At 42.4% G+C, this 64,677-nt stretch overlaps 1 pseudogene; it reads left to right on the top strand.

Moving 5' to 3' along the window:
- The first annotated feature begins 22,187 nt into the window (after positions 1 to 22,187).
- LOC124796791 lies at positions 22,188 to 22,305 on the top strand (annotated as a pseudogene).
- The last annotated feature ends 42,372 nt before the right edge of the window (positions 22,306 to 64,677 follow it).

Raw genomic sequence — 64,677 nt, 5'->3', positions numbered from 1 at the left:
ACTGCGAAGATAATGGCGAAGGCTGGTGCTCTTCTCGCCGCCGGAAAATTGTCTGTGGGCGGCGTTGACGAGGTGAGAGCTCCCCAGGCCGGCGAGGCGTGGGTGAGGGACGGCCATTAGTGTGAGGTTGGAGTGGGCGCAATCAGAGCCCCGTGGCCAGAGAAGCTCCCGGCTCACAGGAAATAAGGGCGCTGGGGCGCCTGGCTGCGAGATGCGGACTGCTCAGATCAACAGGGGTGGGGGTGGGGTCTGAGATATACCACTAATTCTATTAAAGTCGCCACCTTCAATCTGTCAAAGATTCATTACAAGCTCTTGGTCGACGTGTAATCGACTACTTCCGACTGTATGTTCCTTATAACCTCAGTTTTCACATGATAAAAGATGACTCAGGTGTAACATAATGGAGTCGTTCAGCTACAATATAAAATTGCTTGCGATGATCTGTCAGTATTAATAACAACTGTTTCATATGTACACGTCCGTGCAAAACGTTCCGAGACTGATTTAATTCCTGGCGAATATGTGTCCTCAGCGCTGTAACTTAACTACGGCGGCGGCTTCAGCTAACAACTGTAAACAACAGATGTGCATTAGACATTGGGAGCAGGCAGTTTTAAGTAGTTCACATACCGCCGTCGTGTATCATCGCTGTTGTGTCAGAAATTGCAATAACTCTACATCAAGTATTCAATACATTTTCCAGAATGTTTTGAAGGAAAAAAAAGTGTGTGCAAATTTTGTCCTACACATTATAGACTCCCGAACAAAAACGTCTGGTAGGCGTTTGCCGCGTCGTGATCGAAATGCAAAATCCGGACAATTACTATTTTCTGTATAAAAATCAGCACGGGTGACGAAACTTGATGTTATCAATGTAAACCCACTACAAAATGCCAAAGTGCAGAAATTTACATCAAGTGTAAACGCTTTGACAATATAAACGACATTCAAGCCAATGTCGCGCGCGATATGAACAATACACCAAAGAATGTCTTTTCAGGCAGTTTCACGTGGTTGTATGAATGTTCTATGCGTCGTACTCAAATGGGCATAGACTGTGCTGAAGCATTAAAATCACCTCATTAATTGTCCTCCAGTTCCGGTTAATAAAGCCTTGAAAGTTTTGGACTGTCAATCAATAAATCAGTGACTCACGTTTTTCTTTTGCTCTCATTTTTAGAAGTTATGTGTAACATTGCTAACATTTAGTGAAACCACCTGTCATTCGAAGTGAGATGATAGATTTTGTGGGGATATTTTGAAAGGTGTTTGTGTTAATTTTTGTAGAAATTTTTCTTGTTTTGGATGTCTCGATAGAGTAGCATGGAGAGCTGCATCAAACCAGTCTCAGGACTGAAGACCACAACAACAACAACAACAACAACATTGGATGTCTCACGCTTGCAAGTTTTGAATTGCTTATAATGGCTGCGCCACACAGAGCTGAGTCACAGAATACCTTTGCCCTGCGAAGATGCGCGCCAGGTTTATCTTTTGATCGCGAATTGAAGAGAGAAGACGAGACAGTGAATTGAGCTTTGGTGTTAGATGTGAACAGTGGAGTTTTGGTTTAGTAGTAGGAAGTAAGAAACAATGGAGATTTTTGGAGTTACTTTATGAATCAGTAGAAGACTTATTCCGAAGGGAAAAAGAATTGCTTTTTACGTTGGTGCGATAGTATTAGTGATGAATGGATTACAGATAATGATTAAGTACGTTTTATTTGCGGTAGCGGTTTTATAATGCAGTAGTCTTGGTTCATCTGACATCCAGATCAGAAACTTTCTGTTTTTTATTTCTTTGTTAGGGTTTAGTAGTCATTAAGAGACCAATGGATTTAAGAATTAGATTTTGGAATTTTGTTTAAAGAGAGCTTTTACATGTGAAGTTAAATTTTTGTAAGTTTAATTTATGTAATTCTTGGATTATTGTTACGTGATTTCAGAGAAAGCTTAAGTATTTTTGAAGTTACATTAAATTTTATTACGTCTATGGAAATGAAATAGGGAATGGGTTCATTTAAACCAGACTCATTGTCCATATCCCAAGAGTCAAATAAATTTCAATTATTTAAAAAGCATTATCAAAAAATTATGAACCAAGAATGATGGAAACATTTTTAGAGTACGAACTGCTCATCTGCGCATCTCTGTATTTAGATTTTGGAGCTCTTGTTATCGAGATGCGCTATAGGTACGAGAGCAGTTAGATTCTTTAATTAAATTTCACAGAGACCAACTGTTCATAGATTTTGTGATTACAGTAAGGTTGATACAGGGAATTTATTAAGATTCTCGCACTTCGATTTATGTGGGCATTCTCGCAGTTGAATTTAGTCAGCAACAGTTAAAAAAGTGCTAAGTTACCTATGTTGACGAAAACCAAATCGAACCAGATAACTTATATTTTACTAGCAGAAAATGTCACCTGCGCTGATATGAGAAAACATTTAATGGTGTTGTCGGCTCTTACTATAACGGACACCTACCGTGGCCGAAGCATCGGCTTCCCTTCGCTCTTCGCAGATGTAATTAATTAACCTTGGCCCCTCACTTAATCAATGTTATTATGACCAGACTGCTAATGGAAATTACGAACCGGTGTCATGGACAGACTTAAATAAATAGATATATTGAATAAACACGTCAATGACAGCTACAAGGGGTCTACTTAGCAAATAATTAATCTATTAAATGAAATGAGTGGAAAGACGAGCTTCATCTTTTCAACTTTAACATTACATTGAACCTGCAATCACTGCTCGATCAAAACAAGAAAACCACGCATAGTATTGGAAATTACACAGGAAAATGAAAGCGAGGGGGAAAGAGGTTTCGTCAGCCTACAATACGGCAGCAGCAGAAGATTTGACGGTACCTGGGCGCCACCGTAGATGGCTCCGTGGATCGGTTGTGGCAGTACTTTCAAGTTTTCATGGTAATCTCTACACGCAAAAAGTAAATTCATCATCGCCCGGCCCAAACCGCTAAGGATAGAAACGTGAAATTTCGAGATGGTGTGGAACTTACAATGCAGCCACCGTTTAAGAAGAGATTTTTCGAAATTCCAACTTTAAGGAGATGAAGGTTCTTTTTCTTTGAAAGGTGTCGCTATTAAGGCAATTTTGAAGCTTGAAAATTGGTATTTGGTTTCGCGGTTAGAAATAAAGAAATACATGTTTCAGCATTTTTAGAAATTCAACCTCTTGGGGCTGAAATTTTGGGTGAAAGCTTTTTTGATAATATGTCACCATTAATGAACTACTAAACTATTTTTAAAGCTTCATCTATGAACATTGGCATCTGACTTCTCGGTTACAAATAAAAAAACAGTAGTTTCAGTGATTTTGGAAATTAAACCCCTAAGGGGCTGAAATTGGGGATGAGATTTTTTATCAAAATATTTTATTATTACAGAATTTTTAAAGCTAAATCTACGAAAATTTAAATTTGGTTTCTCAGTTAGAAATAAAAGTACGTGTTTCACTGTTTTTAGGGGTGAAATGGGCGATGAAATCTTTTATGAAAATATTTCACTGTGCAATCATTTTTGAACATACATTTATGAAAATTTGTATTTGGCTTCTCTGTTAGAAATGAAACATACGCATATCACTGTTTTTGGAAATTCAACTCCTAAGGGGGGAAACATTTTATGGAAATATTTTATTGCGAAAGCATTTTTAAACTGATTCTTTAAAAACTGGTGTTTGGCTTCTCAGTTAGAGATGAAAAAATATGTGTTTCATTGTTTTTGGAAATTCAACCGCTAAGAGGGTGAAATAGGCTCAAACTGATTCACTGACTCGTCATCGCCCAAAACGCTAAGGATAGAAAGTTGATGTTTGCAGAGATTGTGGATCTCATACCTTATGCTTTGTTTAACAAGGGATTGTCTGAAATTCTACTCCTAAAGGGATGAACAAGGGGATCAAAGGCTGTTTGAAATTATGTCGCTATTAAGAGAATTTTGAAGGTAGAACTGGTATTTGGTTTCTCAGTCAGAAAATAAAAACTACTTGCTTCAGCATTTTTGAAAATTTAAACACTAAGGGTGCAACATAGTGCGTCAAAGTCTTTTCAAAAAATAAACAACTAGTAAAGGACTTTTAACGCAACGTTTTTGATAATTAATATTTGACTTTTCAGTTTGTTGTTGTTGTGGTCTTCAGTCCTGAGACTGGTTTGATGCAGCTCTCCATGCTACTCTATCCTGTGCAAGCTTTTTCATCTCCCAGTACCTACTGCAACCTACATCCTTCTGAATCTGCTTAGTGTATTCATCTCTTGGTCTCCCCTTACGATTTTTACCCTCCACGGTGCCCTCCAATACTAAATTGGTGATCCCTTGATGCCTCAGAACATGTCCTACCAACCGATCCCTTCTTCTGGTCAAGTTGTGCCACAAACTTCTCTTCTCCCCAATCCTATTCAATACTTCCTCATTAGTTATGTGATCTACCCATCTAATCTTCAGCATTCTTCTGTAGCACCACATTTCGAAAACTTCTATTCTCTTCTTGTCCAAACTATTTATCGTCCATGTTTCACTTCCATACATGGCTACACTCCATACGAATACTTTCAGAAATGACTTCCTGACACTTAAATCAATACTGGATGTTAACAAATTTCTCTTCTTTAGAAACGCTTTCCTTGCCATTGCCAGCCTACATTTTATATCCTCTCTACTTCGACCATCATCAGCTATTTTGCTCCCCAAATAGCAAAACTCCTTTACTACTTTAAGTGCCTCATTTCCTAATCTAATTCCCTCAGCATCACCCGACTTAATTAGACTACATTCCATTATCCTTGTTTTGCTTTTGTTGATGTTCATCTTATATCCTCCTTTCAAGACACTGTCCATTCCATTCAACTGCTCTTCCAAGTCCTTTGCTGTCTCTGACAGAATTACAATGTCATCGGCGAACCTCAAGGTTTTTATTTCTTCTCCGTGAATTTTAATACCTACTCCGAATTTTTCTTTTGTTTCCTTTACTGCTTGCTCAATATACAGATTTTCAGTTAGAAATAAAAAAAAATTACGTGTTTCAGTGTTTCTGGAAATTCAAACCCTGTTCTTGTGTTGTTGTGGTCTTCAGTCCTGAGACTGGTTTGATGCAGCTCTCCATGCTACTCTATCCTGTGCAAGCTTCTTCATCTCCCAGTACCTACCGCAACCTACATCCTTCTGAATCTGCTTAGTGTATTCATCTCTTGGTCTCCACCTATGATTTTTACCCTCCACGCTGCCCTCCAATACTACATTGGTGATCCCTTGGTGCCTCAGAACATGTCCTACCAACCGATCCCTTCTTCTGGTCAAGTTGTGCCACAAACTTCTCTTCTCCCCAATCCTATTCAATACTTCCTCATTAGTTATGTGATCTACCCATCTAATCTTCAGCATTCTTCTGTAGCACCACATTTCAAAAGCTTCTATTCTCTTCTTGTCCAAACTAGTTATCGTCCATGTTTCATTTCCATACATGGCTACACTCCATACAAATACTTTCAGAAATAACTTCCTGACACTTAAATCTATACTCGATGTTAACAAATTTCTCTTCTTCAGAAACGCTTTCCTTGCCATTGCCAGTCTACATTTTATATCCTCCCTACTTCGTCCATCATCAGTTATTTTGCTCCCCAAATAGCAAAACTCCTTTACTACTTTAAGTGTCTCATTTCCTAATCTAATACACTCAGCATCACCCGACTTAACTCGACTACATTCCATTATCCTCGTTTTGCTTTTGTTGATGTTCATCTTATATCCTCCCTTCAAGACACCATCCATTCCGTTCAACTGCTCTTCCAAGTCCTTTGCTGTCTCTGACAGAATTACAATGTCATCGGCAAACCTCAAAGTCTTTATTTCTTCTCCATGGATTTTAATACCTACTCCAAATTTTTCTTTTGTTTCTTTTACTGCTTGCTCAATATAGAGATTGAATAACATCGGGGAGAGGCTACAACCCTGTCTTACTCCCTTCCCAACCACTGCTTCCCTTTCATGTCCCTCAACTCTTATAACTGCCACCTGCTTTCTGTACAAGTTGTAAATAGCCTTTCGCTCCCTGTATTTTACCCCTGCCACCTTTAGAATTTGAAAGAGAGTATTCCAGTCAACATTGTCAAAAGCTTTTCCAAGTCTACAAATGCTAGAAACGTAGGCTTGCCTTTCCTTAATCTTTCTTCTAAGATAAGTCGTAAGGTCAGTATTGCCTCATGTGTTCCAGTATTTCTACGGAATAGTGGAAGTCTGAAGGTATTTCGCCTGTTTCATACATCTTGCTCACCAGATGGTAGAGTTTTGTCATGACTGGCTCTCCCAAGGCCGTCAGTAGTTCCAATGGAATGTTGTCTACTTCGGGGGCCTTGTTTCGACTCAGGTCCTTCAGTGCTCTGTCAAACTCTTCACGCAGTATCGTATCTCCCATTTCATCTTCATCTACATCCTCTTCCATTTCCATAATATTGTCCTCAAGTGCATCGCCCTTGTATAGACCCTCTACATACTCCTTCCACCTTTCTGCTTTCCCTTCTTTGCTTAGAACTGGGTTTCCATCTGAGCTCTTGATATTCATACATGTGGTTCTCTTATCTGGTCTCTTTAATTTTCCTGTAGGCAGTATCTATCTTACCCCTAGTGAGATAAGCCTCTACATCCTTACATTTGTCCTCTAGCCATCCCTGCTTAGCCATTTTGCACTTCCTGTCGATCTCATTTTTGAGACGTTTGTATTCCTTTTTGCCTGCTTCATTTACTGCATTTTTATATTTTCTCCTTTCATCAATTAAATTCAATATTTCTTCTGTTACCCAAGGATTTCTACTAACCCTCTTCTTTTTACCTACTTGATCGTCTGCTGCCTTCACTACTTCATCCCTCAGAGCTACCCATTCTTCTTCTACTGTATTTCTTTCCCCCATTCCTTTCAATTGTTCCCTTATGCTCTCCCTGAAACTCTGTACAACCTCTGGTTCTTTCAGTTTATCCAGGTCCCATCTCCTTAAATTCCCACCATTTTGCAGTTTCTTCAGTTTTAATCTACAGGTCATAACCAATAGATTGTGGTCAGAGTCCACATCTGCCCCTGGAAATGTCTTACAATTTAAAACCTGGTTCCTAAATCTCTGTCTTACCATTATATAATCTATCTGATACCTTTTAGTATCTCCAGGGTTCTTCCATGTATACAACCTTCTATCATGATTCTTAAACCAAGTGTTAGCTATGATTAAGTTGTGCTCTGTGCAAAATTCTATCAGGCGGCTTCCTCTTTCATTTCTTAGCCCCAATCCATATTCACCTACTACGTTTCCTTCTCTCCCTTTTCCTACACTCGAATTCCAGTCACCCATGACTATTAAATTTTCGTCTCCCTTCACTATCTGAATAATTTCTTTTATTTCATCATACATTTCTTCAATTTCTGCGTCATCTGCAGAGCTAGTTGGCATATAAACTTGTACTACTGTAGTAGGTGTGGGCTTCGTATCTATCTTGGCCACAATAATGCGTTCACTATGCTATTTGTAGTAGCTTACCCGCATTCCTATTTTCCTATTCATTATTAAACCTACTCCTGCATTACCCCTATTTGACTTTGTGTTTATAACCCTGTAGTCACCTGACCAGAAGTCTTGTTCCTCCTGCCACCGAACTTCACTAATTCCCACAATATCTAACTTTAACCTATCCATTTCCCTTTTTAAATTTTCTAACCTACCTGCCCGATTAAGGGATCTGACATTCCACGCTCCGTTCCGTAGAACGCCAGTTTTCTTTCTCCTGATAACGACATCCTCTTGAGTAGTCCCCGCCCGGAGATCCGAATGGGGGACTATTTTACCTCCGGAATATTTTACCCAAGAGGACGCCATCATCATTTAATCATACAGTAAACCTGCATGCCCTCGGGAAAAATTATGGCCGTAGTTTCCCCTTCCTTTCAGCCGTTCGCAGTACCAGCACAGCAAGGCCGTTTTGGTTATTGTTACAAGGCCAGATCAGTCAATCATCCAGACTGTTGCCCTTGCAACTACTGAAAAGGCTGCTGCCCCTCTTCAGGAACCACACGTTTGTCTGGCCTCTAAACAGATACCCCTCCGATGTGGTTGTACCTACGGTACGGCTATCTGTATCGCTGAGGCACGCAAGTCTCCCCACCAACGGCAAGGTCCATGGTTCATGGGGGGGGGGGGGGGGATTCAAACCCTAAGAGAGTGAATTACGGGATGAAAATTTTTAAGAAAAAATTTCGTTACATTAAAAAGTTTTGAACCTAAATTTGAGTTCACTCTTAGCTACAAGGAAATATTTGTTAGTGGATGAAACTTGCTTTGGGAATATCTCCGCAAAAACGCAAAAGGCATGATTAACAAAAACGTTGGAGTCTATCTACCAGAACCGTTTTTTGATCAGAAGTACATTCGGAAAGGACCTTGCTTATATGGTCTTAATTATCGTGAAAAGCGTAGAAGGTGTTACAATTTCTGTACAACATAAAAATGTGATTAAATAAAAAAAAAGATCTCTGCAGTCCATACAGTCTACGCGAGCGAAGCAGCGGGACCTAAGTTAGTTTCTGTTAATCGTCGGGATTGATGAGCACAAATAAATTAAAATCGTTCGCTCGTCGAAAAGCGGCTCGTACTCTAAACTTCTGAGACTTAGTAATCGCTGCTATAACACCACGTGGTCCAGAGCGGACTGTATCTATCGCAGAAGCGGGTTACAGCCTCTGTACGACGATACAAGAAATGAGAACCACTGCTGACCTGGGGTGTTACTACAAACAACTGCTGCACAATCTACTTCTTGTAGCCAGCACAATTGAAATCTCTGTAATTAGTAACTTTCTAATGCAACTTGTTATCTAATAGCAAAAATGAGTGAAAATACCTGTATAAGTATCATCATTATCTCTCGGCCGTCCTCGCACCACGCACAAAATTGATCTGCAAATTTGCACACTCATTAATTACCGAAGCTTCTGAATTAGCTTTTAGCCTCAAGTGTCTCACTTTCTTTGATGCAAGTAATTATAAATTTTAATGTGTTATTTAGTCGCTATTTATTTAACCAGACCAGATTGGGTCCTTAAGGCCTCTTTTACATCGGACCTAGAAAACGTTTACCACAAAATATTGCAAAACGTTCTTAGTTGTTACGCGTACTTCCACTATAGTTTTATCCAGATTTATTTGTGTTAACTGACAAGAGTGCCCTATTACTTGCTGTGTTGTTAATATAAATTTTCTACAAATGCCTTTCCACATAAATTTCTTTATTTAACCCAGCTGATATTCATATGCATGATCCATCGCATTGGTGACCATTCTCCACAGCTCCCACTGCTTGCGTCTGCTTGCCGTGAGCTCTCTTGAAACTCTCTACTTTACGAAAAAGGTGACTTGCCACGATGGTGTCAAAACAAAAGAAATATAACAGAACAAAGCGATTGATTTTTACAATTTTTCAAGTTTTTATTATTGCTGTAACTTTTAATCAATTTTTAATTACTTATAACTATGAAATCTGTCTTTTTACAGTTATTATAATTAATTTTCGAGTGGTAATCTCATAATTATTGAAAATTAATCAGACGCAATCGTACACGTTGGGAGCTAGTATCTGACGAAGCTGTTATCCAAAGTTTCCCAAAATGCCACGTAAGACGTAACATCTACTGTCGAAATGTTAAGTTTTGATAAAACTGACATAGGTTGCCACGCTCTTACATGAAATATGTGTTCCCTCGATTCTTGAAAAGTATAAATTAACGGCTCAGTAGCCCGCGACTCGACAAACTACACTCGCGGAAAAAAATCGGAACAAAAACATGGTCTCTCAATCTTGTTAATCTCAATGTAGACAAGTGTAATGTGCTGCGAATACATAGAAAGATAGATCCCTTATCATTTAGCTACAAAATAGCAGGTCAGCAACTGGAAGCAGTCAATTTCATAAATTATCTGGGAGTACGCGTTAGGAGTGATTTAAGATGCAATGATCATATAAAGTTAATCGTCGGTAAAGCAGATGCCGGACTGAGATTCATTGGAAGAATCCTAAGGAAATGCAATCCGAAAACAAAGGAAGTAGGTTACAGTAAACTCGTTCGCCCATTGCTTGAATACTGCTTAGCGGTGTGGGATCCGTACCAGATAGGGTTGATAGAAGAGCTAGAGAAGATCCAACGGAGAGCAGCACGCTTCGTTACAGGATCATTCAGTAATCGCGAAAGCGTTACGGAGATGATAGATAGACTCCAGTGCAAAACTCTACAGGAGAGACGCTCAGTAGCTCGGTACGGGCTTTTGTTAAAGTTTCGAGAACATGCCTTCACCGAAGAGTCCAGCAGTATATTGCTCCCTCCTACGTATATCTCGCTAAGAGACCATGAGGATAAAATCAGAGAGATTAGAGCCCACACAGAAGCATACAGACAATCCTCCTTTCCACGAACAATACGAGACTGGAATAGAAGGGAGAACCGATAGAGGTACTCAGGGTACCCTCCGCCACACACCGTCAGGTGGCTTGCGGAGTATGGATGTAGATGTAGATGTAGATGGTTCAAATGGCTCTGAGCACTATGGGACTGAACATCTGAGGTTATCAGTCCCCTAGAACTTAGAACTACTTAAACCGAACTAGCCTAAGGACATCACACACATCCAAGCCCGAGGCAGGATTCGAACCTGCGACCGTAGCGGTCGCGCGGTTCCAGATTGAAGAGCCTAAAAAATCGCAACAGAAAAAAACAATTAACGTAGAGTAATGAAATTTGGGGAATACATCTGTCTAGATAACATATTTAAGTATTAACATACCAAGATCACAGGCTAATGTAAATGTGAGATGTTGTTACATGAATAACCGGTGTAACCGCCAGAAAGTAGAATGCAAACACGCAAACGAGCAAGCATTGTGTTGTTCAGGTGCCCGATGTCAGTTTGTGGGATGGAGTTCCATACCTGTAGCACTTGGTCGGTCAATACAAGGACAGTTAATGATGGCTGTATATGACGATGGAGTTGTCGTCCGATTATGTCGAATGTGCGATCGATTGGAGATAAATCTGGTGATCGAACAAGCCAAGGCAACATGGCGACATTCTGCAGAGCACGTTGGGCTACAACAGCGATATGTGGGCTAGAGTTCAAAAAATGGTTCAAATGGCTCTGAGCACTATGGGACTCAACTACCGTGGTCATCAGTCCCCTAGAACTTAGAACTACTTAAACCTAACTAACCTAAGGACATCACACACGTCCATGCCCGAGGCAGGATTCGAACCTGCGACCGTAGCAGTCGCACGGTTCCGGACTGCGCGCCTAGAACCGCGAGACCACCGCGGCCGGCTGGGCGAGAGTTATCCTGTTCTAAAACACTCCATGGAATGCTGTCCACGAATGGCAGCACAACAGTCTAATCACCGGACTGACGTACAAATTTGCAGACAGGATGCTTGGGATAGCGCTCCTGTTATCGAACGAAATCGCACCACAGACCATAACTTCAGTGTGTCTAGCACGGAGACGGGTTGGTTGCACGCCCTCATCTGGCTTCTAGAGATGGGCAAACTGAAACACGTAACTGATTCGAAACAAATGAAACAGTACAATGTAATGTTCCGATACGCTGTTTCGAAACAGTGAAACAGTTTGTGTTTTGTAATCTAATAAACCTACACATTTTATCATCTTGAATGTCTACTGTATAAGTATGTCCATATAAACACAAATGAGGTGCGAGAGCGCTAATCATGTCGCAGAAAGTATGAAACTATCACTTGGGCGTCTTGGCAGTTTCGTATTTCCTGCAGCAAAGGCGCTGCTTTCATATCGCGTGACTTTCATACTATTCAATTGGCTGAGGACAGCCATAGCTGAAGACAGAAGAACCACCACGAACGGAACTGGAGGTGGGAGCAAACTGCAGAAACAACAAATATTCTAATGGGAGTCTCACATTCCGTTAGTATGGGTAATATACCCATCCTGATAATTTCCATCTACACAAAGGGAATCATTGTCGATAATAGGCACAGTGACTATAGACTCACAAATAACGCAAAATGATTCGAATAAATAACAAAATATAACAGAAAATTTTTTTGTCTGTCAAGGTGTTTCGAACCGTTACTATAAATTCACCATGCTTCCCAGCCCTTCCCGTACACCATTACACTATCAGTGATTTGTCAAACAGATTGCTTGCAATTATACGTACATCAAATTTATGTATATGTCTAATAACTGTCACTCTACGCCTTTTTTTATTCAAAATGTTGTAGGCTTACTTGCGTTTCTTAATATGATTACTGTACATGAACAGGGAAGCGTATGTTATAAAAAAAAGTGTAATTTAACTGAATGATTTTCACATATTTATTATTTTGAATGTGAATAGTATGCGTTGTTTTATTGTTTGGTTAGTGTTTATAAAGCAGATATTACGCCATTTCGAAACAGGACAGTCAGCTAGAAACGAAGCTTTATTTTCGGATATCTTAAGCTTCATCCTATTGCTTGTCAAAAAGATTTCGACACTCTTGAAAGAGTTTCATGAAGTGGTATGTTGTGTTTCAGTACCTGTGCCGAGCCCGAATCTCGTCCGACACAGAGTGGAATGAAACATCACTGTTTCGATACAGTTAGTCCGTTCCAGGCACAGGTGGACTGAAACAGCCTTATTTTGAAACAACGATACAGTTTCTGTGTCTGGCTCGAGATCGAATCTGGTCCGAGACAGGGGCGGAATGAAACACCACAACCGTTCGGAAACACTGAAACAGTTCCACGTATCGATACACTGTATCGAAACATAGAAACAGTGGCCAAGTCTACTGGCTTCCTTCTAACACACGCCCGTCACTGGCAAGGGGCAGAACCAGCATTTATCAGAAAGCACAATGAGCTCTCGCTTGATACCTCTGAAGTAGCAAATGGCGGTGGTTTGGAGTCAGCGGAATGGACGCTACAGGGAGTCTGGCTCTTAGCCGTCCTTGAAGTAACCGATCTGTAACAGTTCGCTATGTCACTGTGGTGCCAACTGCTGCTCAAATTGTTGCAGCAGATGCAATACGATGCGCCACGGGACATGCGCCGAACACGATGGTCTTCTCCCTCGGTGGTGCCACGTGGCGCCCTGATCTTCTTGACACCGACCGTACATTCTCGTGACCACCGCTGACATCAGCCAGTAGGGTGGGTACAATCCTGCTAAGTCTTTCTACAATATCGCAGAAGCAACATCTGGCTTCTCGTAACCTTATTACACTGCCTCATTCAAACTTAGTGTGGTGTTGATGATGGCGTCTTTGTTGGTTGGTTGGTTGTTTTGGGGGAAGAGACCAAACAGCGAGGTCATCGGTCTCATCGGATTAGGGAAGGATGGGGAAGGAAGTCGGCCGTGCCCTTTGAAAGGAACCATCCCAGCATTTGCCTGGAGCGATTTAGGGAAATCACGGAAAACCTAAATCAGGATGGCTGGACGCGGGATTGAACCGTCGTCCTCCCGAATACGAGTCCAGTGTGCTACCACTGCGCCAACTCGCTCGGATCGTCTTTGTTGCCTTAAAGACATTCTTGACTAACATCGCCTCACCACGTCGAATCTAAAAGATAATTGTCGCTCACAACCTTTACTGCGTGTATTTAATGCAAACCTGATTTGCATCCGGTTACGCGACTGGCGTGAAATCTGAATGGACGTCATGTTTCAGGTGTAAAAGCACGTCTCACACTGGCGTTTATGTCGCGCAAGTCCTTCTTGGTGTTGCAATAATGAGTAATGAGCGTATGGCGTTCATTGGTGGTCGGGAGACCCCTCGCGGTGCGGTTCAGCCGCCGCTCCACAAGTTCTTTAACGCCACTACGTCGACTTGCGAGTGAATGAGGATGAAATGATGATGAAAGACACACAACACGCCCTCATCTCGAGGCAGAGAAAATCCTTGACCCCGCCGGGAATCGAACCCGGGACCCCGTGCCCGGGAAGCGACAACGCTACGGCAAGACCACGAGCCGCGGACAATGCTTTTCTGTCAGTTTAGAGCCGGCCCGTGTGGCCGAGCTGTTCTAGAAGCTTCAGTCTGGAACCGCGCGACCGCTACGGTCGCAGGTTCGAATCCTGCCTCGGGCATGTGTGTGTGTCATGTCATTAGGTTAGTTAGGTTTAAGTAGTTCTAAGTTCTAGGGGACTGATGACCACAGATCCATAGTGCTCACAAGGGGAGGCCGCCAATTGTGAAATTCAGATTCGATTCATACTGCGCATAATAAAAGCTCATGGCCAGAGGTGTAATGTGGCAAAGCGCCAAGATGCACTTCTCAGCCGTTGTCGAGAAAATCGACAGTTAAAAGAAACCGTTGCGGTGAAATACTCTCTACAGTTAATAATTCTCTGCAGTGTCGTGGCGCAGTGGTAAGCGCTCGGGTTCGTAATGCGAAGGTCGCCGGATCGAATCTCGCGCTATGCAACTTTTTTTTTTAGTATTTGCTTTTTATAATTCATAAATATATATATATATAATTCCCGGCAATCTGTTGCAGCAATTATGCATATAATAAGTTGTTGAAAGACGTTTGTCATGGAAAAACTGGCGACTTCGAACATCATTATGTTTTCCGCAAACAAAGTTGTATTTCACAAATGTTATTAATTGTCTTCATAATGTTAACCACGTATAGTTCACGGAAGACGTAGAAACGATATTCCGAAACGAATACGTATAGCGTAAGTCAAACGTTCGAATTAGAATAGAGACCCCACGAACACAAATTTGCTGTGGCAGGTATGAAATATAATCTCCGTTACTCGCTCGTTACACTTGAATGACAGATGTTGAATGGGCCGAAACGAGCCGCCGCATAACAGCGTAGTTGCCTGCTAACTTCGAAAGAAGGTAGATGCGGTCCCTAGCGCAACTTATAACATCGTCGAAAATCAGTGTGGACGGGAGAGCTTTGGTACACCCTGTTAAAAGAAACGGAAAAATGGAGGCGGTAATATATATATATATATATATATATATATATATATATTTGAATTACGAAAAACTAATATTTAAAAATAGTGTTGCATGGCGCGAGATTCGATCCGGCGACCTTCGGATTACGAACCCGAGCGCTTACCGCTGCGCCACGACGCTGTAGAATATTATTAATCGTAGAGAGTATTTCACCGCAACGGTTTCTTTTAACTGTCGATTTTCTCAACAACGGCTGAGAAGTGCATCTTGGTGCTTTGCCACATTACACCTCTGGCCATGAGCTTTTATTATGCACAGTATGAATCGAATCTGAATTTCACAATTGGCGGCCTCCCCTTGTCAGAGCCATTTGAACCATTTGTCAGTGTAGAAATGGACCTTCCGATAACCTGGTGACATTAACTAATCTGTCTCCGTTCGTGCACGTAAGACGCCACACACCACAACAACCCCCCTCTCCCCCCCGCCCCCCCATCAGGGGCTGAAGCCGGTGTGGTATTGGCACGTTCGAGTGACCCGTGAACCATGAAAGAAATGAAGGGAGGAGTTTTGTTAAGGTTCTGACTGATTGCGGAGGGGAAGCAGCTGCTCGCAGCCTGCCTGGTGAGGACAGTCGGTGACCTCGACCGCAGCGTCTTGTACCCGCACCTGTGGATGCGGGGGCGTGCGTGCAACAGGTAGTGGGAGGGCCGGCGGCTGCCTTTTGAGGGTGGGGGAGGTGCGGTGCAGCAAGCGGCCGCAGACTCTGTGCAGCACCTCGCCTCCGTGACATGAAAGATGCACACCCGTGTTCTGATCTGATATTTTATGGAGAGGGTTGTTGACAAAGAGAAGTCACTCGTCCCTGACACATTTTAAGACCGCGTGCGTCAGTAAGAAGATATGATCTTTTTCTCAAACTCAGACATTGTGTGTTAAAATCAAAGTGAATAAATTAGCTGAAACGAAACACACTGTAAAAACAACTGGGCTTACAAATGGTTCAAATGTTTCTGAGCACTATGGGACTTAACATCTGAAGTCATCAATCACCTAGACTTACACTTCTGGAAATTGAAATAAGAACACCGTGAATTCATTGTCCCAGGAAGGGGAAACTTTATTGACACATTCCTGGGGTCAGATACATCACATGATCACACTGACAGAACCACAGGCACATAGACACAGGCAACAGAGCATGCACAATGTCGGCACTAGTACAGAGTATATCCACCTTTCGCAGCAATGCAGGCTGCTATTCTCCCGTGGAGACGATCGTAGAGATGCTGGATGTAGTCCTGTGGAACGGCTTGCCATGCCATTTCCACCTGGCGCCTCAGTTGGACCAGCGTTCGTGCTGGACGTGCAGACCGCGTGAGACGACGCTTCATCCAGTCCCAAACATGCTCAATGGGGGACAGATCCGGAGATCTTGCTGGCCAGGGTAGTTGACTTACATCTTCTAGAGCACGTTGGGTGGCACGGGACACATGCGGACGTGCATTGTCCTGTTGGAACAGCAAGTTCCCTTGCCGGTCTAGGAATGGTAGAACGATGGGTTCGATGACGGTTTGGATGTACCGTGCACTATTGAGTGTCCCCTCGACGATCACCAGTGGTGTACGGCCAGTGTAGGAGATCGCTCCCCACACCATGATGCCGGGTGTTGGCCCTGTGTGCCTCGGTCGTATGCAGTCCTGATTGTGGCGCTCACCTGCACGGCGCAAAACACGCATACGACCATCATTGGCACCAAGGCAGAAGCGACTCTCATCGCTGAAGACGACACGTCTCCATTCGTCCCTCCATTCACGCCTGTCGCGACAGCACTGGAGGCGGGCTGCACGATGTTGGGGCGTGAGCGGAAGACGGCCTAACGGTGTGCGGGACCGTAGCCCAGCTTCATGGAGACGGTTGCGAATGGTCCTCGCCGATACCCCAGGAGCAACAGTGTCCCTAATTTGCTGGGAAGTGGCGGTGCGGTCCCCTACGGCACTGCGTAGGATCCTACGGTCTTGGCGTGCATCTGTGCGTCGCTGCGGTCCGGTCCCAGGTCGACGGGCACGTGCACCTTCCGCCGACCACTGGCGACAACATCGATGTACTGTGGAGACCTCACGCCCCACGTGTTGAGCAATTCGGCGGTACGTCCACCCGGCCTCCCGCATGCCCACTATACGCCCTCGCTCAAAGTCCGTCAACTGCACATACGGTTCACGTCCACGCTGTCGCGGCATGCTACCAGTGTTAAAGACTGCGGTGGAGCTCCGTATGCCACGGCAAACTGGCTGACACGGACGGCGGCGGTGCACAAATGCTGCGCAGCTAGCGCCATTCGACGGCCAACACCGCGGTTCCTGGTGTGTCCGCTGTGCCGTGCGTGTGATCATTGCTTGTACAGCCCTCTCGCAGTGTCCGGAGCAAGTGTGGTGGGTCTGACACACCGGTGTCAATGTGTTCTTTTTTCCATTTCCAGGAGTGTAGAACTACTTAAACCTAACCAACCTAAGGACATCACAAACATCCGTACCCGAAGCAGGATTCGAACCTGCGATCTTAGCAGTCGCGTGGTTCCGGACTGGAGCGCCTAGAACCGCTCGGCCACCAAGGCCGGCAACTGGGCTTACACATACACAAATTAGTTCGTCTGCTTCTGTGACTGTTTAAAACACAAATAAAAAAGTACGTAAACAGTCACTAAACTTGCAATTTTTTGTGTTGAAGATGCTTTCCGGGGGCTTTGTTCCAACATCAGGTGGCAGTTCCGGTGCTTGAGATCAGTAGCATTGATCCTGGGAAGCCAACGATGTCGAGATATCTAAAAAGTTTTCAGGTTTATCACTTAGATAGCAGAACGCTTTTGGCAGATTAGCAAGAAGACAATTTTAGAACTGATGCGACATATTTACAATCCTGTGCATCTCCGTTAAGTTCTTTCCTGAAGAGCACTCTTTTTACGGTTTACACGTGCGCAAGCTTTTCCAGCAATGTTACAAATATTTAGCGCCCCCTGGCTTAGAGAGATGTACGAGATCTCGTCGTTTGATGTGCAAAGATTAGTTATTAAATCAGTGGATATAATTTTTTACACTTTTTTACATAATTTATGCTTCTTTAAATTTCTGCCTTGTTTATAAGTCACAATACATTTTACTTCATTCGAATTCTGAATTTTATTATTTAAATAAAAATTGACTGTCGTTTGATATGTTTTGAAAAACAATAGGTGCTAATGTATACACAAGAAGAGTAGCTGTAATAAATCAAATTCATGTGAGGTCTTTTAAAGAAAAAGTTTCTTACAAGTTTTATGGGTTCGTTTCAGTATTTTCATTCAGAATTGCATCTGTCTGTAGCTTTAGGTTTCTGGATATTTTTAATGCCTCTGTAATATGTAGCTTTGTGCCTTTTCATTGCGTACGCAAAATGGTCGGTGCTTTATTTCAACCGGGCTTATTACTCAACAATACTCGATACACTATCGAATGTAAATTTCACTCATTGTCAGTTAATGCGCTTTCAGCGTCAGATTGAATCCGGAGATAGCCATTGCATCGTTTGCAGTTCCGCGATTGGTGAGTGAAGTAATTTTCACAACGTTTCGACTAACGGGCATCGCAATAAATATGACTTCAAAATCACTGTACTTGCTACTACCAGAAACCTTGTACCAAGTAGTAACGAAATTGTCTGCTGAATTCCTGCGCCAGTTAATAGTGATGAACGCTGATTTTAACATTTCTCTGCTCCTACCATTGTCGGTTGGTGATCTGATCTGGGGTATTACTTAGAGAAAACGATCTCACTTTTTTACTACCCGAAAATAACAGTTTGCACCTCACCACCCGAAAACGTTTCCGCTGTTACAAGTGCTAGACTCTTGAACAAAGGGATACCTACATTCAGCTCTTTTGTAGCTACGATTGTTGTTTGTTCTGCAAAAATGGGTACCTTATGAAATGGTGTGTCAAGATGACTGTGCATCCTGAACGTCTCATTCTCAGCCGCATTTTGTAACAATATGCATCTAGCAACTAACAGCCAAATCCAAAAACTTAAACTAACGTTAAGAGTTTCTTAGGAGTATAGCTTTTTAGCTCAATAACAAATAAATGATTCAAATGGCTCTGAGCACTATGGTACTTAACATCAGAGGTCATCAGTCCCCTAGACTCAGAACTACTTAAACCTAATTAACCTAAGGACATCACACACATCCATGTTCGAGGCAGGATTCGAACCTGCGACCGCAGCAGCAGCATGTTTCCGGACTGAAGCGACTAGAACGCTCGGCCACAGCGGCCGGCAACAACAATTCGTTAGATAGTAACGGCGTCATAACTTGGAGGTCGCTGAGTGTGTCAGGGGATATCGACACGAGATGTTTCGAGTGGTCAACACTTGGGCGCTGGCAGCCAATTTCTTGCAACATTAGTATAGCTAAGTTATTGACGGCTCATAACACACTAATTTATGTAAGTTTATGTAAGATTTAAATGAACAAAAACTTCAGTACATATGTGTCCCGAAGTGCGGCCCTTCAATATCACTATTGGCTACTGAAAAAAAAAAAATTGAGGCCACTGCTTTAGTATGTTTGAATAGAATCCTTCTGAACCAATGTCTACGGTGATAAGTTTGTTGTGAGATATAACAAAAATAATTTAAAGTATGTTGTTGAGATAAGATTTAGATTGGACTTAGGAGCCTGCTGATTTGGAGAAAAGCTAAAAAGCATGGAAGAAGTCATCGAGCAATGGACTATAAAATTGTGACTGAAAGTCATTGAACTTTAGAAGGAACAATTGCTGATGGCCGGAAGGGAACTACACAAGATCTCATTGACTGCAAGTGGATTAAGTTTCAAATCAGGGGAGAAACCAATGTACCGTTCAAATACGTAATGATTTAGATCTCCTTTTAAATGTGACGATGACAGAAGTCCTACACAAAATACTCCGAGACTGACGACCGCTAATGTGGAACAAAGATAAAAAATCTAAGACACCATCAGTACCCATCAGATCAGAAAAATAGATCTCTAGTGATGAAAGAAACTGCACACCATCGAAAGAAGAGTGAAAGCGGATGCCTAGGATATCAAGGCAGAGGCAAGTGTAGGGATTAGAAAAGCCAAAAAGTTTGTAAGGTGTTCGTGTGGCAAGGACGTCCGTGCAGCTAATACCGACAACTGTGTCGAAAGCAAGACAAACAGAATGCGTCCTTTTGGCGGACAGAGATTGCTTTTGCGGGATGAGCTAGAAAATGACTTAATCCAATAGGGTCCTTCAGGATGTGACAGGAGGCAAAAGATCCACTAAGACAGATAACAAGTTACAGTGCGTGTTCTCCATAGCCTGTGATCGCTGGAAGCTGCCGCTGTTGCTGCTGATAATGATATAAAACGCAGATGCATTACAACAGCTGCAGCTGACTTAAAAAATAGACCGGACAAATTTATCCCTTGAGGGACAGTACTTTTCCAGGAATGCTGTCCAAGTTAGTCTCAAATGAATTTTAATTTCTAAATTATCATAATCAATGGAAATGCACACAGACATTGATTGAGTAAAACATGTGGACACAATACGAAAAAAAAAAAAAAAAATTAAAACGGCTCTAAGCACTATGGGACTCAACATCTGAGGTCATCAGGCCTCTAGAACTTAGAACTACTTAAACCTAACTAACCAAAGGACATCACACACATCCATGCCCGAGGCAGGAATCGAACCGGCGACCGTAGCAGCAGCGCGGTTCCGGACTGAAGCGCGTAGAACCGCTCGGCCACAGCGGCCGGCATACGTAACACGAATCGTTTCTTATGAACTGTATTTTTAATTTGACGATGTCTTAAAGTTTCTAATTTTTTATTAGGAAAACAGCCAAATACTCCACTGTACCCTTGCAGGCTATATTCCAATGTGGCGTCTATTCAGTCCAGCCTATGGCGTAGAAAGCGATGTTAAAATATACACTGGAGGAAAAAAATTGCAACACCCAATATAATTAATCTAGAGTAAAGAAATTTCGGGAATAAATTTGTCTAAGTAACATATTTAAGTGATTAACGTTGCAAGATCACAGGTTAGTATAAGCGCGAGATAAGTGATTGCAGATGTGAAATACTGGTATATTAATAATCGGTATAACTGCAAGAATATTGAATGAACATGCAAACGTGCATGCACTGAGTTGTACAGTTGACGGATGTCAGTTTTTGGGATGGAGCTCCATGCCTGTTGAGAGGTCAGTCAATGCAGGGAAGGTTAATGCTGTTAGTGATTGACGCTGGAGTTATCGTCCTACGATATCCCAAATGTGCCACATTGGAGACAAATCTAGTGATTGAGCATGCGAAGGCATAATGTCGACACTCTGTAGAGCATATTGGGCTACAACAACGTTATGTGGGCGAGCGTTATCCTGTTGGAAAACCCCCTGGAATTCTCTTCAAGAATGGCAGCACAACAGGTGGAATCAGCTAACTGACGTAGAAATTTGCAGTCAGGATGAATGGGAAAACCACGAGAGAGCTCCCGTAGTCATACAAAATCGCACCACAGATCGTAACTCCTGGTGCACGTCCAGGTTGTCTAGCACGCAGACAGGTTGGTTACAGGCCCGCAACTGTCCTGCTTCTAAGCTTCTAACCAACACGCGGCCGTCATTGGCACCGACACAAAAGCAGCTCATCAGAAAACACAACAGACCTCCACCCTGGAATCCAATGAGCTCTCGTTTGACGCCATTGACGTCACAAATCGCAACACCAATAAAAAGTGGTGCGACATAAACGAAAACTGGTAGGCGAGTTCGTAAATCTGAAAGAAGATGTGTTTCCAAATTTCCCGCCAGTCGCATACGCTGCAACGGTCGTGAGCGTTAGTTACCTTTGAAATTCGACGTGGTGAGCTGATGTTAGTCAAGAATGCCTTTACGGCAATAAAGAGACCGTTATCAACACCTCTAAGATTTTCAACGAGGTCACGTAATAATATTGAGAGAAGCCGGGTGTTCCTTCCGCGATTCAGCAGAAAGCAGGTGCGCATATTTCTAGAACAAAAGCTTGTGGTTGAAATGACATGATTATAGTCTACTTTTCAGAGACAATTTGTTAATGTGTACTTAACCTAAGTAAGTCAGCCAGAGCATAGATTCTATTTATGCCTCGGCATATAAAAATGTAGGCAACGGCCTTGCCGCAGTGGGTACACCGGTTCCCGTCAGATCACCGAAGTTAAGCGCTGTCGGGCGTGACCGGTACTTGGATGGGTGACCATCCGGCCCGTCATGCGCTGTTGCCATTTTTCGTGGTGCACTCAGCCGCGTGATGCCAACTGAGCAGCTACTCGACAGAATAGTAGAGGCTCCGGTCAAAGAAAACCATCGTAACGACTGGGAGAGCGGTGTGCTGACCACTCGACCCTCCTATCCGCGTCCTCAACTGAGGCTGACACGGCAGTCGGATGGTCCCGATGGGCCACTTGTGGCCTGAAGACGGAGTGCTGTACAAAAATGTAATTTACTGATCTTCACGAAAAAATTGTTATAAAGTCAGTGTGATTAATTGTATATCCAAATGTTCAGCAAGAAATGCTTCTATTGTCCTGCAGTTTTCATCGTATTAAGAGTTCACGTTTTTTAGGTAGAGCAGTGGGATCTTTATGAAAATCGTCAGTCTTTTTCCAGTTGTTTACAGGCAAGTTACCTTAAATGTGCAATACATTTTATAAATTATTATGTTTAAGACTGTGTTTGTGTATATCATATCTATACAATCATTTCCTAACTGACTGAAGCAAGAACCTGAAAAAAAGTTTTAAAAATATGTAAGGCACTTGCCAATTATCTGCACTACACATCTGCAACAGTAGCCTGAAAACTACTGTCAAGCAAAGGGTAGTCTGCATTACACCACACACTTTATACGTATTGCTAAGGCTGTGTGACATCCTTCTCGTCTTTGAAGAAAACGGAGACGCTTTTAAGAAGCACAGCGATAGAATGGGTTACCAATGCTCTCCATACGAAAGGACGTGACTGAAAGCAAACCTAATTTCAGTTGAAAAGTTACTGACTAGCTCGCTCCAAAAATAGACAGAATGGACTTGTGTAGAAGTGCACCTCGTAGGCATATTTGTCGTCTACGAATAATACTAATGTTATTTTACGCCTATTTATTTCACTTACAGTAAAACTGTATGAAAGTGTCATGATTTGTAAATACGCGGACGATTCTGAATTCGTTTGTAAACTGTCAATTACATTAGTCACGAGCCGTTACTGCGCTTGTTACCTCTGACGAACAAGGGCCTCACCGAAGGTGCCCTCTTCAGAAACGAGGGACACGAGAGGCTGCAGACCGTCTTGTTTGGCTGCGCAAGAGCGGCGGTCGCGACTTGCGTCGCTCCTAAGCGGCCAAGTGCTGCCTCGTTTTCCAAGGTCGCGCCAGGGGGGTCGCAGACGGCGACTTGGAAGTTCGCAGGGCCGCTCTATTCGTGGAGCGCAAACACACGCCATGTTTGTCCTGCTAAGAGCACGCTGTGATGAAGCCCATTAAGATATAAATAAACACAGCGCCTGCGAGGGGGCTGATGGCAGAGGGCGTCTACGACCATCAGCCGGCAGCGGCAGCTCATTCGCGTGTTCTTCTCACAAGCTGCAATCCCACCAAAAATCAAGAGACTTCTTTTTTCCTGGGGATAAAGCTGTTTGCGGTGTGAAACTGAAAATCGTGGAGATTTTAATGGCATTAAAGGACCCAAAACCAAGGGCACTTACTTAAGTTTCTGTGTGATGCTTTGTTCAGCAATTAAGCCACTAATTAAAATGTTAAACAATCTGCACAACGATTTCCTAGGTGTTCCTGAGACGAGAGAGAACGGAAACAAAATTTTACTTTTTAGGTACGGAAGTATTTCTGTGTGGCTTTAATTTTAACGTAACTCTTCTCAGTTTATAATTATAAACTTGCACCAATTTAGTGGAAGATACGAGGGTGAGTCAAATGAAAACCATAAATATTTTTTTAAATTTTACTTATTGTGCAGAAATGGTACAAAGCTGTATCACTTTTCAACATAATCTCTCCCACGCTCAATGCAAGTCCTCCAGCGCTTACAAAGTGCATAACGTCCTTTAGAAAAAAATTCTTTTGATAGTCCGCGCAACCGCCCATGCACCGCGTGGCGTACCTCTTCATCAGAACGGATCTTCTTTCCTCCCATTGTGTCTTTAAGTGGTCCAAACATATGGAAATCACTTGTTCTGTTCGAAACCTTTGGTTTTGGTGATGAGGAATGGCGCCATTCCTTGTTCGCTCTCTTCTTCACAAGCATCAACAGGTCGTTCTCTCATTTCAGGAGTCAGCTGCCGTGGCACCCACCTCGCAGACACTTTGTGAAACTGGAGCAGATCATGCACACGTCGTGTGCTGACCCATGACAAATCTGTCAACATGCTGCAACGTCATTTAGTGTCACTCGGCGGTTTCCTTCACTACGGCTTTAACTGCTGCAATGCTCTGTGGAGTCACAACTCGTTGTGCCTGACCTGGACGAGGAGCATCTTCCACTGAAGTCACACCATTTGCGACCTTCCTACTCCATTCGTACACTTGCTGCTGTGACAAACATGCATAACCGTACTGAACGTTCATTCGCAGATGAATTTTAGTAGGTTTCACACCTTGACTACGCAAAAACCGAATAACAGAACGCTGTTCTTCTCTGGTGCAAGTCGCAAGTGGGGCGGCGATCTTTATACTGATACTGCGACGGTATGTGAGCATCTGCACTATGCTGCCACCTACAGGCCATTCTGAACGCTGTTTGTAGTACGCTTACCAACTTACAGCATAACGGCGCGAAAGTTCGATTTGTTATTACAAATTTAAGGTTTTCATTTGACTCACCCTCGTATATTTCTTTCCATGGAAGAGATTGCCATGGATACAAAAGTAACGTTGCTTGGAGACAGATATTAACCATACAGTTTGTCAAAATGCATGCCACCAACTGCCAAAAACTCGTTTCGATATCTCGAACCGTTTATGAAATATAACAGATTCTATGAATAGTTCACTCTTGTTGTGGCGTGGCACGCGCAGGCGGAAGTGGACGTGGTACAAACGTATGTCCCATTTGAGGCAGAAATAAATCTCCTCTCAATTTAATTTTAACCATACTTAAGTATGTTAGATACATTTGGTGTACAGAAGTATATGAGTTAACATGCACCAAATGTAACTTCATATCGACTCCTATTTTTTATTACAGACTACTCAAATTCCGTAAGGTGGAGTCCTTAATTTCGAATTATCACAATATCTATGACCATTGATGACAAGATATACAGCATGCTGGCGTAAGCTGTCGCCAGCACGCCGGTCGGCAAAGACGTAGTGCGAAGATCGATTGTAGGTGCTGGATCAAGCAGCCTATCACAAGAGAGGCCAGAGACACACCGACAAGCAACAGGCCGCCTACGCCCTCTCGACAACAAGAATTTAGACCGCCGCCGCTGACCACAGGGCTCACTCAGTCTGTCAGTCACTTCGCAGGTTATGACGGTACATAGTGACCAGATTAGAATAACAGCAATATTACCGTGCAAGTTGACTATTACCGATAAGCTTGTACCATGAACATGGACTCTATTGAAGTTAAGTAGCGTCTTCTTGTAAATGAACAACCTTCCTAACTCACTGTACATTTGTCTTGTAGAAAGAGGATACCAGCCACCCATAACAACATCCTCTCCATTGCTTCCTTGAGGTACAAGGCTCTACACATAGTTCAACATGGAGCTGCCATATGGGGCTTTAAGAGAAGAAAGAATGTTTCTCTATTGAATAGTTTCTTTATTATCGTTTGAGAAAGATTTAAGAGCAGCTGGCATGCATCTGCAACCCCTAGTCTACTACCACTGGTGCTTCTCTCCAGCTCCACTGTGGACTGCCCCATTAGGCTTTTTTTTTTGTTTTGGGTTACCAGTTCTGTGACTGCTCTGATGCAACCTAACATGATTTCCTCTCCTGTGTAGAGCTGTAAAACGACCATAGGCTACCTTAGACAACCATAACCAAGTGTAGACTATGGTTGTTTCCCCTAGTAGCTTTGGTCAGTTAAAGGCACCCACATTACCTGTACGTTAGGTGAGATGCGTAGCGATAGTTTTCTGTAAGCATGCGATCAATGCCTTATGCTCTCTCTCCGTCCGAACAGGCCTTGGAAGGCCCAACGGTACCGACCGATCACTGTGTCATCCTCGGCCCACAGGCGTCACTGGATGCGGGTTGGAGGGGCATGTCCTCAGTACGCCGCTCTCCCGGCCGTATGTCGGTTTACGAGACCGGAGCCGCTACTTCTCAGTCAAGTAGCTCCTTAGTTTGTCTCACAATAGCTGAGTGCACCCCCCTTGCCAACAGCGCTCGGCAGACCGGATGGTCATCCATCCACAATGTCTTACTAGATCACTTTAAAAACTGAAGCAGTGAACCGCCTAGAATCTGAGTGAGGATATATAAAGGGGTGGGCAACTTAACAGAACATAACTATCCTCCAGCCTGTTACTTATGAATGAACGGTATTTATAGTGAAACAGGCACTGTCAATGTTTAATTCAGATTTTATTCGAAAATTATTGATATGTAACATGAAACAGAGAGATGTTGTAGAAAATATAAAGAAAACAATACAGCCTTACCATATAGAGCAAGAAAGAGCAATTTCCTCAACAAAAAGGTAAAATAAAAAAACACGAAAACAAATATATTCAAACATTGCTTCAATACTTTGCCGAACTTATATAAAACAAGTTTCTGTTATTCATGAACAACTTTCGCACCTGGCAATAATAACAGGAACTTCTTGCCATTGACTATGACGAAGAACATTCTATTAAGTACAAAATAACAACAATAATTACATATTTTTTATGTCTGTGTTTAAAATCTGTATGTGAATCAAAAGTAATTACTTTGATTACAGAAAAGCGCATTTTATTACTTACAAAATGCGATTTAATTCTGTAAGGACGTAAAGTACACAATGAGCTAACACAGAATGATGTGTGGTTCTAACTGCAAAAAAAAGAGGAAAAAGAAAAAAAAAAGGGGTGAGAGAGAATTCGCCCGCTCCCAGTTTCTCTCTTATACATTCATTTAAGTTTCTTTCCCTGCCAATGCTAACGGCACTACCGGTAAGCCTACGATTTACTACATTATTTACGTAGTGTATGAAAACAACTGAACCATAGTTTTGGTAGAGAGCAAACGTACTCCTGTGCCGTTCTCTTAAGCTTTTAGCAGCCTTCACATCCAACGTGCTCAATTATTTCCTTCCCCTACTGTTTTTAACTTCGAATGCTCCTATAGTGTCACGAAAGTTATCCCTTAATGGCTGTAAGGATACCGTAATCGATGTCCTACCCAACGATGGTGAGCCTTAGCTACTGGAACTTTCTGTCGTCTCCGGCCTTTCTCGCCAGATAGGGGATTGCCGACTTGCGCGGACAATGGCAGTTAATAGCGAGCGTCCGAGGTTGTACGCAGTAGTGGTGTGGGGTCGGTCGTGTGAACATGTAATTTTGTAATAAGAGTCGTGAGTGAGAAATACTCAGTATTGAATTATAAAGTGGTTTTCTTTAACGTTAGTACTGCCATTAGACTGTTGTTTATTTACAGTGTTACATTTACACTTACCTGATGATGGCACTTTGGAGCCGAAATCATGATTGTGCAACTGTAAATGTAACACTGTAAATAAACAACAGTCTAATAGCGATACTGACTTTAAAGAAATATATTATGACCGTGGTCCCGCATTATGAAAAAATTGTAAAGTGTTTAATAGTCCACCGAGAAAAACATTTCGTTGGCTTTTTTTAGAGCGATTGAATTTTTGAATTTGTCACTTCCATGAGTGCGATACACTTAGGTGTGTTTTCTATTGTTTTGAAGTTGAATAAACTAGATTAAAGGATATTATCTTTTATTTCAGAAGAATCCTGAGGATAAATTTCGCAGTAAATGATCACATCATATACAGGTAGCCTGCAGTTTAGTTTCACTCTGATAAAATATTTTCCTTTAATTCGTGAACTGAGTTTGCTTGTGTTCACTGGCTAGTGTATTTGTCGAAATGTGGCGAAGCCATCGGCACAAAGCCTTTTGCGTTGTGGGAGACACCCTGAGGGGCGGCTACTTGGAATCTTCTGAAAGCTGTAAAGCGCAGAAAATTTTCCGGAAAATGTGAGCGGCGCTGCGGTCTGCAGGTAAGATCTTCCGGGGGTCGGAGGCATGCAATAACACACACATTAGGCCCGCTTTGGGAATTTCACAGTATCGCGCACAGCACCACTTCGTCGAGTAAAGAGGATGCGTCTGGATAATCTAGTCAGTCATTTCGGCTGCAGGCATAATCTTGCAGAGGACGCGGGAGCGTAGTCACACCAAATCGGACCCGCTTCGGTATTTCTCCACCCTGTCACATTGCGCCGAGACTTGGAGATTACTGACCCGAACTTTGATGCAGGAACACAGCACACATTTGACTGGACAGTTCCTAAGAAATCAGCCAGAGTGGGAGAACGCCTTTCGTAGGGCAGGAAGCGACAGTTATCTTGCTTTGGCCCGAGCTACCACCTTTTCCAGGGTGGGGTTTGTCTATCATACTGCAGTAAATTTGTTTAAAGTGAAAAATTAAGAGACTGGTAAGAATAAAATTTTTGGAAAGGAGAAACTATGCTGGTAATTGTAACTTTCTGTCTGATCGAACAGCCAGCAATTATTGGCGGCTTCTCGGAGAGAAGTAAGAGGAGAGTCGTTGTTAACTTTACTGTTCATCTGGATGGCGACCAACGCGCATCTGAGTGGTAGTTTTGTAATGACGGGGACCGATGTGGAACGAGTTGCACTCATTTTCTTTTGGGGAGCGGCGCGCAAGATATGGGATTTCTGCATGATTCCATAGGCAGCGCACGCAATACATATCTCTCCTGCAGTGTCTCAGGTAGTCAGCCATTTCCTCGCAACTTAATATTGGTATGTTCAGGTAGCACCAAGAGGCGAGACGTTACTGATGTTTTCTAAACATAGTGCAGATAAAGTCCTATATCAAAAGTTTCTAAGCAGCCTGAAATACAGAAGTGAGAAAGTATTACAGAACTCTATGCTGTGCAGTTCTACACTATCAGATGCTCGATTTAAAAAGGTTACATGAAATGCCTCATTTTCAGAAGAGCTGTTACAAATTCGATCCAAGCGGTAAATAACTACTAGGACGAAACCGTTAAGAGTTTCATCTTTTCTGTAAAGGATGGAGGTTAGAATAACTGCATACGCGCTTTGACCATCACATCACTTTGACCATCAGATAGTCAAGAGTGGGCTAGTAGAACGTGGAAGTTTGTTTCCGAAGCAAATGGAGCTTTACTTTATGAATCCTTTACTAACCAAAATCTGTGTTCCGTTTTTTTGGGAGCAGATTAAAGGGTGTATGCCAGACTTGTCAGTTGCAGCTCAAAAATATTTATCTCTGGTTGGAAGTTCTGTTGCTTCTGGAAGATTAGTATCGTCTTTCTATGATACTGTTTCTGAAGGAAGCAGTCGACTTACAGGTCAATACATTATAGAACGAGTATTTATGTACAGAATGATCAATACATATTAGCCAATAGATTAATTCATTATTAAAATTCTATTTCATGTAACTGTTCCTTGTAACTGTTGCATTTTGCCTACTATACAAACTGTTCATTTGAATTTTTAAAGCGCATTTTTATTTTGTCAGCAAAGAATCAGTTGTATTCGAATTCCTATTAAAAATTAGATAAACATGTCTGATGACAAAATAGGTTTTTATGTATATAAATAAAAATGTACGAGTATTAGTTCATTTCTGCAAAATCGTAAATCTCCAAAGTTCGTGACCAACTATTTTGAAATTTTGACACAACGTTGCATTCGAATTCGCTCGTGTTTTTATGTACCTACTGTAGCGCCATTTCGAATATAAATGTATATATTATATATAATAAATAGAAATGTAATATATATATATATATACCAGGTGATCATGATCAAAAAGTCAGAAGTCAGTATAAATTTGAAAACTGAGCAAATCACTGAATGATGTAGATAGAGAGGTACAAATTGACACACGTGCTTGGAATGACATGGGGTTTTATTAGAACCAAAAAAAAAAAAAAATACAAGTGTTCAAAATATGTTCGACAGATGGCGCTTCATCTGATCAGAATAACAATAATTATCATAACAAAGTAAGACAAAGCAAAGATGATGTTCGTTACAGGAAATGCTCAATATGTCCACCATCATTCCCCATCAACAGCTGTAATCGAGGAATAATGTTGTGAACAGCACTGTGAAGCATGTCCGGAGTTATGGTGAGGCATTGGCGTCGGATGTTGTCTTTCAGCATCCCTAGAGATGTCGGTCGATCACGATACACTTGCAACTTCAGGTCACCCCAAAGGCAATAATCGCACGGACCGAGGTCTGGGGACCTGGGAGGCCAAGCATGACGAAAGTGGCGGCTGAGCACACGATCATCTCCAAGCGACGCGCGCAAGAGATCTTTCACGCGTCTAGCAATATGGTGTGGAGCGCCATCCTGCATAAATATCGTACGTTCCAGCAGGTGTTTATCAGCCAGGCTGGGGATGATGCGATTCTGTAACACGAGTGTCATGCACAGTGACTGACGTTTTGCTGTCCAGCGCCATCTGTCGGCCTTTTTTTGGGGGGGTCTAATAAAGCCCCATGTCATTCCAAGCACGTGTGTCAATTTTTACCTCTCTATCTACCTATACACATTATTCCGTGGTTTATTAAGTTTTCAAATTTATACTGACTCTTTGATCACCCGGTATATACCATATGACACTGCAGTTGGTACATAAAAACACGCGCGTGTTCGAATGCAACATTGTCTCAAAGTTCAAAGCAATCGAATGAAGAACTTTCGGAAATTTACGTTGTCTAAAGGAACATTTACATCTATATAAAAAAAATGTAAATTTCGTGTGTTCAAAATCGGAAATCTCTGAAAGGTTTTCAGTGACTACTGCCAAATCATGACACAACGTGACATTCGAATACGTAATAAATACGTAATTAGTATAATAGTGAACCATTGTAACGTCGTTAGCAAACAGTACAGTTGTCCTTCTGTCTTATCAGCTTACGATTAGAATACTACCACGGCATCTGAGGCGTGCGGAGTGGCCGCGTGGTTAGAGGCGCCATTGCGCGCCCTCTCCCGCCGGAGGTTCGTGTCCTCCCTCGGGCATTGGTGCATGTGTGTGTTGTTCTTAGCGTAAGTTAATTTAAGTAGTTATTAGTCTAGTGACCGATGACATCAGCAGTTTGGTCCTTTAGGAATTCGCACAGGCTGGACTTGAACAGAATCTGAACTTGCAATAACAGTAAACAAGGCCCATGGTCACAGTGATGGAGGAAGTGGAGATGGTCAGATGGGTGGGATGAAATGGATAGAGAAAGCGGAATTGAGGAGATGGACAGAGAGAGGGGGCAGGTGAAGAGGGAATGAGAAGGGAGAGGAGAGGATGGACAGAGAGAGGGGGCAGGAGAAGAGGGAATGAGAAGGGAGAGGAGAGGATGGACAGAGAGAGGGGGCAGGAAAAGCGGGAATGAGAAGGGAGGATGGACAGAGAGAGGGGGCAGGAGAAGAGGGAATGAGAAGGGAGGATGGACAGAGAGAGGGGGCAGGAGAAGAGGGAATGAGAAGGAATAGGAGAGGATGGACAGATAGAGGGGGCAGGAGAAGAGGGAATGAGAAGGGAGAGGAGAGGATAGACAGAGAGAGGGGGCAGGAGAAGAGGGAATGGAGAAGGGAGAGGAGAGGTTGGACAGAGAGAGGGGTTAGGGCATGATGGGCAGAGGGTGCGGGAAGGATGAGGAGGTGGTCAGAGAGAGGCTGAGCAGGAGATGCCCAGAGACAAGGGGCAGAAGGAGATTAGGGCAGATATACAGTTCCTGTACATGTAAGAAACGTGTGCTTTTTCTTTCCTTTCTTTTCCATTTAATCAGACTGAGACGCGGCAGCGTGTTTCTGGGGAACTTATTATTTGTCTGCCATTTCTATAGAATAATAAAAGAGAAAGGAAATTATGGCAACAGCAATAAATTAAAAACTTAACAATTCGTCCATAGTTTATAATAAACTTAGGAAGTAGCTGATCAGGTGTCTGTCTTAATTATGTGCCTTTATGTGCTTGCAGTCCCTGAAAACGGACAACGTAACACGAAAAGTAGCTTTCTCTGACCTCAGTTTTCACCCTTTAGGACTGAATGTTCGTAATGCCCGAAACCAATAAGCGGTATCCCTACAGCATCGCCCCGCCAATCAGTTGGACTGACTGTCCGTACACGGCTGTTGCGAAAGGTGCATCAAGAGGCTGTTTTACATCCCCCGTTCAGTGTTATGTTATACAAGTGCCTTACTGCATATGTCTGCTAGCCACAGGGGAAACTGAGACAGAAATTTTAATAATAACCTGGGACATTGAGATAAATAATAGGAAGATAGAAGCAAGAAAGCGTGATATTTGTTGTGAATTATTTCTACACGAGACAAGGTATTCACGAGAAAATCTGTTGGTGAGAATTTCATCTTTTTAGTATTAACAATACTTTATGTATCGGACTGCAGCAGAATTACAGATTTATTTCGCCAGTCGGCTTACACATTTTTATTTAGTGAATGGTCATCAGAGGCACTTTCTGGTAACCCCTTACACATCTCTTATTTTTGACATATTACAACTTGCTTTTTAAAGCACAACATAGTAGCATTTACTCAACTGAACGTTACCACCACACTGATTCGGTCGTAATTTTACCAAATAAGGAACATCAGATATTTACGCGTATTCTCAATGATTTGATTTCTAAGGCAGTTCCAGAGTGACTGACAGATGGCTGGATACCAGAAGACATAACAAATTAAGTACTTATTGTTGGCAGAAAAATAAACATTATATTATTATATACTAGCTAAGTACGTGGCGTTCACAGGGTTTGTATTTATTCCAGTTCTGTGTTAGTTCGTCTCCTCCTTTCCCTTCTCTATGTCCATCTCCTCTCTCTGTCCATCTTTTAATGGTTCTAATCCTTATAGTATTTCTTTTCAGATAGTAAATCGTGTACCAAGTTTGAATGAAATAGATCCAGGGGTTTAGGAGGAGCTTTTCCCCTGTGACTTCACCTGTGTACGCTGAAGAGCCAAAGGAACTGGTACACCTGCCTAATATCGTGTAGGGCCCCTGCGAGCATGCAGAAGTGCCGCAACACGACGTGGTATGGATGGACTCGACTAATTTCTGAAGTAGTACGGGAGGGAATTGACACCATGAATCTTGCAGGGCTGTCCATAAATTCGTAAGAGTACAAGGGGGTGGAGATCTCTTTTGAACAGCACGTTGCAAGGCATTGCAGATATGCTCAATAACGTTCACGTCTGGGGAGTTTGGTGGCCATCGGAAGTGTTTAAACTCACAAGTGTGTTCCTGGAGCCATTATGTAGCAATTCTGGATGGGTGGGGTGTCGCATTGTCCTGCTGGAACTGCCCAAGTCCGTCAGAAAACACAATGGACATGAATGAATGCAACTGATCAGAGAGGATGCTTACGTACCTGTCAGAGTCGTATCTAGACATATCAGGGGTCCCATATCACTACAGCTGGACACGCCCCACAGCATTACAGAGCCTCTACCAGCTTGAACGGTCCCCTGCTTACATGCAAAGCCCATGGATTCATGAGATTGTCTCCATACCCGCTTGATTCAATTTGAAATGAGACTCGTCCGACCAGGCACCACGTTTCCAGTCGTCAGAAGTCCAATATCGCTGTTGACGGCCCCAGGCGAAGCGTAAAGCTCTGTGTCGTGCAGTCGTCAAGGGTACCCGAGTGGGCCTTCGGCTCCGAAAGCTCATACCGATGACGTTTCGTTGAATGGTTAGCACGCTGACACTTGTTGATGGACCATCCTTGAATTCTATAGCAACTTGGGGAAGGATTGCACTTCTGTCACGTTGAACGGTTCTCTTCAGTCTTCGTTGGTCCCGTTCTTGTAGGATCTTTTTCTGGCTGCAGCGATGTCGGGGATTTGATGTTCTTCCGGATTCCTGATATTCACGGTACACTCGTCAAATGGTTGTACGGGAGAATCCCCACTTCATCGCTACCTCGGAGATGCTGTGTCCCATGAACTGTAACACCAAGTTCAAAATTAGTTAAATGTTGATAATCTGCTATTGTAGCAGCAGTAACCGATCTAACAAATGCGCCCGACTCTTGTCTTACATGGGCGTTGCCGACCGCAGCGCCTTATTCTGCCTGTTTAAATATCTCTGTATCTGAATACATACGCCTTAACTAGTTTCCTTGGCTCTTCGGTGTATATTTAATTTATTTTACACCGATTTCTACAGATATTTCACCTGTACCTTCAGCGAAATTTGCCCTAAAGTATCGTTTTCACACAGCTTAATCTTTATGACATCTTATCTCCTGAACTACTTATCATAAAAGGATACAATTTTGCATATGCATTCAGCGGCATATACGAAAACTGTCTGCAAAATGTGTCACGAATACAGTTCATAGTAAGGAAGTAATAAATTAAAACAACATGCCTGATGCGGCAGTTTTACTGTATGAACATTGGAAAATATAGTAAGGGATAAACTTTTTTTCCTTTCATCCTTTTGTGGAAGGTGTCAGCGAGAAAAGTTTAGTGAAAGTTTGAAATTAGGTGTAAAGTTTTTTTTTCCAATAACTAAGTACTCTCAGTCTCAAATACTGAATGAACCAAGTGTGGTTATTCACATGCGAAGAGCTTGATGTGTGGATTGGTCTTACCACCATGGAGCTTTTTTCTAGACACTAAGTGATATGTGTGCCTTGTTTGGTTCAAATCGATCCAGTAGTTTAGGGCATTTGGAACACACATACATCCATTTTGATAATATACGGGGTGGTCAGAAATAGTATAAAAAGCTTACAATGGTGTTGCAAGGTAGGTTGTGCTAAGATATAATTGTTAAGAAAACAATATGTTTGTTTACATGGGCATCTTCCGCAGCAACCAGTTATTACTGGTTTTCCGTCTTCAGCTTACTGCAATTTAATTAATGAGAATTACACCAGACGCGTTTCCCTTTTATTTACAAAGCGTGTTCTATGGGTATTCAGCAAATTGGATACATATGTTTGTACATTTTTGGTTGTTTTAGATTAAAAGCAGCGTTTTGTTTATAAAGTTGAAGTGCATGATACTTACAGTGTTTCTTTACAAATTCTCCAAACAACTGTCTCTTCTCTCCTTGGTAGCAGCGGCTGACGTCAAAAGACCTTGTTTCACATATGCACTTGGCAGTTTCTTGCTCTGCATTTGGGTCATTTACACGTCACCTTTATAAATTGAACTGAAGTTACGTGTGTTTCTCATTCTGCACAGTCTTACACTCTTTATGCCTGTTTTCGTTCATGTTGTGAGTGTTGTCAATCTGTGAAACTATATTTTTTCCATGTTTCTCTCTCTCTCTCTGTCTGTCTATCTATCTATCTCTCTCTCTCTCTCTCCCTCCTTGTGTGTGTGTATGTGTGTGTATGTATGTGTGTGTGTGTGTGAATCAGTTAAAGTATCTTGTATGATGGCAGAGATGTGAGAGGAGGTGGGAGGGAAGGGGACTTATGCGAGCTATGTTGAAAATCTCATAACACAAAAAAATGAAAAAAACTCACAAAAGAAAGACTGAAAATTTAAAAGCTATGCGAACACCGAACACAGCCACAAATTAATTCAGTCTAATGAAAAACATCACTTCTATCCAAGACTGAGCAACCTTATGGACACTGTTTTGCATACAAAAGAAATAAAATTGCTCGAAAAAGGTCTGAAACACAACGTCAGCAAACAAATAGACGAAAATACATAGAAAACCTCACAACAGACTCAGAAGGCTTTGTCATGCAGGAAAACAAAATCGAAACAAATGAGGTAAACATTGATCTGATGAGAGAGTTAGTCAGCAATGCAATCAAAGCCATAATAACTCAGTTAAAAGGAAACAGATGAAACAAAAACAATACAGATTCCATAACACTGACAAAACTTAGAAAGAAACTACAGGAACACAACGCAATCATGACAAGGGCAGATAAAGGCAACACTGATTCTCATGGATAAAGAGCAAAACTTCAATAAGACACAAGACTTCATCACAAAATATAAAATTACCAAATCAAAATCAGATCCAACTAACAGATTCGAAACGAAGTTGAGAAACACTCTCAAAGACCATGAACATACAATATAAAACAAGGGAAAAAACTGGTACAAACAAATCCCAGTGCACATTCCCTCCGATGCCAACCACAGCTACACAAGAAAGACCTCCCTGTCAGAGCTACTGTGAGTTTAGAAACGCTCCCTATTACCCACTTGCAAGGTGCATGTTGAAAATCTTATCAGAAAACTACATGTTACAAGAGGATAGAACTATAAGAAACACCACACAACTGATACATAAAAGACGTACAGACTCCACACACAGTCATCTTTCTGTCATTCAATATGGAGAATCTGTATTCCAATATACCAATAACTGAAACAATGTTCAAAATCTTAAGACACACAGTGCACTTCCACACGAATACATTACAAAAACAGTCAGGCAATTAGAGCTAATAACCGTACAGAACTATTTCAATTGGATCCTATTTACAAAGTGAAGGATCAGCAATGGGATCCCCAAAATCTGGAACCACAGAAAACATATTTATAAACCATACAGAACATATTATATTTACAAAATAGTGCCAAATAGGTACAACATCCTATACAGTGTTAGATATATGGATGACATCTTGTGCCTGATAGATGAACCAAACAATAAAATTGACCTGTTACACACAGACACAAGTTATTTCCATGATAAGATACAGTTTTTAACAGAGAAAGAGCAAAACAGGCAGTTACATTTCTTTGAAATCACCTTAAAGATTCAAAAGCAGCAACACACATTCAACATATACAGAAAACAGACAACAAAAGGCAGAGTTGTACTTGATACATCACAACAGCCCAGTTCTCATAAGCAGGCAGCACTTAAGATACATGCTCCAGAGACCAAACACTCTACCATTAGAAACAGGCAATTACCAAAAAGAAATGTATACACAATGCAAATAGCCACAAACAACAAACAAAACTTAGTAACAAAGCTGAACAATAAAGTGAAGAAACAAAAAAGAGAAAACACCCAGGTGTCACCAACACACGAACAGAATCCTGCACAAACAATCACACAAAACACAAGAACAGGAACTACACAAACTGAGAAAAAAAAACAGAAAACAAAAAATGGTAAACAATGACATACAACCACAAATAAACATACAGAATATCCAACATTTTCAAAAAAGGCATAAAAATACCCAACAAATCAACAGTTTAATTCAAAAATACTTCCCAAAAACAATAGCGAGAACAGATCTATATCAGAAATCTAGAGTACACCAAATGAAATGCAATACATGTGATGGAAGATAGATAGGTCAAACCAGGAGGACATATGACACGAGATACGAAGAATATGTAAGATATGTAAGAGCATCGAAATATGGGGCAAATCATTCAACTTTCGCGGAGCAGTAACACCAACATAAAATTACCACCAGAGACGCGACATGGAAATCACAGGGGTAAACAACAACAAAAAAACACCCCTTACCTCACAAGAAAACTACCACATTCAAAAAAACATAACAGAAGAGAAACAACTCATAAATGATCAGACCAACCTGGCAAACAACACACTCTTTAAACTGACTGACTACTTAACATTAGATATTCATATATAACCACAGAATCCACTGACCAGTACCATCTCCTCCAAGATGCTGTCCAATAATCCCCTGCAATCACCATGCAGGCCCATTTCCCCCACCCCTTCCAAAAAAAGACTCGCAATAATCCCCTTCCACCCCCTCCCCCCGCCCCCCAATTTCCTCTCACATCACTGCCTCACATACAAGATATTTTCATTAATGTCCACTAACTCTCTTTCACAAAAACATGCGCTCGCACACACAGTTTCACTCGTTGACATCACTCACAACATGAACGAAAACGAACAGACAGAAACACTGCAATACTGTGCAGAGTGGGAACCACACGTAACTTCAGTTCAATTAACAAAGCTGAAGTGTAAATGATCCAAATGCAGTGCAAGAAATACTGCAGAATGGCAAAAACTACCAAGTGCATATATGAAACAGTCTTTTGACGTCAACCGCTGCTAGCAAGGAGAGAAGAGACAGTGGTTTGTAGAATATGTAAAGAAACACCGTAAGTAACTTACAATCCAACTTTATAAACAAAAAGGCTGCTTTTAATCTAAAACAACAAAAATGTGCAAACGTATGTATCCAATTTGCAGAATAACCACAAAAGATGCTTTGTAAATAAAACCGAAACGCGTCTGGTATAATTTGCTTTAATTAAACCGCAGTACGGTCAAGACGGAAAACCAATAATAACTGAGGTTGAGCAAACAGTTCAATACTGGCGCCTTTTCGAGTTAATTTGCATTTAAGTTAGTCACTCAGGCCGCTGCGCGCGCAAATTCAAGCGGCCCAGCAGATACAGCGTCGCCAAGCGTTTTCTTCGTTTGGTTTCCGGAAACCGAACAAGAGAGCGATACAAAAATTGGACATGGGGCGCTTCTAAGGATCGAACCCGAGCCAAACGCTGGGCAGTGTCGTGCGCTATCATCTTCGCTACTGACACTCATTGTATCTGATGGGTCACTTGAATTTACGAGTGCAACGTTTTGATTGGCTAAATTCAATGCTTATTAACTCGGAAACGGCGCAAAGCATAGATTTTTTTTCGCAACAATTATTTCTCATTACAACCTACCCTGCAACATTCTTTCAAGCTTTCCAAACTGTTTCTCACCACGCTGATTATGGATGTGCACACCAAGCGACCGTCAATAATGAAACCATGTTGGCAGCGCGCATTATAATATTTTACAAAGTGTGACAAAGATTCTGCTGCCATGTAGTCTCATGGAGAAGCAACGACTATGGCGTCAGTTCATTTGCATCACGAGAAAATTGAAAACGCCACCCACATATTCGCCTTAGACAGTAATGTAATGTGAAGAATGGTACTTACATTGCTAAATGCAGAACATAAAACGAACCACATTCAGTAAGCATTGCTCTAAATCAGATTTCTGTATAATGTGAAAAGAATCTACAGCAGCAGGTTAGTTTATTATGTGTGACTTGAATTTGTAAGTACAACTACTGAAAATAACAATCAAATGAACAAAATTGATCATGAAAGAGAAATGAGTGATAACTTACAATGCACACTTACGTTCAGTTTACCTGAGAGCATGCGAGAAATGGTAGTTTTAAATTCTTTCATAATGGATCGCCATTTTAGTAAGTTTTCTGAGAAACCATATACTTCGAGACCTACAACCTGTGTCACAAAGCAGTTATTGCACGTCTCGTAAATGAAATTTCCATTGCAAACGAGATAAAATGGCGCATTCAGTATACACATGATTCTGCTGATGTGAAACGAAACAAGATGTTCGTACGTCGCGCGGTTATGTCCCATATTTGACGCTGGAAGGCAACACCGGACGACAAACTAAAAATGACTGGTATTTTACTAGTGAGAGGTGAAAATACATACTTTCCATTTGCAAATGTTGACTGTACCTGATTCCTTCGTAGAATCAAAAATATACTGGAGGGATAGTAGCAGATGCACGAGAAGTTGGCCGATCATCGCAGGGCGAAGCTTGGTATAGGGGGAGATACATTTGTCTTAGGGGGGTGAGGAGTTGTGACAGGGGGAATGGTTTCTTGTTTGTCTTCCAATGCTGGCAACTCATGGGCGTATGTTCCTCGTACCAGCCAGCAGCTACGGTATAAATTTTGATACAGAAATAACGTGGAATCATGAATGCGGTACATATTAGTAGCAAGCAGTATGAAATACAATTAAAGCTGCTGTAGTACAATGCAATGAGTAGAAGAAAAATGACATTCAAAACGTTTAGTAAATATTTATGACAGTGTCTCATGTTGCAAAATCTAGGGTGCGTCACGTAAAACCGGCCTGTAAAGTCAACACGTGAACGTAAAATGAAATGCAATATACTGAACATGATTACTCATCTGCACAGTGGGTGCTGAAAGTGTCCTCCGCCCACTTCAGCACACATGTCGCCACGCTTGAGGAGATTCTTATACACCCTTGTCAGTTCTTGTATTCTGATGCTGTTGATAACATCTTGAGTTCTTCAGTTGTGTGTGGACAAATCTGGTGAGAGAAGAGGCCACAAGCCTTTGCTGATTGCTAAACATCGCATGCACTCGGGACAGCGATGCAGCTGATGAGTGTCATATTTCACCGTCCTTCTGAAAGTAACATAACTGACGCTCCTCTTCTGTCAGGTTTGAATAAAACTCCACCATGATTCCCAAATACACGTCAATGTACACTGTCGTCTCAAAGAATATAAGACCCATAACGCGCATGGCGGAGTAGGCACGCCAAACACCTATCTCCTCGTCATGCAAGTGTACCTGGTGGATAGCGAGTGGATTTTCTGTCGACCAATGCCGGTTGTTTTGAGAATTTATGGACCCAGATAGGTGGATCCTCTCCTCGTCACTCCTGTTGAGCCCTAGTTGGCCCAAGACATGATGGTAAGATTTCTCAACAGTCGCGATCAGAAATGTACTCTTCCGCAGCTCAGATTGGAACTGAACATAACTATTGAGCATTACTAACGACAAGACAAGACAGGAAAAAAAGGGCCGCCACGAAGGAGTTACCAAAATGGGATGACAATCGGTAGGTTGGATGCCCATGTACAGAAAAACAAATGATTCCAATTTCAGAAAAAATGGACGGTTTATTCAAAAGAAAGAGCTTCACAAATTGAGCAAGTCAGTAATGTGTTGACCAACATCTGGCCCTTATGCAAACAGTTATTCGGCTTGACATTGATTATCAGAGTTAGTGGATGTCTTTCTGAGGGATATCGTACCAAATTCTGTCCAACTGACGCGTTAGATCGTCAAAGTCTCGAGCTGGTTGGCGGGCCCTGCCCATAGCAGACCAAACGTTCTCAATAGGGGACAGCTCTGGCGACCTTGCTGGAAACGGTAGGGTTTGGTAAACACGAAGACAGGGAGTAGAAACTGTTGTTGCGTGCCGTCTGGCGTTATCTTGCTGAAAGGTAAGCCCAGAATGGCTTGCCATGAGGGGCAACAAACAGGATGTACAATATTATCGACATACCAGTGTGCTATTACGGCACTACGGATGACAACCAAAGCGGCCCTGCTATGAAATAAAATGGCACACCTGCTTCCTTGTTGTCGGCCTGTATGGGGGGGGGGGGGGGGGGCGACAGTCCAGTTGGCTGTCCAAACGCTGTCTGGGGCGTCTCCAGATCGTCTCCGCTGATCATCGGGGCTCAGTTCGAAGTAGGTCTTGTCACTGGAGACAGTTCTATTCCAGTCAATGAGATTACAGGCCGAGTGTGCCGGACACCACTGCAGACCGGCCTGTTGGTGTACAGAGATCAGTTGCAGTCAGCGCAAGGGGTGCCGTGAGCTAAGCCCCCTTTCTATGAGCCACCTATTAATGGTCCTTGGGTGCCTCTTTGACGACTGCTCGGTCCTCACGTTCTCTCGCCTCTCTAGGTCGACCGCCTCCCCCTTGACGCTGTGTTCGGCCATGATCCATCCATTCCTGCCAACATCTTCAAATAGTGGCATCACTCCTATTCAAATGTCGAGCGATTCGCCGATTGCCCCAGCCAGCTTTTTAAGTCCAGCTGCACGTCCTCTCTCAAACGCTGACATCTGCGTACATTGTTCACGCGCCTGTCTGCGAGGCATGGTTACGGTCCAACTGAGCACACGAAATGGAATTCGAAAACACTGTATGCCCAGGTGTCGACTTGTGGTTGTTGACTGTTCTTGTCAGCTGCGCCGCGAAACTACGCTGCAGCGTCGCACATTCATCCATCGACCACCAAAGTTTACAATTTACAGTTTTGCATTTTCCGTCGATACCTGCATGAATATGAATTTGTGGCCAATTTGCATAACTCCCCCGTACTGGGTCTTAGAGTGTATTTGTTGACGTTATATACTAACTAAGAATACGCAAATGCCGGCCGGTGTGGCCGAGCGTTTCTAGGCGCTACAGTCTGGAACCGCGCGACCGCTACGGTCGCAGGTTCGAATCCTGCCTCGGGCGTGGATGTGTGTGATGTCCTTAGGTTAGTTAGGTTTAACTAGTTCTAAGTTCTAGGGGGCTAATGACCTCAGAAGTTAAGTCCCATAGTGCTCAGAGCCATTTCAACCAATAAGCAAATGAAAACAACTGTTGGCAGTGACAACTGGGGCAAATTTTTCTTTCTTTTGATAATCGCTATAAATCTAAAGTCTGTGTTACTTTACAAAAATAGTGAAAGTTTGTTATATAATTTTATTTTTTTCAGACACTTATTTACAATTAATAAATTTCCTGAACCTTACTGGTAACATAGAGTTAATAAACAGTTACTTTGAGGTTCATGACCAGCAACCTATTGTAAGTAAGAAACCTACTTAATATTTTCATTACCTTTGCATAGGAATTGAAAAAAAAATAGAAACATTCAGGAAGTTAAGAGATTTTTGGGTAGTCGGTGATGTGTGTTGGTTATTGGTACACTTGCATATATTATCATGTGAAATTTTCGGAAAGTTTTAAAGATAGTTTTGAATGAAGTGTGTTGCATTTCATTGTGTCTTCGTTATCAACTGACTGTTGGTCCCCAGTAGCCGAGTGGTGCCGGCACGGTAGCTCAGCCTGTTCGGTCAGAGGGCTGCTCGCCCTCTGCAATAAAAAAACTGAGTAAAGGAATCAACGATCAACTTGAACGGATGTCTTGTGACGTCCGCCCAGACCAAACGCAACGAACAATACCGAACAAAATGAAAAAAAGTGGTCAGCGTGACAGAATGTCAATCCTATGGGCCCGGGTTCGATTCTCGGCTGGGTGGGAGATTTTCTCCGCTCAGGGACTGGCTGTTGTGTTGTCCTAATCATCATCATTTCATCCCCATCGACGCGCAAGTCGCCGAAGTGGCGTCAAATCGAAAGACTTGCACCCGGCGAACGGTCTACCCGACGGGAGGCCCTAGTCACACATTTACATTTCTTTATCAATTGACTGTAGGAATATTGTGATTTTCGGACTGGCTGAAGTTGGTTTTCGTGTTGGGATAAGATGTAAATCAATTGAATTCCTTGATCACCGCCGACCGAACGCCAGTTACCCCGTTACAGTTGGATCTGCGATAGTATATCCCTAGTTTGAAAAGTAAAATAACTGCTAATGCAATGCTAACTTAGAATGCTACTGTGGCTGACTTCATAAACCGCATATCTGCAGTGCCGTTCACTTCGAGAACATACCGCTCGTCTGGTCGCATCCCAGAGGAAAGCGCTCTTTGCGCAGAGGAAAGCGCTCTTTGCGCGTGCGCAACATCATAGGCGAAGTCTTTGTTGCACACATCTATCTCGTCATTATTAGCTGTAAAATGGCCGTATTGGTAGAGCACCGGCTGAATCGTTGGCGCCAGCTGACATGCTATGACTTTTCGTGGGTGCTTCCTTTGTGTACGTAGTATAACATATCTATAGAGTACCCACAAAACTAGATTGAAAAACTGACCATGTTTTTGAGAGACGACGATTTAGCGCGTCAACTGAAAACAGTGACAACTATAAACCAATATTTTTCTTACAGGGAGCCTGTCTTTAAACAGGACACAACAGCATCACATAGCTCTTACTTGTATCAGTTTTTTGAAACAGTTGACACGTACCGTCTGTATTTTGTAGTCATAATTTTGTTGTCATCATCCGGCACAATGGACCTCGTGCTAGGCGCCATGTCAGTGAAAATGTTGCTCTAAGAGCACATGCATCCAGAAAATTGTAAGGACCTCTGTTGTAGACTGTGATATTTACCGTTCGCAAAGTGTAAACTGTCTCCGTGATTTAGGCGTACGGAAGGTGAAGCGCCGTGCCGCATCGGAACCTGCTGCTAAACGTTAATACACTGCCACCTACAGGCCAGGTGACATTGCTCCTCGACCTTTGGGCGAAGATCAAAGCGTAGGTCACTTGAGAGCACGTTAAACGGTCACCCCTCATTGGTCGCATTCCTCGCACTCGTCGCAACCACTAAGTGCAGTGGTCGTCAAAATTTTTCGCTCATGTGTCAATACTGGCATTGTGGGACCTCGTATGTATCTGTCTTATCATCAACAGGTAACCTACATAAATTAATAAGTTATGGGTCCTAAATAGGCTAGCTATAGATAAGGGAGCGGTAGGTTTGCTGCTGACCTTCAAGCAGTATTCTGTGTTCATTGTAAGAATAAATTCCGCTTTTGCTGGAATCTCATTGGATTCCGTTCCAAGTGGAGCAGAAGCCAAACTGTCTCGAGTACAGTGAAGTACTGTATCAAGTACAGTAGTAGGAATAGTTTTATGCTGTGCGTTGCGCTCACATCGACTGAGCGATAATACGGGACAACAGCTTTACCGGCGCATTTAATGTGGACAGAACTAGCCAGCAATGTAGTCCAACTAACCTGGAGTGTCGTGAACAGTTGCAGTTAAGACGTAAAAAAAGACGAGCGGAGAAACAATATAGCTTCGAATGTCATTTAATTTTTAAACAGAATGAAATAAAATATGGCAAAATTCCAGCAATACCGGACGCTTCTTGGGAGACCAATCGGCAACTCTTAGCTGACGTAGTATCGTCATTAAAAACAAGAATAATGAAAATTCTCAACTTAAACACAAGGTAATTTTTCTACGCGAGCTGCGTGTGACTCAAAAGCATATTGCAGGTATTTCATGGTAGCCTATAGTTAAAAATTGAAACCATGGAAGGTATTACTTACAGTCAGTCGTCTGACAGTTCTGAGCTATTTCCGTATCCGAATCCGAGAAATACATTTCAGCACTGGAACTGTCATCTGCCACGTCGATAACGAGTCGGTCAACGATATAATTCACGAAGCTAACCAAGCCTCACATTTTTTCCTCACTTTTATGACGTGCTATTCTAAATCCCGCCAGCGTTCAACAATGACGAGTGACAAGGCTTCACACAATAGTTGCAGTACCTCTAGCAGCTTAAACGTCTCTCGTGACAAATCGTTTAACTGGGACCCATATCAGTTCTGCTGAGTGCATATTGCAGTGGTACGATGGCAACTGTAAAAATGCAGCAACTCCTAGAAGCCATGAAAATTATTTTCCATGTTTCTACGACGCTTATCACTCTGGGTCGTGTGAAACTGCATCTGTGGGATAAAACAGACTATTCGATTTCTCATTTTTGTCGAAAAAATGCAATTTTTTTATATCAAACAATGTTGGATATCAAAAATTATCTGCAATGAAAATTGGAATTTTGCGTGCAATTGGGCATTCTATGAGGTCCATATTAACGCAAACGCTTTGTTGTGAATTGTTTCTTTTACGAGGATAATTAATTTACTGAGCGGACAAGGGTACACAAGAACCCGTCACCATAGAGGTGGAACAACATTAATTATTTACTTCATGGCCAGTTGTTGCCATCAGCACATTACACTGCCACTACCGTAAGTAAAATTTTACTCAGTAAGTAATTAGAAACATGAATACGTTCATTTTCCATAAAAATGATGATTAGATATGTGTGAAGTGTGGTGTCACCGCCAGACACCACACTTGCTAGATGGTAGCCTTTAGATCGGCCGCGGTCCGGTAGTATACGTCGGACCCGCATGTCGCCACTGTCTGTGATTGCAGACCGAGCGCCGCCACACGGCAGGTCTAGAGAGAATTCCTAGCACTCGCCCTAGTTGTACAGCCGACTTTGCTAGCGATGGTTCACTGACAAATTACGCTCTCATTTGCCGAGACGATAGTTAGCATAGCCTTCAGCTACGTCATTTGCTACGACCTAGCACGGCGCCATTATCATTTGCTATTTATCTTGTGATGCGTGTACCGTCAGACCGATGTTCACCAATTATGGATTAAAGTTAAGTATTCCAGGAGCTACGTACCTTTTTTGCTAGTCTCTATTCCTTTAAGTGTTCCAGACCTCACGCCAGCCTGCGTGAGCTTAAACGCGTTCCTTTCGGCTTCTTCTCTTAGTGGCTTGGCTGTCTGGCCAAGTCACAACATGAAGTATCATATATTTGATGAATTATATATTTAATATGTGTAGATATTCAAAGTTAAACGACAAAGATACGAAGACTCAGACGCGATGTGGACCAACGACTTACAGAATTACACATTACGACTCTACAGCGCTACTGATTTGTTTAAATCTCATTTTGTTCGTTCTTGTTCGTTCCGTTTGCTCGGGGTGGACGTCCCATGAAGAAACACGCTGAGCTACCGTGCCGGCTGACACAGAATCACAGAAATTAAATTACACCCTTTAAAAGTAATGACGTTCAAAATTCTAAACGCCTAAACCAAGTACATTCTCAAACATTACAGAGTAGACATCGTTCGGAACACTTCGTGTTGATTGTTCTCTGTTTTAGATTCCTGCCTCCCTCATCGACGCTGTAATTGCCTGACAAAGGGTTGTTGTGTTGTCTTTGTGAGCGGATGATTAACTGATTAATAACTGTAACTGTGCTTATATTTAAATGCACAGGGTGCGACACGTAAAACCGGCCCGTCGTAAGCAACGATAATGTTCCAGTGCGTGCGCGCCCGTCGATAATAATGGAAAATGAGGTACGCCGTCCAGACAGTCGCGCACTATCTAACCATTTTCTCCGATGTACCGACACTACGCGGAACGTTGCTGTTGCAACCGCAGCTAGTGAAGCTTGTCGAAACCAGCTGAGAAAAAGACCTCGTTGTGTGGAGCCGGATTAGTGTGATTGTGTGACAATGCCGTATTCGTTACCCGAGCGTGTTACCATTGTTGAAGCGTTCATTCGCATTGGATCTTGTGTGAAAACAAAGAATTTGTTTCAGGAGAGATTTCCAAAACGTTCTGTGCCAGCAAAAAGCACCATATAGGAATTGACTGAAAAATGGCGGCGTATAGGACGGGACCAAAACGATTGCAGGATCAGACGACCACCTGTCTGCACACCTGAATTACAGATGATGATTATGTTTGGTTTCTGGGGCGCTCAACTGTTCATCTATGAGCGCCCGTACAAATTCTAATCTTTACTCAGCCCAATCTCGCCACTTGCATGAATGATGATGAAATGATGAGGACAACACAAACACCCAGTCCCCCGGCGGAGAAAATCTCCAACCCAGCCGGGAATCGATCCCTGGCCCCCCGGCATGATAAGCCGGCGCGCTGTCCACTCTGCCACGGTACCGGACTTGGGGGTAGTGATATCGACCCTCTCTGCAATTGTTAACATCGTGGAACAGTTACGACGAGATGTGTACAGTCCGAATCCATGAAGTAACATGCACAGCTTGATCACGGACTGAGCGCATGATCGCGCTCTGTGCTTCATTCGATTGTGGGAGTTGAGCATGATAGCATTATGAAAAATATCAAAAAAGTACTTCGACGGTCTTAATTGGATGTGTATTCGTTTCAAATAGTACCGTTTTGCAACAATTGTCACCTCATTTCCACGTTTGCCGATTACAGCGCCTCTATCATGAAACGAAAGAAATGTTTCATAGAAAAGTTACATATTTTTTCACGAAGAGTCCAAATGTGCAATAAAAAGTCGAGAGTTATGTTAATGGATGTCCCTCAACGAGGTGAACAACGTTTATTAACACTTTTTTTAAATCCGATGTGTATTTCACACACACACACACACACACACACACACACACACACACATACATGTACAGGGTGTTTCAAAATGAGTGTACGGGTTTTAAGGCTTTGTAGCATTTATTACGTTCACCTTACAAATATAAATAATATATCAAATGAAAGAGCAACTCAAACAGTTTTGTTTGTATGCCTGTACGCAAAGGGAAGAGATTGGAAAGACAAAGAGTGACTGAAGAACGTGCTGAACAAGTAAGAGCCTTTCACCCGCAGCACCAAGAAATAAGTTCGGATGGCTAGTCGTGATTTAGCATTTCCAGTGATGTCTCTGTGGAGACCTTTAACGAGCCGCTGACAACTACGTCCTTATTGTCTGCAATTGTTACAAGCTGTAGAAAGCGTACAGTGTACGAATTGCGTGTCAACTTTGCAAACGAAACGTTGTTGCATGACGATGAAGATATTCTGGATCGTGTTGTCTTCGGTGATGACTTGACATTTCACCTAACTAAACACTTTTAAGTAAAACTGCTTCAGTTGCTCTTTCATCTGATGTGTTATTTATAACTGTAATTTCAATGTAATAAATGCTACAAAGCCTCAAAACCCGTACATTCATTTTGAAACGCCCTGTATATACACAAAGCCTGCCGGAGTGGCCGTGCGGTTGTAGGCGCTACAGTCTGGAACCGAGCGACCGCAACGGTCGCAGGTTCGAATCCTGCCTCGGGCATGGATGTGTGTGATGTCCTTAGGTTAGTTAGGTTTAATTAGTTCTAAGTTCTAGGCGACTGATGAACTCAGAAGTTAAGTCGCATAGTGTTCAGAGCCATTTTGGACACACACACACACACACACACACACACACACACACACACACACACACACATATATATATATATATATATATATATATATATATATATATATATACGTGTGTGTGTGTAATACACATAGGATTTAAAAAGTGAGATATTTAGCCCGGTCACTATCAATGGACCACCATGTATAAAGATGCATCCAGCCACTAGCAGCTGAATCCTTCCCGCTCTGTAACAAAGAAAAAAAATGTGGAGATTCTCTAGAAACGAAACGTATTTCAGATTCCACTTTCAGCTGTAGGTCGCCTTTTCCTAGTTCGGTAACTGGATAAAGTTGCACCAGGACATTTGGTCACGCGAAATTATTATTATTATCACGAAAGTCTATGCAAATACACAAAAGGGACTCCTTCGACACATGTTATAAAGTGAAGACCTCTGCCGCGTTTTTCTGTCTGTATGTATTTGGATTCGGCTTCTAGTTGCTATATGTGTCTCTTCTCTTCTCTCTATATGCAAATTGAAGATCCCTGCTCGCTCCTGTCTGTATGTACCGGCTAATCCAGGCAACTACTTTAGGGATGTCGATACTCGTGGGCGACTGGCGAGAGTGTGCGGCTCTTTCCCCGGAAAAGTGAGTGGCGGCGGAAAAGCGGACCTTTCATCCACAGCCCACAGTATTTTTTGCTGTCGCGCACTTCGCTCACTGCTGTACACGCTGCAGCATGCCGGCAAGTGGCGTTTGCTTCTTAACTTGTTTAGTTTGTATCGAAGTGATAACATTCAGCCAGCTAATGGTCTTCACCGACTTTTACTATAACTCTACCCAGCATCCTGCAATCAAAATTACCGCTACGGTAGAGAAGACATCTGGCAATGGCTACTTAGTGCTACCCTCGCAATGCCGCGGCGGATCGCTAGTATTACTATAAAATATGGCTGAGAATCACGGGCAGCACGAATACTTTATTATGGCCGCTTGTTTGACGGCCACTGCGTTTGTGCCATTTTAGATGACAGAAAACATTTTTCTTCAATTTATATTCTTATCACATTTAAATTATCGAAGCCAATTTGGGCTATTTCAGGGATGACGGCGTATCCGAACACGATCATCGATATGACGTAAAAAGTAGATTCCACACAAAATAACATGCCCGGTAGATGCGGAGGAGGGAGAGCAGGCATGGGGAGATAAAAAACAGTGTAACCTCACTAACACATTGTGTAAGTGCAATGCGAGAGAATTCTGAAACAGTGGTTTATTAAGTGAGGAAATGGGGAAAAGTAACAGTAGATCCTTACGAAAAAAACATCCTAAAACCAAAATAAACATGTAATGTCTTCACTGATACTGTTCCAAAACCCATACCATTTCTCGTTTCTCTAGCTGTGGATGATGCTTTCGTTTCTTCGGAAAAGTCTGTCCTTCGTGAAATAACATGGTAGATAATGAAGTTTTGTGTAATAACAATATGACAAAATGCTCTCCTCTTTGTGTGCTATCATTTGCCAAAATCTTCTTTCGATTGCTCTAACCGTTTATGAGATATGAGGAACGTTGTGGATATTTTACTCTGGCTTTATCACTGGGCTGTCGCTGTCGCAGATGAGTGTGGTACATCAGATTGTTTGCTCGACATTGGTGACAGACATATTACGTAATATGCACCAAACGCAAAATCGTAACGACCCCTATTTTTCATTGCAAACTTTTTCAAATTTCGCGCAGTGTCTTACTTACATGTAAATACCACAATAACTATGCTCTTTTTACGAAATGATGAGCGTATCATCATGAAGCTGACATGCAAAACTAAAATACAAAAATGAAATTTTTATATGTAACTATTTCTGTAAAATCGTTTGAGAAAGACTGCACGGCGTGCGCCTCGATTCTGTCGCTGACCGGCCTCCCCTTGTGAACAAACGAATGGACTCGCCCGGCGCTTTTTTCACTCATCATTTGTCACTGCGCAACGGCAACCGTACCCTTTGCAGACTGTAACGTTTTTCATCTAACCAGGCGAAACGTTTCGATTGATCCACGGTCCAGTCTCGACGATCCTGTGCATACTGCGGTCGTAATCGACAATGTCGTTGTGTGGAAATTGGAATATTTAGAGATTTTTTACTGCAGAGTCCCATGTGGAACAATGCATGCTGAGCGGTGTTCTTCCGCAGCAAATCTCTGCACCAGCAGCCATTGTACTTTGTTGTCAGATAAGCTGCAGATCGCCGCCTATCCTGCTTTAGAGAGCAGGAAAGCTTCCAAATTCCACCTTTTGTGATAAAGCGTAAACAACCAACACCTTGTCGTCAGCGCCTGCTGTCACCGTCCTTCAGCCAATTTGCATAGATGCTCCCTGCAATTGCAGGTGAGCAGCTTCTCAGTTTGCAAGATGCTGGTCCATAACACTCTGCCTTTAGCCAGAATCGCTAATGTCAGTGGATTTCTTCGTTTACGACCCGAATCGTCGCTAGGATAATTCGCCATTGGTCTGTGCCTTCCTTATAACTTTCCTTCCTGCAACACCATGAGGCAGCGTTCACCTCGCGATGGGCTCTGGTCGTTATATTTTCACTCATCAGTCCACATCCCAATGGGTAATCCTCATTATTTATGTACCAACTGAGTGCTTGATTCACGCCTGTAAGTAAGATCGAGTACTGGTTGCTTTCGAGGCTACATGGAACGAAAAGTTTTACTTAAGCTAGGAACACAGGTGAGAGTTTACCACTCTCAGAGAGCTTCCGCGAGCAACACGTGTCGTGTAAACAGCGCCGAGTGTCAGCTCGCCGGGAGTGTCCCAGAGTGGGGAAACATCTCAGATAGTCGCGCTCTGCGAATTTAACCCCTTGTGTAGAGGGCAACTTCCATCTCTCGAAAGTTTCTCGCCTCAGCTCTCAGACAAGAAAAGAGAGTGCTGAGCGGCCATATTGCGTTCCAGGTTTGGGCCGTATTGAACAGTTTGTACGCTACCACATCTTGGTATTATATTTTCCCGTACTCATGCACACATTAAATAAATGTACCCACGAAATTGCGTGTCCTGAGCCATAATATGTGGCCCCGACATGTTTCTGAGCGAAGAAACCGTCAGTTTTATTTCCTAAACGAACAGCACTTGCAATTAGCCAACTTCTAAAGTTTTAGCAAATATATAAAATTGTCATAGACATATTGTATAGAATTAACAAATGAAAATAAAAAAAATGTCACTGTAGAGATTCGATCCCACATTAATATGAAAATATAAATGACAGATCCAAGCCAGATAATCACTAAAAAAGATCGGTTTCTAAATGTGTACAAGCATTATTGGAACAGCTACACTACTGACGCGATGGATACACACTGATTTAATTTGGCAAAAAAAGTGATGGAGAAAGGTGCTGGGAAATGTACTCTGGACGAAGTTCTGCCTTTCCCAGGTTTGCAGGCCAGTGTTATAGAATGTAGAGTTAGTGGACTGCAGGAACTGAGATAAGAAGTTTTTAACATCACCACAGAAAAAATTTATCAGAACATCCACAATTCAAGGAATCAGGCAAAGCAGTTTTATAACATAGATTAATCAACACACAGAAACAAGTGACGTTATTTTTCAAGTAACAGTTTTGGAACTCAGAAAATTGCCATTTAACTCCAAGTAAAACAGATGCATCTAAAATATTATATGACATCCTGTTTACTGATTTATTAGAAGTGCAGTTGCAGCCCGACGCTCTTCCATGGCAACCACTTTCTTCACACGCAGAACCAACCCACCCCCTACAACCGCCCAACGTGCCATCGCACAATACATCATGCAGTTGCTAAATAGTCATCATAGCACTCAGTATAGTCGATTTTTATCCATTTGTTGCATCCTTGAGCCCCTGGTTCTCGATGTACATCTAGCGGTTGATGACGTCAGCGGTCGGAGATTAAGGCAGCAAAGTTAAAGATCTTATACATTGGAAGCCGTATGGGACGCAGAGAGTGATATCTCGGCTCTTACAGACACCCTCGCCCTGCTATATGTCCAACGTCTGCTCTCGCAAGACTCTCAGGCACTTACAGAAACTACTCGAATGAAACTATCAGACAGTAACTATAAGAGAAAATTCGCCCTTAGAGTAAACAGTTCTGCGACCAGTATCTGAGAGTACAAAACTGTGAGAGAGCAAAAAGCCTTCACGTGTATCCCAACACTAAGGGTGTGTTTATGCCACTTTGCTGCTCGCCCGCATAGCACGGCGATGATGAATCAGATCCACTGAGCCTTCTCAGTCCATTTAACCTGCATCATAGCTATTCTTCCCGCTGCTCGCTACGGCCCTTGCCATGCGATATCAAAAGCTGGATTGTGTTTCGCGCTGCGACCACCGCCGTATGTCCTGAAACCCGAGCTGTGGTTGGCTGCTCCAAGGTCATTCCGACAGTGCTGTGTTTGATTGCTGTTCGTTCCCGGGGTTCCTAGGGGCATATACGCAGACAGCATTGTTTGTTGCGGGCTGTGAAGACAATTCAGTAACAACTATGATGAGAGAGGATGATTTCAGCCATTTTTATTATCAGGTCAAAAATGCAGCTACACTTAACTTTAGTTTCATTACATTAGTTTCCTACAAATAGACGCATTCGTTCAGAGCTATGCACAATGCTTTGAAAGTGAAGGTAGGGTCCATCTAAAGCATATAACTATTTACACCCTGAGGTATTATAAAGACGTGTTACTGAAACTAACACATAGAAACATCTATCAATGTAATTATGTTTTTTTTATAATCTATTTTCATCTCGAACTAGAAACGAATTAACTACGATGTACCAAGCTTTTATTAAAGTTCATCCACAGCAACGTCTCATTTTAGATTAATTTGATGTTATCTTCTAATTCCAAATACGAAATGCTCTTTCTACTAATTATAGGATATGGGCAATAAATAATTGTTTACCTTTTATAATGTGAAGAGTAGGCCATTTTAAAACCATAGGAGATTATTGTCCAGTGTAATCGGATGCCGCCGAGGAAAAAATCGTATATATTTGGATTTTTCTAGACTTGGATCACTGAAATAACATGAGGGACCGACACGTGACCTGCATTTATGGCTAGTATTCCTTCTTACCATCCTGTAGTGTTTGACATGACGAAAAACACCTGCGAACACATATCGCGGCATTGACGCCACGTAGTAACCCGTATTTCCTCGTGAACAGAGACAGAGATCAGTGTCACTATCATTTCGAAAACTTTTTTTACTTCTAGCTGTATTTCACACTGAATATGTATGGTCTAAAATGCATCTGGCAGTCAGCTAGCCACTATCAAACTTTTTCACTACAAGATTTGTAAATCAAGTGCGTGTGGTTATCAGATAACATTTCACAGTGACTGTTACGACGAATTATGAAAAGGCAAATGGTTTATTAAGAAATCAAAACACCACACCATGATTTGTAAAAAAATCAGATTTTTTAACCGTGTACTTATTTCAAAATAGATTGAGAAACGTTGCAGAAGTAAAAAAAATCATACGAAACGAGAGGTAGGCGTTTTATTTTTTTCACAACGAAAGTAAAGCGTTTAAGGAAAAAATGATTCTATAAATCGACATGGTGTTGTCTTATATACCGCGAAGAGTTTTTACAACGTGAAAATCGGAGAAATGGATTTTTCTCTTTTTATCATCCCAGTCCGGTGCGCAGCGAGGGTATAGTTTAAACGCAACAAGGCACCCGATGAGCAGCTAGATGCGATGCGGCAGCTGCCAGCAGTAAACACACCCTATGCTTCTGCTTGTTACAGGAACTTCTAGACATAAAAGATGTATTGACGTGAGTTCTATCCAGGAAGTGTAGCAAATTAATAAACTGCATCGAAATAATGGGCTACGTTGTGCAGGATGATTATGTATAACATCTCTGCTCGTTATAATGAGTATATTATTTATTATCCATTCATATCTGGTGAGCAACGATATTACGTTCTTTTTCTGTAATATCATTGCTTAATATTTATTTCCTTAAGTGCATATAGGTCTACACTGCCTGTGGACAGAAGTTGATGCAAAGATTGACAGCTAGATATCAACTTGAAATAGCGCAAAGTGGTTTACATAAATAGAAGAAAGCACAACTTTACAGTAAGACCGCGCGATCGGCGATCATTCAGTGTAATCAGTCACAGCTATCAAATACCTAGGAGTATTTGTCCAAAGTGATTTAAGCTAGAATGGTGACATTATCCACCCATGGGAAAGACATATCAATATCAGAATAATCCTAATTAATTTCAGTTCGCACACATAGGACTTTGCTTACAATATCATCATTTTCCAAAAACGTGAATATTGTTTGTCGGCCTCAGACGCTTAAAAGCTGGTATTAACGGCACTGAGAAAGGAGATGCGTGGAAAAGTGTTGTTACCACGTCACTTAATCAAGGCAAGAATCTATATAAATAAACAGCTAAATTAGATGCCAAATCGCCCAGTCCTAGTTGCAGGTTCCTATCCAACTGCTCCCAGGGGCAACAGAAATTTGATATTTAGTATATCGTATAGTTATTAACAGAATTTAAAAATTTAAAATAGTGTGATAATCTACTCACTAGGAGGTAAAACCCCATGTTAAAGGTTTAACCTGAGGAGGCAAGAATTAAAGTTAGAAACTGTGTAATGGGTATAAGTACAGGTATTTTTATATTTGGTGCCTTAATATATACACACATTATTGGTTGTTTTTCCTCTGTGTCGGACACTCTTCCTTCAAACATGCAACACAGCTTACTACCTATCGTTTTCTGCACAGTCGGAACTGCATCACTAAGTGGATTATACCTGTCAGTATAGGCTAAATGTTCTGTGTCCACGCAACCACACTTCTGCAGCCCAGAGGAAAATAAACATTAATGCCTTTTCTCTTGCCACATGGACTCGGAGGTACTAACCAATCTAAAAATATACTAGTCCTAATAGCTATAATTATTAGTCTGCAAATGAAGTAAACACTGATGTAATGTTGTTCAGTAAGCTGTTCTCAATAAGCAATAAAAACATCAGGCAATGTAACTAACAACACGCAAGTTATCCACATTATATCCATCCAGTATTTGAGAAAGAGAGACTTAGCGACGTACAACAAACTTGACGCATAATTTCACACCTTTTCCAGACTTTTTCTCTCAGACAGCTCCCACAAAATAATTAAAGGAGGAAAGTTTATCACTTACTAAATTTTCGATGTACACGCACTAAAAATTCAGCAGCAGACAGCACATTTTATGTTGTCACTCCTTTTCCACTCTGTTCACAGCAAAATTTACAGGCTATATCCACAAATATCAAAGGATGAACCTGCAAAGTTATATCACTTTACGATGTACAGTTCAGGAGATATGACATCATAGACATCGAGATGTGTGATAAACAAGGTTTTCTTAGAAAAGAGCGCAAATTACCCAAAGTATACTCATCCAGTGTTTAATAACATTGGGGAGAAGGAAGGGGGTCACTGACGTCAGAGAAATGCACGAAGTCCAGTTGCAAAAAGTGGCGTTATGCATTGCGAATGGCCTTACTCTCAAAATTATGAGAATCTTACTTCTGAGATAAGATACGAACTTACATGATTATGGCTGTAATATTTAAGAAGAATTTGGAGTACTGTGTAGGCTCAGATAAATATTTGTCGCCCACAGAATTTTTGTTGGGTGCTACTCTATAGATCTACACACTCTTCCTGCTTCAGAGCCACTGTATTTGTTTTTTATTCCTCTGCAGTTTTCCGGTTCGCTTCTTGCTCCAATATCAATGCAGCTGCATTCAGTCACAGCAACACCACCCTTTTCCTCATCCTGGCAAGGGGTTTTCCGTAGATTACTTGGTTCGCTTATTCTGTCTTTTATTTGCTCAATACAAGAGGATTGTTTTTAATCTCAAGGCTTTTTATTGGTATTTTAGATCACACATTACTCGCGGAATGTTACGACTTGAATTGCGCCATTATCCAGTCATTACAGGGTCGTACTTCGCGAAACACAGGAACACAGTATGGTTTGAGTATGTGTCATACGAATACCTGAGAAGATTACAATCCAAGTAAACATGAATTCCGACTAAATCAGCACATAACAAAAGGCGAGCACTTTTCGATAATTCAGACACTTATTGTATACTTGTTAAGACAAATATGGAAGATGCCACAAGACAGGAATGTCCATTCGCACAATAATTAATATTTGTCTGAGTTCAGTTGCACTCCCTTCAGAATGTTGGGTTTGGATGTCAATAATGAGTACAAATCCACTATCACGGTTTTTATTCGCATGTACTTGACACCGCAGACGACTTGTTTGCCGACAGACAATGCATCTCAAAATCCACAGCACCACCAAATCCCCATGAACCATGGGATAAGCTGAATCACAGGTGTAACTCGAATCTTTTCTGCTCTTATTCATTCCAGATTGGTGGTCAGCTATCGGTAATAGCTTAATTAAGTAGCCTTAGTTGGTAGAGTAACTTCTACAATTTACTAAATGTACAGTAACGTACTTGTAAGATTTTCTTATTTCATGACTAAACTTATTAATTTAAATTCATATTTTTACCAGCTATTAAATGTTCTGAAACCCACACGGCAAACAAAAAATATTTAACTTATTTCTATCCACGTCTAGGGTCGCTAATAAGCTCGTAAGAGAGAATTTATACACTTACGACAGTATTACTAAAATCTTATAAAATTTCATAATTCCAAGCGTAGCGGAATGATGAGCTACAGAAAGTTTCAGAACTACATTTTTAATACGTTAATCGTAATTAACTTTAACAGTGTTGCTGCAAGTCACCAATAAGAGAAATTCATGCATACAAAATCTTAATGGCCAAACAGATGGAACTTCAAGATAAGCTTCTACAGTCTATGTTTTTCATTTAATGTAAAATGGTATCTTTCTCAAGAGAACTGGGATACACGATCTTCAATTGCAACTGATCGCTGAACACACTGCAGATCAGGTGAGAAAACGAACGGCTGAAGGGAGAGCAGTTACGGGAAACTTTTCCACCATTAAAACTTCTTACCTGATCCCCGCCTCGGTGCACAGGAAACGAATATCTGCTCCGCATCGCCTCATGCTCTCTTCACTGATTAGTAACACGTGACAAAAAGTTGCTGTAATACGATATTGGCCAAACAGTTTGCTTAGTTACAGGCGTTACCGAACCGAACTTGTACCTGAGGAACAAATGTGTCGCATCACTGAAAATTGTAGGGGTAACTTTAAAGAAGGAGATAAGAAATAGGCCATATCATCTAGATCTCAACTACTGTACATTTTCTTCGATTAAATTGATTTAACTCCCAACATTCGAATTTTTTGAAATTTGTTTAAGTATTATTCTGTTCATTTGATATCATTCACTTGTTCTTGGACTTTTCAAATTCCATATTGTTTCACATCTTTGTTGACTTCGAAAATTATGTTCAAATGTGTGTGAGTTCCTAAGGGCCCAAACTGCTTAGGTCATCGGTTCCTAGACTTACACGCTACTTAAACGATCTTATGCTAAGAACAACACACACACACACACATGCCCGAGGGAGGACTCGAACCTCCGGCGGGAGGGGCCGCGCAATCTGTGACATAGCGCCTCATGTTTGAACGTATCGCAGAAGTATCGGAATTCATAAAGAAAACTGCACGTGACCTTCGTCACATGATTTTTCAAAGGTGTGTGGAACGAATACAACTTGTACACTGTCTCTTCCACTCACTTATTTCGCCCTCCTATAATTCTCTTGATAATTTCTCAACGTCTTCCGATTTTTTATGGGACCTGTCTAGTAACTTTTTTCCCCCAATATGACTGCACAGCTTTATCGAATTGATTAGAATATTCCTTACATGGGAGAAGTGAAAACTACATCTTTAGGAGAAAAAGAACCATAGGCATAACACGTACTCTCAACACAAGACGAACAGCGACAAGCGCACAGTAAACTTAAAATTGACTTTAAAAACTTTAAGAGTAAATTAAGTATTGTAAAATAGTGGTACGTGTTATGAACTAGCTGTATGCCCGCACTTCGCATGGGAAGCTGTGGCAGGATCTGTGTGTACCGTCGCTTTTGGTGGAAACTGTGTTCCGTCGCTACCATTTGTTCACGTTCGCTAATATGTAAATACAACTCGTACTGTCGATTAGTTCGCTCGGTCCGTATGGTGTAGGAGGATTTTCAATAGGAATCTCGTATCCGCTTTTCTCCTTTAGGAAATGGTTTAAAAAAGGCAATAAAATTAGCATGTGAGCGCCTACAGTATACAGGGTGATTCAAAAAGAATACCACAACTTTAGGAATTTAAAACTCTGCAACGACAAAAGGCAAAGCTAAGCACTATCTGTCGACGAATTAAGGGAGCTATAAAGTTTCATTTAGTTGTACATTTGTTCGCTTGAGGCGCTGTTGACTAGGCGTCAGTGTCAGTTGATGCTAAGATGGCGACCGCTTAACAGAAAGCTTTTTGTGTTATTGAGTACGGCAGAAGTGAATCGACGACAGTTTTTCAGCGTGCATTTCGAACGAAGTATGGTGTTCAACCTCCTGATAGGTGGTGTATTAAACGTTGGTATAAACAGTTTACTGAGAATGGGTGTCTGTGCAATGGGAAAAGTTCTGGACGGCCGAGAACGAGTGATGAAAATGTAGCACGCATCCAGCAAGCATTTGTTCGCAGCCCAGGAAAATCGACTCGCAGAGCTAGCAGAGAGCTGCAAATTCCACAATCAACTGTATGGAGAGTCCTACGAAAAAGGTTAGTTATGAAACCTGAACGTCAACCACCCGAGGCGATGGATCGGCCGCCAGGCAGACCGTGACAGAGCACTTCATCACTGGCCTCCAAAAAGCCCTGATCTTACCCCCTGCGATTTTTTCTTATGGGGGTATGTTAAGGATATGGTGTTTCGGCCACCTCTCCCACCCACCATTGATGATTTGAAACGAGAAATAACAGCAGCTATCCAAACTGTTACGCCCGATGTGCTACAGAGAGTGTGGAACGAGTTGGAGTATCGGGTTGATATTGCTCGTGTGTCTGGAGGGGGCCATATTGAACATCTCTGAACTTGTTTTTGAGTGAAAAAAAACCTTTTTAAATACTCTTTGTAATGATGTACAACAGAAGGTTATATTATGTTTCTTTCATTAAATACACATTTTTAAAGTTGTGGTATTCTTTTTGAATCACCCTGTATAACGAATGTTCCCTCCAAATTCGATTCTTCTAGGACCGATAATTCAGGCTGGACGTCGATAATCCAACAGGCAGTTGAATGCTGATTTAACGTACATTTGGATTCTGAAAATATCGCACAAAAATGTTACTTCCAAACTTTTTCTCTAGAACCAATGGTTTACGCTGCACGTAGATTCTTTGACTGCACGACATCGCATGTCCCGATATACACTATGTGATCAAAAGCATCCGGACGCCTGGCTGAAAACTACTTACAAGTTCTTGGCGCTCTCCTTCGATAATGCTGGAATTCAATATGGTGTTGGCCCACTCTTAGCCTTGATGACAGCTTACATTCTCGCAGGCATACGTTCAATCAGGTGCTGGAAGGTTTCTTGGGGAATGGCAGCCCATTCTTCACGGAGTGCCCATGTCGGTCGGTGAGGCCTGGCACGAAGTCGGCGTTCCAAAACATCCCTAATGTGTTCTTCCAGATTAAGGTCAGGACTCTGTGCAGGCCAGTCCATTACAGGGATGATATTGTCGTGTAACCACTCCGCCACAACCCGTGCATTACAAACAGGTGCTGGATCGTGTTGAAAGATGCAATCACCATCCCCTAATTGCTCTTCAACAGTGGGAAGCAAGAAGGTGCTTAAAACATCAAAGTACGCCCGTGCTGTGATAGTGCCACGCAAAATAACAATGGATGGAAGCCCCCTTTGTGAAAAACACGACCACACCTTAACACCATCACCTCTGAATTTTACTGTAAGCACTACACACGCTGGCAGATGACGTTCACCGGGCATTCGCCATACCCACACCCGGCCATCGGATCGCCACATACTGTACAGTGATTCGTCACTCCACACAACCTGTTATCCACTGTTCAATCGACCAATGTTTACGCTCCTTACACCAAGTGAGGCGTCGTTTGGCATTTACCGGCGTGATATGTGGCTTATGAGCAGCCGCTCGACCGTGAATTCAAGTTTTCTCACCTCCCGCTTAACTGTCATAGTACTTACAGTGGATCCTGATACAGTTTGGAATTCCTGCGTGATGGTCTGGATAAGCGTCTGCCTATTACACATTACGACCCTCTTCAACTGTCGGCGGTCTCTGTCAGTCAAGAGGCGAGGTCGGCTTGTCGCTTTTGTGCTGTACCTGTCCCTTCACGTTTCCACTTCAGTGTCACATCGGAAACAGAGGAACTAGGGATGTTTAAGAGTGTGGAAATCTCGCGTACAGACGTATCACACAATTGACACCCAATCACCTGACCACCTTCGAATTCCGTGAGTTCGGCGGAGCGCCCCATTCCGACTCTCACAATGTTTAATGACTATCGAGGTCGCTGATATGGGGTACCTGGCAGTAGGTGGTACCACAATGCACCTAATATGAAAAACGTATATTTATGGGGGTGTCCGGATACTTTTGATCATATAGTGTAATTATATTAACACCCGCGTCAGTTCTTTCGGAGCTGTTTTACGAAATTCTTTTTCTGTGGCAGCCTACACAAACACCAAACATCATCACAAAAATTCATATTTCCAGAAAAAATGGTTTAAGCTGGTGGTCACTACGGAAAAAAATTGACGCCCTTCCTCATCCTTGGGTTTGCACACTGAAGCGAGAAAGAAAGTATGGTGTCACCGCCAGACACCACACTTGCTAGGTGGTAGCCTTTAAATCGGCCGCGGTCCGTTAGTATACGTCGGACCCGCGTGTCGCCACTATCAGTGATTGCAGACCGAGCGCCGCCACACGGCAGGTCTAGAGAGACGTCCTAGCACTCGCCCCAGTTGTAGAGCCGACTTTGCTAGCGATGGTTCACTGACAAATTACGTTCTCATTTGCCGAGACGATAGTTAGCATAGCCTTCAGCTACGTCATTTGCTACGACCTGGCAAGGCTCCAGTATCATTTGCTATTTATGTTGTGATGCATGTACCGTCAGACCGATGTTCACCAATTGTGGATTAAAGTTAAGTATTCCAGCAGCTACGTACGTTATTGGCTATATTAATTACCTTGTCCTGTTCCAGACCTCACGCCAGCCTGCGTGAGCTTAAACGCGTGCCTTTCGGCTTCACCTCGTAGTGGCTTGGCTGTCTTGCCAAGTCACAACAGAAAGTGGTATAGGATTGTGTATTCAAATGCAGAGATAGGCAGACAGAGAGAATACAGCGCTGCGGTCGGCAACGCTTATGTAAGACAACAAGTGTGTGGCGTAGTTTTTAGATCGGTTACTGTTGCTCCAATGGCATATTATCAAGATTTAACTGAGTTTGAACATGGTGTTATAATTGGTGCACGAGCGATGGGACACAGCACCTCTGCGGTAGCGATGAAGTGGAGATTTTCCGATACGACCATCTCACAAGTGTACCGTGAATATCAGGAATCTGGTAACACATCAAATCTGCGACGTCGCTGCGGCCGGAAAAAGATCCTGCAAGAACGGGCCAAAGACGACTGAAGAGAATCGTTCAACGTGACAGAAGTGCAGCCCTTCCCCAGATTGCTGCAAATTTCTCTGCCGGGCCATCAAGAAGTGTCAGTGTGCATACGCTTCAACGAAACGTGATCGATATGGGCTTTCGGAGCCGAAGGCCCACTCGTGTAACCTTGATGGCTGCTCAACACAAAGCTTTACACCTCGCGTGGGTCCGTCAAAACCGACATTGAACTGCTCACGCCAGGAAATATGTTGCCTGGTTGGACGAGTCGCGTTTCAAATTGTATAGAGAGGATCGATGTGTATGTGAATGGAGACAACCTCATGAATCCATGGACCCTGCATGTCAGCAGGGGACTGTTAAAGCTGGTGGAGGCTCTGTAATGGCGTGGGGCGTGTGTAGTTGGAGTGATATGGGACCCGTGATACTTCTAGATACGACTCAGGCAGGTGACACGTGCGTAAGCATCCTGTCTGATCACCTTCATCCATTCATGTCCTTTGAGCTTTCCGACGGTCTTAGGGAGTTCCAGTAGGACAGTGCGACACCCCACACGTCCAGAACTGCTACAGAGATGCTCCAGTAACACCCTTTCGAGTTTAAACACTTTCGCTGGCCACCAAACTTCCCAGACATGAACATTATTGAGCATATCTGGAATGCCTTGCAACGAGCTGTTCAGAAGAGATCTACACCCGCTCGTACTCTTACGGTTTTATGGACATTCCTGCGGGATTCATGGTGCTAATTCCCTCCAGCATTACTTCAAACATTTCACGTCGTGCTGCGGCACTTCTGCATGCTCGTGGAGGCCCTTCACGATATTATTCAGGTGTACCAGTTTCTTTGACTCTTCAGGGTATTTGGAATTTGAAGCATTTGACAGTGGACGTCGATGTCACACACTGTTATTTCCAAATTCCATGTTTCCAGCGCCAGTGGTTTGAGCTGAGTGTCGATTTCAAGGCATCAGCGAAAATCACATAATACCTATTGCAGCCTCTTAGGAGAGAACTTAAAAAGAATGTGCTTATTCAGTGGGAGCCTGCGATGAATAATAAATATTCCTATCCAATTTTGTTTTTCCATGAGCAACGCTTTACGCTGAAGGTTGATTCTTAGAGTGCTCCACATCGCATTCGCTGGAACTAAGGTACATTAATATCCACTTCAGCCCCTTCGAGGTAAAACTTTACAAAATCCTTTCTCTGTGGGAACCTTAAATAAATAACAAACTTTTCTACCGAATTCTATGATTACAAAACCAGTGGTTTAGGCTATCTGTCGATCGGGAAAAACTTTGAATCTCTTTGCACCCTCTTAGGGCTGAATTTTGAAAAATTCTTTTTCACCAGCCACCTACTTCATACAAAGAATATTCTCTCCAAATTTCTTATTTGTCCTGGTTTAGGATGCTTGTCGTTCTGTCAGTCAGCCAGTTTGTATTTGCACATGACTTGCACATGACTTTGCATCAGACTTCCAGAAGTGATGGATCACGTCGTGGGAGCCACTTTTGTTAGAGACGCAATGTTCTCTGACGCTTCCAGGCGTCTTTTTAATTGCATTCGCCGGCCTTGGGACAATGAGATTCCACCGAACCACCAGGTACTGCTAAAGAGGTGTGCAGCGTACTACCGACCCCACAAAAATTGATAGCTTTATTTGCGACAGGAGAAGCTTAAGAGCGACTGTCTGTAAGCGGAGGAAGGTATTTTAGAAGCGAATAAAGAAGTTTGCTAGGCCTACCGCCTTGGAGCAGATGACTGGATTATAGGCAACGCACAAGGCATACAAAGGCCGCAGAGTGGCGACACCCTGCTACATCTCAGGGAAATAAGCCATACAAACACCTAGCATCGCTGTGAAGTGCCGGCAAACATTTTGCGTTAACAGAAGTTGTTCCACATAACGTGATGTATAACCCCTAGACCTTTGATACAAAGACTTTGTAAAGCTCTGCATTCTGGTAGATGCGACTAGAGGACTTGCCTGGAGTAGTGGTAATAAATTATACAGGGTGAGTCAGGGGCAATGGTACATACTTTGAGGAGTGATAATATTGGTCATTCTCGCCAAAAAACTTCAGATGAATATATGCCCTTTTCTTAACCGAAACCGAATTACAGTTGTTTGAAAATCATGGGTGTCAGTCGCATGTCGTTCTTCACCAGCGCCTGCATGCGAATACAATCAAAGCGACA

Source organism: Schistocerca piceifrons, chromosome 4 (assembly GCF_021461385.2).
Source record: "Schistocerca piceifrons isolate TAMUIC-IGC-003096 chromosome 4, iqSchPice1.1, whole genome shotgun sequence".
NCBI lineage: Eukaryota > Metazoa > Arthropoda > Insecta > Orthoptera > Acrididae > Schistocerca > Schistocerca piceifrons.
Note: the sequence above shows the minus strand (reverse complement) of the source record. Positions and strands in the feature narration are given on the sequence as shown.